The 60,948-nt window shown below is 34.6% G+C and overlaps 6 protein-coding genes, 2 long non-coding RNA genes and 1 pseudogene across 8 annotated transcripts; 8 read left to right on the forward strand and 1 right to left on the reverse strand.

Moving 5' to 3' along the window:
* The first annotated feature begins 9,807 nt into the window (after nucleotides 1-9,807).
* LOC146934961 (F-box/LRR-repeat protein At3g26922-like) lies at nucleotides 9,808-11,022 on the forward strand (annotated as a pseudogene).
* Nucleotides 11,023-19,854: 8,832 nt separating this feature from the next.
* On the forward strand, nucleotides 19,855-21,918 carry LOC146934962 (FBD-associated F-box protein At5g44490-like). Its single transcript, XM_085757563.1, has 4 exons — nucleotides 19,855-20,051; nucleotides 20,151-20,790; nucleotides 20,890-21,036; nucleotides 21,862-21,918. The coding sequence occupies exons 1-4, from the start codon at nucleotides 19,855-19,857 to the stop codon at nucleotides 21,916-21,918; spliced, it is 1,041 nt and encodes a 346-aa protein (XP_085613689.1).
* Nucleotides 21,919-25,562: 3,644 nt separating this feature from the next.
* On the forward strand, nucleotides 25,563-27,452 carry LOC146934963 (uncharacterized). The gene has a single exon (XM_085757564.1). The coding sequence runs from the start codon at nucleotides 25,563-25,565 to the stop codon at nucleotides 27,450-27,452; it is 1,890 nt and encodes a 629-aa protein (XP_085613690.1).
* A 2,804-nt stretch (nucleotides 27,453-30,256) lies between these two features.
* Nucleotides 30,257-30,792, forward strand: LOC146934964 (uncharacterized). Its single transcript, XM_085757565.1, has 2 exons — nucleotides 30,257-30,353; nucleotides 30,485-30,792. Exons 1-2 carry the CDS (start codon nucleotides 30,257-30,259, stop codon nucleotides 30,790-30,792), a joined length of 405 nt encoding a protein of 134 aa, XP_085613691.1.
* A 5,827-nt stretch (nucleotides 30,793-36,619) lies between these two features.
* LOC146934965 (F-box/LRR-repeat protein 25-like) lies at nucleotides 36,620-38,592 on the forward strand. Its single transcript, XM_085757577.1, has 3 exons — nucleotides 36,620-37,561; nucleotides 37,663-37,837; nucleotides 38,423-38,592. Exons 1-2 carry the CDS (start codon nucleotides 36,620-36,622, stop codon nucleotides 37,834-37,836), a joined length of 1,116 nt encoding a protein of 371 aa, XP_085613703.1. The 3' UTR covers nucleotide 37,837; nucleotides 38,423-38,592.
* A 5,646-nt stretch (nucleotides 38,593-44,238) lies between these two features.
* Nucleotides 44,239-45,523, forward strand: LOC146934966 (F-box/LRR-repeat protein At3g26922-like). The gene is made up of 2 exons (XM_085757566.1): nucleotides 44,239-45,195; nucleotides 45,296-45,523. The coding sequence occupies exons 1-2, from the start codon at nucleotides 44,239-44,241 to the stop codon at nucleotides 45,521-45,523; spliced, it is 1,185 nt and encodes a 394-aa protein (XP_085613692.1).
* A 262-nt stretch (nucleotides 45,524-45,785) lies between these two features.
* Nucleotides 45,786-47,110, reverse strand: LOC146934967 (uncharacterized). Its single transcript, XM_085757567.1, has 3 exons — nucleotides 46,866-47,110; nucleotides 46,617-46,805; nucleotides 45,786-45,792 (listed from the first exon to the last, which is right to left on the reverse strand). The coding sequence occupies exons 1-3, from the start codon at nucleotides 47,108-47,110 to the stop codon at nucleotides 45,786-45,788; spliced, it is 441 nt and encodes a 146-aa protein (XP_085613693.1).
* A 3,168-nt stretch (nucleotides 47,111-50,278) lies between these two features.
* LOC146934968 (uncharacterized) lies at nucleotides 50,279-51,516 on the forward strand. The gene is made up of 2 exons (XR_015033056.1): nucleotides 50,279-50,732; nucleotides 51,355-51,516. It is a non-coding gene; the product is annotated as an uncharacterized LOC146934968 (long non-coding RNA).
* Nucleotides 51,517-52,371: 855 nt separating this feature from the next.
* On the forward strand, nucleotides 52,372-53,168 carry LOC146934969 (uncharacterized). The gene is made up of 2 exons (XR_015033057.1): nucleotides 52,372-52,643; nucleotides 52,908-53,168. It is a non-coding gene; the product is annotated as an uncharacterized LOC146934969 (long non-coding RNA).
* The last annotated feature ends 7,780 nt before the right edge of the window (nucleotides 53,169-60,948 follow it).

Here is a 60,948-nt window from a genome sequence, read left to right on the forward strand (position 1 = left end):
GACAGTTACACAATTATACATTCATTAAATTCGAAGTTTAGTTTATCTAATAAACCATATAACCTCAAATTATCATAAAGTCAAAACTATGTACTCTTACCTCCATATCTAATATGGTGTCTTTATGATTACTTAATTGGAACTTTGTTGTGCGTGAAGAATAACTGTAATTTAATTAATAAGAGTCATTGAGTTATAATCAAACTATCAAGTCATGTCAAACATGAAACAATATAAATAATCATTATACTCTTTAATCAAGCATTTACCATCACGACTTACTCGTATAGTCTTTATACTTTTCAAACTTATTCCTTTTACTTCATTGTTAAAATCTTTGAACAATTTCAAAGTTTTCTTGAATCATGTCAAATACACTTTGCTTATCTACTAAATGATTTAGTAATGTTAGATGAAGTAATAGAAACAATATCTAGCAAATATGTTTAGTTCTCCATATACATCTCATATGTATATCAATTCAAATAAATTATGTGTCCTTTCACCTTTGTTGGTGACCGGTGTACTAATCTATTTTGAAATGTGGGGCTCACATCCTTTAAATGATATAAATCAAATTGAGTCCAATAGTCCATATCCATGGATTTTGGAAATGTGAATCACACTTGTTTGTACTAAACGTTGATGCCAATAATATACAAAAGGTTCAAATCTCATTTGATCCTCTTTTCACATAAGTTATATACCAGCTTATCAAGATCATGGAACTCAATTCCATTACTTGATTAGCACACTTGTATAGAAAACATTATTTGGATAATAGGATAACATTTGTCTTTTTATTCAACTACACAATCATTCTCTTGTCAATGCAAGATATATGATTTGATGCTTCTATTTTATATGGAATTTAATAACAATTATTTGGTTCCATATCAAGTTAAATTTAAGTCCAAGCATTAGCTCCTATGTCAATGAAACAATTTGTTTCATTCTAGACGTAAGTGGACTTCACTTACAGTTAATCTCCCGCTTCTTTAAAACTCTCTATATTTCAACAAATATGAGATTAATCATCAAGTATCATATACTTATGATGCAGAAGTAGAAATTTAACTTGCTATAACTATATGGGTAGATAAGAAGTCTTACTTCTATTTTGACTCTTTCAAAACAATAACGGTTTTTCTCATTCTTAAGAATAATTTTTAATATTGTACCAATTCAGAAACTCCTTTCTGAAGATTTTGTTCTTCATAAGAACATTTAACAGTATAATAAAATTATATATGCCGAAGAAATTATAAATACAGAAAATAAAATAAAAATGTATCATGATATAAAAACATAATTAATTAGGCCTTTAATTAAATATGCTCCCACTATTTTACTCAAAGCAAATGACCTTCAACATTTGAATCGGAAAATCTCATTGGAAGATTTTCTAGTGGGTTGAAATCCATATTTCACCTTGCTTTAAGTCAACGGGGGCTGTACTCAAAACTCAGTTATTTAGGTAGGAACTCCTTCCAATTGTATCTCATACAACTTTCAAATCATTTGAGTGAATAACTCCTTACTCTAATCTATCAAATAGATGTTCCCAAACATTGCTTCTAAATTTATTCTAATTTTATTAAAATTAATTTAGTTAAGTCAAACCCAAAAGAATAACACTTGGGTAAATTGGATTACCGCACCGCAACTTACTAGTATAAAATATGCACTTCACGGAGGCAAAACCCACATATTCGATATTAGTCTTGAAGGGTGTTAAACTTTTGGAAAGCATTAAACTTAATATTTCATTTGAAGTAGATATATATTTTAATCTTATTAAAATAATCTAGCTAAGTTAGATCCAAAAAAATAACAATCGGTAAATAGAATTACCACAACTTACTAGTATAGAAAATGCACTTCGCGGAGGCGAAACCTACACATTTCGATATTAGTCTTGAAGTGTGTTATATATTTTGAAAACAATTTACTTCATATTCTATTTGAAGGATTTTTATTTAGTTTAATCTCATTGACATGTGTATCTCATACACGCGTCTTTAAAGATGCATGACATTCATGCTCATAGAACGCAAGTATATAAAACATTTTAAAACATACATGCTACATACATCTCAAACATGTTAAGCATACATCACATACATGCGCTAAATAAACATACATTTCATGCATCATACATAAAATAATAAATTAGGTAGTATGGTTATGACCTCCTAACGCGTAAGAATTAAATAAACTATTTTATTACAATTCTTTGACCCACGAGCAAGCTTCAAAAGTTTCTCCATCAGAATCACCTTTTGCGTTGTCTTTTCTTCAACTTGAGCAATTACAATATTTAACCTTTAATAAAATAAATAAAATAAACCACGACACGCAGGTCGTATTTGAATAAAATAAATCACGACACACAGGTCGTATTTAAATAAAATAAATCATGACACGCAGGTCATATTTAAATAAATGAACAAACGCTAATATAAACTAAGGTCATAACCATATACCATATATTAAATAATAATAACTATTTATTATTATTTTAAACAATTTAAGAATCAATCAAGATTTGTAAATAATATTTTGACCGAGATATATGTCATATAAAATTGATTCATATATATGTATATATTCATTTTGAAACTATTTTCAAAATCAATCGGGTCATAAATAAAATTAAAATATGCAAATTTTAGGACCAAATCCAAAAGATAATATATGATATTGAAACATTTTCAAAATCATGATCCTTTTAAATTAGAAACAAATTATGTTAATATCATGCAAATCTTTTAAATAAATTCAAAATATCATATATGACCTTGAAACTATTTCAAATCATGATCTTTTAAATTTACTGTCAAATTTAGGATCGTTTATTACCTTTTCAAACTACTTTTGAAAGACAATCCAAAAGGTAGATTTTTTATTTACTCAATTATAGTAATATTGACACTCAATAATTATTATAATTAAATCTGCTTTATTTGGGAGACCAATTTGTTTCCAAAACAAATTATGGTGCTAAAATTAAGCAAATAATTTATTACCAAATTCAAAAAATCATATCTGATATTGAAACCCTTTCAAAATCATGATCTTTTAATTTTACTACCTTTCTCCAATTGAATAAATTAATTAAAAATAAATAATTTCAAGAATTGCTTGTTTATTATGAACAACCGGATCTTTGATGCTTCACCAGGTTCGGATATCGAAGTTCAATCTCACGAATTGTTCAAAGTCACAACAATCTTCTTGAAAACAATTGATCAACCATAATAATACAACTCTTGTATAGTTATGTATCCTAATACGACAATCAAACATCAATAGTTATTGTTTGTTCAGTATGGACAACCGGATCTTTGATGCTTCACCAGAATCGGATATTCGGATATCGAAGCTCAATCTCACGAATTGACTACAAATTCACAATCAATTTCATAAAACCTATTGAACGATTGACATCATCAATATATCAAATATAATGATGTTGTATTAGAATCATAAATCACATATATGATATTGATCAATTAATTTTAATTCATTCCTATTATTTAAACAATGAAATATTAACACTTAATATTATCACCATTATTATCAAATTTGCATTCTAAAACTTTTCTTTTGTTTCTAGTAAACATAGTGACCTTCACGTGAAATTTCATGTTTCTAGTAAACATAGTGACCTTCACGTGAAATTTCATGGTCTTAACAAAGGTACATATGAAAGATTAAAATAGGACAAAAATCTGAATCATATTCAAAAGGTAAAAGCCACACATATCAGACGTATATCAAATATACACAAATATAATTGATCCTGAGGACAAATTAAAGCGCACGGCACATAGGATCCAAATTAAAACGAAATCATAAACAAATCAAAATTGCTTGTGTGCATACCGATTGAATCACATCCAAAAGGAAAAAGCATATGAGGCAAACAACGACAAATTTGAAATTAATGATTTAATCAAAACCAAGAGCTCTGATACCACTGAAGGGATTTTAAGAGGGGTTTTTCAAAAAATTTAATCCTCTTTGCGGAAGAAATCCCATTGAAACGGATCTTGATTAAATCATTAATCACAAATCAAACACATACTTAAACAATTTAAGGATTCATGTGTTTACCTCTTGAAGAGCAGAACCTTTGTAGTAGAATTGTTTCTGATCACGAGCAAAGCAAAGCAGTGCTGCCTCTAGTTAGTCCACACCAATAGTGCTGCTCCAAAAACTCGGTGCTACCCAAGGAATCAGAAGTGCAGAGAAGAAAGGGTTGCTCCAAAACCTGTAACCAAAAAATTCAGCACTAGAGTTCTATTTATAGAACTTCTAGTGTGCTCTGCAAGTCAGAAGTCACTATTGAGCTTCAGTAAGCCCAACAACGAGTTTAGTAATTTTGCTAACTAATTAGTGTTATTTACTAAACGCACCCCTTATATAAGTCATACTTATATATTTCTCTTTTGACTGTTCTTTGTGTGTGACCTTATAGGTTCTAGTCACGTTGGCAATAATATTAAATCTAATATTTAATATTATAAACAATGAGCGGTATCTAGCAACACATCATTGCTACCCAAGTGACAAGAATGTCAAGTGATCTGACGAAACCTTTCCATGATAATACTTATGTGTACAATTACTCCTTTGTCTCGATATCTTTATTGATCCCAAGGCATAGATATTGTCACCCTTGTATAGATCAATGTTTATATTTCTTGATTCCGAAATATACTGAATAACGAATAAGTCCAATATCTTATATTGACTTAGTTCGGCATGGCCATGCAGTTTTACAGTCATATTTCATCAAGAGGCCTAAAGATATATCTCCTGTTTATGAGGAGGGACAAATCTCATCTAGGACACTCATGTCCCTCAGCATGCTTCATCAAGTACCCATCAACCAACGTTATGGTTATCCTTTTACAGACAACGTTAGAATGACAACAAAGCACTTGAGTCCACATCTATGGATCATAGTGGTTTCAGGTCTAAGAGTGATATACACTATTATCATTGTGAGAATATCTTATGACAATTGCATAACTTACTATGTAGTATTCTCACGGCGGGTCAATCCAATATAAATATTACTCCTAATATTTATATCTATGTGAAAACTTGATAACTCTTTATCCATGATCTGTGAGATATGATCATCAGACTACCCACATAATAGTCTCTATGCTTTAATGATATCCCACTTCTCAATAAAGCTTGACTACGGATACTTTTAGAATAGTTTCCTTATGTTTAACGGGGTCTCACAATTAAGTTATACTTAATGTTCCATTAAACAGACTAGCTATTCTAGGGACTTTATTATTTTGAAACAAAACAAAATCAATAAAGAATCGCCTTATAATTTATATTTTCACAATATATATATTTATATCAATATCATGATACAAAGCCAAACACAATCAACATAGATTGGCTATTAGGGCTTACTCCAACACATGTGATTAGGCTGTTGAATAACACAACCCTGTACCTAGGCTTCTTCAGAGGATTATGGCTTGCACCATTTGAGGTAGAACCGAGTTAGGGAACACTAGCACAGACGAGCTCTTCATGTTATGGGCAATACTATATAACCACCCTGTGAATATTTGTTTCTACTTGCTTGATTATCTTTCCTATGTAGGTAATAGGTCTGACGGTAAGGGAAAGATAGTAGTAGGTGGTATCATTACATACATAGCTAGGCAATTTGGAGTGGGTGAGGATGAGGGGATAAAACCAATTGAGGGAAACAATAGGCTTAACATAGAGACCCTCATCTCTATGAACTTCATAAAACATCGTCCACCCATGCAATATTCACTCAAACTCAATGTGCCTATTTTTTTACTACTTCCTAACCCATCTCGGACTAACACCGAGGTGGAAGCAAATTTGTTATATGTTGATGATGACCAGGTACATGAAGAGCAGAATCTAGATGAGGGAGAAGGTGCTCACTTGCACCATGATGCGGAAGAAGGTGCTAACTTGCACCATGATGGAGGGCACCATGACCAAGAAGCCGGTGAGCTAAATGACAATGAAAGATGGGCATGGATGTAAACTGAGGTTGAGAGGATAAGCACCGAGCAACAAAGGCAAGGTGTTGAATTATCGGGGCTAAGAAATGATGTCCAAAGGGGCAACCGCATAACTGAAGAAAATAATGAAATGCTCCGGAGGATGATGCAAAACTTTCATCTCCAAGGTCCTCCTTATGGACCCCAATGATTAATTGTGAGCTTTCCACTTCCTCTCTTCCCTTATCTCTCCTCCTCCTCCTCCTGCTCCTCCTCCTCATCCTCCTCCTCCTCCTCCTCTTCCTCCTCCTCCTCCTCCTCCTCCTCCTCCTCCTCCTCCTCCTCCTCCTCCTCCTTCTTCTTCTTCTTCTTCTTCTTCTTCTTCTTCTTCTTCTTCTTCTTCTTCTTCTTCTTCGAATCATTGAGGACAATGCTTCTCCTAAGTGTGGGGGGAGCCTAATAAAGTGTCTTGAGTCGTAGTGTTTCTAAACTCCCTTGAACTTTATTCTTTTCTTTTGTTTTTATTGCGAAAGGCATGATTAAGTAGCTTGTTTTTACTGAAAATTATGGCATAAAATTTTTTGTTGTCTCTTCTTAAAAGGTTGTTTCTTGTACATGAAAGTGATCTCTTGTGTTTTTAGTGTTCTTGCTATTACCACATCATGTTTTATTGTGAAAAAATCTCCAATGAGAAAAACACTCAGTTGCAATCTTTGAGTAAGTGTATGAGTAGGTATTTTAAGGAGCACGTTCTAACTTTAATGGTAACTTGGACCCTTAAAAGTCTTCAGAGTAAAAGTAGTATAAGTTTGTGTGGGAAATAGTGTGCTATATTGTTATAATGTGTTAAACCAAAATGGGGCGGGAGAATGGCACCAACATGTGGAGGAAAAGACACACCCTCACTGACTTCCTAAATGTGGTGGTGACTCTCTAATTGAACTTAAGTTCTAAATCCCTCAAAAGAGGAAATAATTCATCAAAGCATGGAGGAAAGGACACCCCCTCACTGACTTCCTACTTGGAGATGATTAAAATTGCAGCACTACTTAGGGTGATCATGGAATCTAGGAGGAAAGGATACCCCCTCGCAGACTTCCTATGAGAAAATGGTTGCCCTTAAGCAATCTGCAAGCCCCCAAGTGCTTAAATTGTTAATTTAATTCTAACTAATTCCCATCTCTCTTATACGAAATGAAGAAAGGACTTTTCTCGGTTACTTTAGTGTTAAGGTTAGAACCTATTCCTCATAATATATGTCTTATACAGGAGCAAGAAAAGGGTTGGACTGCACACACACACTCACTTGAGACTTGATGTCTGGATGAATAGGTTCACAAGGAATACTTGAAGTTGTGACTAGTGTACATTGAAATAAAACCTTAAGAGAGACATGAGTTTTCAGTTGTATTGCCATATGTTAATTTTTTTGTTGCTACTGTGTCTATGCCTTTTGCTTGAGGACAAGCAAAGATTCAAGTGTGGGGGAGTTTGATGAGTCAATAATTAGTTAATTTTATATAATATTTAGTTTCGTTTTATTTAGATTTAAGTTTATTTTATTTAAGTATTATTTCCTTTTTGAGCTATTTTACTTCAATTGCATATTATTATATTTCAGGAACGAATATTTGATAGATTGAGCCTTGGAGCAAAAGAAAGAGGATTAGGAGCTGATTCGGGTGAAAAATACGAAGATTTAAGACAAAAATATAATTACCCAAAGTCAGAAGCTTGGCACGGGCAGTGCCAACAATTGGCACGGTCGTGCCACCCTCCAATGCCACTTTTGCTGCTTTTGCTTCATGTGCAAGCTACCTGTTTTGACCAAAAAGCCCATGGTTTCTTGTGGAACATTCTACTAAATAGTTGTTTAGGTTTTAAGTCGACAATAAGACTATAAATAGAGTAGCCATCTATCATTAACAATCATCTTTTGTTCTTGGAATAAAAGTTCATCTTTATTTTATTGTTATTTACTTTTCTTCTTCTTCTTCTCTTCTATGTCTACAATGAACGTTAGTGAGTAGACTTCTTTGTCTTGGGATTGTTGGATAAGTCTAATGATGTAATCCGAATCAAACCAAGTCTTAAACCTTAATTTTATGTAACCCTAATTTCTAATCTAAATTCACCGTTTTAACATGGATTAACCATTATCAAACTGTGGAAGTGAACGCGGAGGGTTTGATAATTGTTAATTCATCATCTCAAATATCAATTCATAAAGCGAACGCGGAGCTTTGATATTGGAACAAGTGAATTTAGACAAGGATTGCGAAACATGAGAATAGTCTAGCAAACCTTGAGACATATAAAGTTTCGAGCTTCAAGGATTCCAAAGGCAATCACCCATGAGAATAGGTGTGGTTGTTGGAGGAACACACTCACTGACTTCGAGAGAAGCTTTGATACACTAAAGAGAAACTTGTCTTTAGAAATTAGGACTGACGTAAAGTTATAAGTTTAAGGGGTTGTTTGTGAAAGATTCGTCATTATGATGAACCAATAATCCCAAGGCTCTTTTATTTTTATTACTTTCTTTTAATTAAAAATCAAAACTTTAATCTCAAAGCTTTCAATCTAATCATTGTCAAAAGTTAATTGAATTCATAACTCCCTGTCGGAACGATATCTTTTTATTACTACATCGGTAAACCGTGCACTTGCGGATTTATCCCATCAAGGCTTCCACAAAAGTCCAAATATTATGATAATTTATTGTTAGTTTTTGGATGTCATTTGTTGAATTTTTTACCTTAAATTTTAGTGTTTGGATGTCATTCGCTTTCATGCAATTTTTTATGGGAAATGCTAACAAGTGCCCTTGTAGTATTTGTTCAGAAACTAAAAATAGTAACCTTATCTGGGAAATTGTATATTTGACTTATTGAAATACCAAAAAGTAACTTTTTCTACATAGAATTTAGCAATTGTTTCATTTTATAAATCGTTAACTAGTGCCCTAAGGACACTTGTTAGCATAACCCTTTTTTTATTCAACTTCTATTATTTCAAATTTATTAACTTTTGGTCTGTGGTGAGATTTGACAATAGAAAAATATAATGTGTTCTGCTGAGTTGACAAAATACATGATTATTAGATATTTTAAATTGTGACCCTTTTAAAATTTAGTCTTGTAACTTACAAAACTTGTATACTCGTAAAATCCTTGGTATAGATAGGATAGACAATTAATTTAATAAGGATTATATTGTGGTGGATAATATAATGATAAATATTAGACAATTATTTTTTGGTGGTGGCCGTAGTTTGAACCCCAAACCTTGCATATTTTATGCGTTGTCCTTACCAACTGATTTTTTTTGGTAGTGCCCTGGGTTTGAACCCCGGACCTTGCATATTTTATGCATTGTCCCAACCAACAGAGGTAAGGTCACGAGGAACCAACTGAGTTAATCACGAGGACAAATATTAGACAATTAAATTAATAAGGACGGTATTGTTATAATGATAAATTTTAGTTAATTAAATTAATAAGCCCAAGCCAATTAATCATAATTTACACAACCCTAATAAATCAAATGCATGCTTCAAAATCAAAATGCCATTGCAATTGCGAGAGGCAGCGTGTTCACATCAAATTAGGTTTACAGCGTGCTTACAAGGTATATATCCCCCTCTTCTTTCTATATGTTTGTTATTAGGTTACATTTCTTGATTCTTAAAAAACAAAAACTTTACACACAATTTGGCAGACTAATATTTCTATGTTTTATATAATAGTTAGTTTTTTCTCTAATCAACTTAATTTCTCAGACAACAATGGTGAGACGTGAGAGGCAACTTAAGAACGACAACAAAAATGAAGAGGATTTTATCAGTGATTTATCCAATTGTGTTCTCCTTCACATACTCTCCTTTTTAAACGCCAAAGAGGCCGTTCAAACTTGTATTTTATCCAAAAGATGGATCAATCTCTGGAAGACTCTTCCCACCCTTACAATAAGTTCTTTAGACTTTAGGACCTCCACAAGTTTCAATCAATTTCTGCCTCAGATTTTCTCCCTTCGTGATCACTCAACAGCTATCCGTGCTCTCTGTTTGCACTACAATTATTTTATAGGGATTAGCCTATACCAAAAGATTATAGAATATGCTTTTTCGCACAATGTCCAACAGCTTTGAATCAATTATGCTATTATTCGACACCTTCCACCATGCTTCTTTTCATCTCATACTTTAACGTGCCTTCATCTTTCTAGTTTTTCGCTTGAAATTGACCCAACACAAATATTTCCAAATTCTCTCAATTTCCCAGCATTAACCACTATGTCTCTAAAGCACCTTGCCTTTCGTCGCAGCACAAGTGATGGTTGTGTCGACCCCTTTTCCACATTTAACACGTTGAGTACTTTGATCATTGACCAATGTGTACTTCTGGATGCACAAAACCTTCGCATTTCAAGTCCCAAGCTTGTCAATTTAACTATATGTATGCATGATTCTGATCCTTGGACCGATTTCAGAACCTCTTTTGGAATCGAGTTATATGCTCCAACTATTCATACCTTTGATTATAGTGGTGGTAAATATATTCCAAAACTTTTTGGGAGCAAGAGAGTTCTCTCTTCTATCAAACATGTAAATATTCATTTATCGGATTGCAAGGGATTGGGAGAGAAACCATCAGTCCTATTCAACTGGCTGGTTGAACTTGCTAATATCGAATCATTGACTGTCAACTCAGATGCTCTTACGGTACGGACTTTATATTTTAACATTACTGCTGCTTTTTAGATTGTATTTATTAATTTTATAAAAAATATGACTTGCAACTAATCCTAAAACTACTTGTTTGCTTAGAGTCACTTCTACTTTCGTGATTTTTGGAAGGTTAAGTTCCCTTACATGTTGCGTAACTTAAAGTCACTGAAATTAAAAGTGTTCCAACCACCGGAGTGGATACCTGCCAAATTGGTGGACTTTTTGCTTCAAAACTCACCGTCAGCAAAGGTTGAGTTCATGAAGTCATTATAAAGTGAATGTTGCATCCAACTTCTTAAAGATAGTTTTTATGGTTTAGTGTTATCATTTTTGCATCCTTCTATGTTTCTATTTCCCACAATATCTCTAGTTATAATAACTTACTTTAAATGGATAAATTACAAAACCCTTATTAGAGAAACAAATGTGTGTGTGCAGTGTATGCCTGTTGATGTGTGCATCTTGAATCAACAAGCTTTAATCTTTTTTATTATCTATGACCCTTTTGTTTATACAACTCCACAAGATAGAGAGGTAAACTAAACACATCATGTTATAAATCACCTTTTTTCTTTCAATTAGTTCTGGTGTAATTCATACCAACTATACATATTTGTTTGTGTAAATTGAATTTGGCTTCATAGGATATAATACGATTCGTCTCGAAAATAAATGATAGAAATATGAAGGACTAATACCTATATGTGGAAGAAAGCTTTATTTTGCAGAAGTAAATATCTAAAGCTTTATTTTGCTGGTTAGTTGTAACTTTTGATGAATTCTTGTCTAGTTAAACAGTTATACTAAATATTTCAGGGAGCACTTCTGGTTTGTGTGGCTGTTTCATATTCCACTTATTCCGGAAGTATGCAGAAATTGCTTTTTGATCATAAATAGAGCAAACATACCGTGAAATCTGATACTTTTCTTCCCTGTGGCAATTCAACTTCATGTTGGGCTTCCTTTGACAGGGATTGAGTTATTCCAAAAAGTTCATTAACTTCTGCAATTTACTGATAGTTTATGATCATTTTTAGTTGATGATGGTTTTGTATTGAACATTTTGATCTCTATCGAAGGTGTCAGGTGCTCGACATCAATGCGACACCAAAATATAATTTCAGTTAGTTAATTTATTTTCTCAAATTATTATTAGTTTTTGATCATTTTTAGTTGATGATGGGTTTGTATTGAACATTTTGATCTCTATCGAAGGTGTCAGGTGCTCGACATCAATGCGACACCAAAATATAATTTCATTTAGTTAATTTATTTTCTCAAATTATTATTAGTTTTTGATCATTTTTAGTTGATGATGGGTTTGTATTGAGCATTTTGATCTCTATCGAAGGTGTCAGGTGCTCGACATCAACGCGACACCAAAACATAATTTCATTTAGTTAATTTATTTTCTCAAATTATTATTAGTTTTGATGTGTGAATATTGTGTCCTGTGTCTGTTATGGTATTTCATAACTTTTCGTGAACCACTTGTTCTTTAGTATTGTTTACGAAAACCAAATAAAAGGAATGTTGTTTGTCTTATTATTATTAACCAACATGTTACTAATCAGATAACATATTTTGTGTTGTCTTCTTTTTTTTTTTGGGTAAAAATATGAACTCGTGTTCAAGGTGAAAGAAATTTACGAACCAACAAGTGTTTGTAAATTTTTCAAGTGTTCTATTCTAGCACTTTAAACAACGGTTCAAATGCACTCCAAAATCATTGAGTTCTTATAAGGTGGGAAGGTCCAATGTTTTCAGATTTTATGTAAAAATAGTTAAAATGTGGTTAAAGATTAAGTATTGACCCGACTGATTTTAAATCCCGCAGGGTCACTGGTTTTTACTAGGTTTAGCTGGTTCGCACTAATTTGATAGCATAGACGATTTATTATGCAAATCGAACCAGTGACTTCTATAGTATATTATATATTATTATTATTATTATTATTATTTTTTTTTTGTCAAAAAAAAACATATATATAAAGTAAGGTTTTTTATGCCACGTGTCACTTCCACATTCATTCTCAATATTTTTATTATTTTTTCTATTTTTAAAAACCAATATTTAATTTGGCATAAATATCTCAACAAACTTTTGATCTTATCTATTAAATATTTTACTTAACTTTTTTATTGAATTCCTAATATTTTATGTAACAAAAATATCTCAACAAATTACATGCGATATCCTTCCGCTATAAATCATTAATCAATCAATCGATCAATCAATAGTGTGCATATATATATATATATATATATATATATATATATATATATATATATATATATATATATATATAAAGTAAGGTTTTTTATGCCACGTGTCACTTCCACGTTTATTCTCAATATTTTTATTATTTTTCTATTTTTTTAAAACCAATATTTAATTTGGCATAAATATCTTAACAAATTTTTGATCTTATCTATTATATATTTTACTTAACTTATTATTGAATTTCAAATATTTTATGTAACAGAAATATCTTAACAAACTGATACCAAACCCTTCAATTATATCCATTAAATATTTAATTTTTTTTTTAGGAAAGAAGCTTCAGTTAGTTACTATGTAATCTTTTAGTACATATTATTCAATTAGTTTTTCTTTGAGGAAAAAGAGGCTTCGGTTAGTTATTATATTATCTTTTTTTTTCTTCTTGAAGGTGTTATTATATTATTTTTAACAACATATTCTAATGCAAATCAATCAATTGTATAATTTTATTACTTTAATAACAGGTACGGATTTATGCGAGTCCTGAAAACTTAAAAAAAGATGATTTTATTCTATGTGTTAATATTTTTACTAAATTCAGTTAATTTTATCTGTCTGCGCATCTATAAATTTATGAGTATTTATAATATGGTATATTTTGTTTTATTTGTGTGTACCTATTAAGATATTCGTCCCGTAGCGATCCGTTATAAATTTTTTTTGCGGATACCTTACATAATTTTTTTTTTTTTTTGTTCTTCTTGAATATGTGTAACCCGGGCAACGCCGGGTAAATACACTAGTGTGTGTGTGTATATATATATATATATATATATATATATATATATATATATATATATATATATAAGTTTTTTTATGCCAAGTGTCACTTCCACATTCATTATCAATATTTTTATTATTTTTTAAAATCAATATTTTTTTTGGCAAAAATATCTCAACAAACTTTTGATCTTATCCACTCAATATTTTTTTTAAAATTTTTGTTGAATTTCTAATATTTTATGTGGCAGAAATATCTCAACAAACTACGTATCTATTTATTCGTTATACTTTTTTTTTTTTGAGTAACCATGATATAGGTTCACAAATTCCACTAATGTTAGAGATGACTAATCTCCGTCAGGAATCGGTGGGGCACAAAAGATTGGTCATTCCCTTTCAATGGATTTTTTTTCTCATGCGCATGAGCCACGAAACAAACCTAAGATCACATATTTAAAGGACCCAAAACTCTTACCACTTGGACTAATTCATTATTGATTTTGTTACACTTTTATTCTTGCATTGGACATTCATCTCACCATTTATGTTTATTTTTAAGATATTACTATAATTGTAAATTTAAATAAATTCAATTTAATATACTTACACAATCTATGATATTATTATTTGTGCACACAAACTAATTTAATATCACCGGGCAATGCCGGGGCTCTAAACTAGTTATATAAAAAGGGTACTTTTTTTTTACCATGACAAATGACTGCCGGTAAGCTATAAAAAAAAGTTTCACTTAATCTTGGACTGTTATTAAATTTTAGTGTAAATTAGTCTAGTCCCATTGCACTTTCAAGGGTCTGCTCAATCACAACTGAAAGAGACTTCTACAATATAACTTAATCAAATAAAATATTGTTTGAGTTTTACTATCAGAGGTGTAATCAATGCAATTCATTTCGGACTTTGAGACTAAGAATTTCTAAATTACGAAAGTTCCTAAGAAATTCTCTAAGTGTTTGTGCGCTATTGATTTTGACAGAGTAATGACAATTGTAAATATTCAGAGTGATATATATTTCTTCAAGTTTCAACTCCTTATATAGAAGAAGAAATGAGAGACAAAAAACAAAAAAAAAGAACTGAGAGATGTTGGCGAGTGTCAACGCATTAAATTGAGTCCTTGAGAAGCTTGATCCAAGATGTTGGAATGTTACTTGATTTGGATAACGTCGTTCATTAGTCATTCAAAATTCTTTTGCTTTAGTTGAAATTATCCATATCATTTCCTTTTTCCTTGAATTCCTTTGTTTGTTTTTACACTTGGTCATAAGAAAACAAATTGTACTATTAGAGTCTGATAGAGACCTTCCTTTAGAAGACTACAAAATCAGTCAGCGTCTTCTGATGTTGACGTGTCCTTAAGAGTCTGAGTACCTTCAGATGCTTTTGACCTTCAGAGTCTGATCTAAATCATCAGCTTCTTATAAATTGCAGATGCTCTTGTAGTTCTACATAATCTTGTTTCCTTAGAACCAAAAATCGATTTAGCAGTTTAAATTTATTTATACGGTCTTGCGCACTTGAACATACATTAACATATCTAATTGTTCTTTTATACTCTGTTATCATTAAAACTTCAGAGGCATTGTATAAAACCCATTTTGATACAGATGTTACTGCAGGCTGCAGCTAACCAAAGATTTGGGGAAGCAAACTAAAGAGTTGTTGAGGCTTATCAACGTACCAAACAGCCGGAGAACAAATTCCATACTGAAATGGAAGAATTTAGGCAATGGATGGCAGCATTAGAGAATCAATTAGATGATGGTTCTTGCAGTCTAGTTCAACCTCGTCATACTCTCAAACATCCAAATTATGATGTTGCTCTCGATGATATATCAGAGGATGACCTCATCTAATGATTATCAATGTTTTAGTTTTTGTTGGATGTAACAAAATTGTCATGTTTTTTTTGGATGTGCTGACCTAGTCTCTTGAATTACCGTCACCTTATATTTTGGCTTTAGGATTACGTTTACTAATTTTACATTTAGACATCACCAAGCTATTTTTGATGACCTCACCTAGTTCTCTTTGAACTTGTGACACATTATGTTTTGGGTTTTGGATTACATTTAGTTTCTACTAAATTTATGGTTAAGACTTCATTATATTTAGGCTAAATACCTTTTTTGGTCCTTTAAGTTTGACAAAAATATCAGGTTAGTCATTTAATTTTTTAAGTTTGAAATAGTTCCTTTTAAGTTTTTTTAAGTTTCAAATAGGTCATTTAAGTTGTTAGTTTAATGCACCTATTTGAAGTTTTTTAAGTTTTTAACTTTCAAATAGGTCCTTAAAAGGGTAACGGTGCATTAAATTAACAACTCTTTGGTATTTAACCTTATATTTATGGTTTTTTATCATTGGATGCCTCAATTTCAAGTCCTATTTTAATCTATACTATATATAAAGAAAACTACCCCTTTTAGCACATTTTTGGGTTGGACTTTTATTTCCAAAAATACCGTTAATTTTAAATTTTAAATTTTAAATACAAATAACACATGTAACAAATAGATAATAATAAATTTAAGGAGAAAACTTATACACAATTCCTTATGAGCTGTTCTTACTGTTAGCCAATTCTAAAATAACATGTGGATTACTAATCCACGTCACTAATCGTCCCTGTTAACCCTCTTTTACCTCCGTTAACCACAGATCAAACTCACAAAAAACTAGCACAAAACAAAAATTCATGTTACTTTTTTATTAGCCGATTTTATGTTGTACATCTGTATTGTTCCCCTCAATACAACCGACAAAGATTGCCAAGTATTTTCATATCCCTTCCACAAAAAACAGTATTTCCATATTATTTTATTACTTGCAAAAAAAACAGTATTTCCATATTATTTTATTAATATAAGCTACTCTTCCTTAACCTTTGATCAATTGTAACAAACGTTAGCAAAAAATAATGGTAAAGATTAGACTTTAAATCCTCTAAAAAAAGATTAGTAACAAACGTGAGCAAAAAATAATGTTAAAGATTGGACTTTAAATCTACTAAAAAAAGATTAGTAACAAACGTGAGCAAAATATAATGTTAAAGATTGAACTTTAAATCCTCTAAAAAAAATTAGTAACAAGCGTGAGCAAAAAATAATGTTAAAGATTAGACTTTAAATCCTCTAAAAAAAAGATTAGGACTCAAAGTATTTTAGAAAAAAAAATTGTTAGCGATATATTAAATATTAATTATCAATCAGTTTCGAGGAGAACATAATTTGTTGTCATTTGACGATGTTGAAGGGGATACTCATAACTTATATCAATAGGAATTCCTAAACTCAATTGCTCAAGAAAATATGCCACCACATATTTTAAAGGTAACAAAAGGTGCACCTTTGATGTTGTTGCGAAACATAGACCCTAGATATGGCATGTGTAATGGGACACGATTGTTATGTCGTGGTTTATTTAAGAGTGTGGAAATCCTAACAAGAAGCAATGCTGGAAAAAGAGCATTCTTTCCCAGAATTAAATTAAAAACAAATGTGAGTTCAGGACTTCCCTTTGTGCTTAGTAGAAAACAATTTACAGTTAGACTAAGTTTTGCTATTACCATAAATAAATTACAAGGGCAGATCATTCCCAATGTGAGAATCTATCTTCCACGGCATGTTTTCAGGCATGGTCAATTATATGTAGCTTTATCAAGAGGAGTTTCTCAAAATTCAACAAAAGTTCTCATTAAAGAAGGGAAAATAGAAGGAGAAGATGAAGACTTTAAGAAAAATGTAGCTTTTAAAGATATTCTTTTATCGTAATCATAACCACGTTTCTTTTACACAACATGTCATTTATACATTTATGTTATGATGTTACTAATTATTATTAGAATAAACAATAAATGAACATTATTATATCTTAATTTTATATGCAGACAAACTAAAATATGTTGAGTTCAAAAATAATTTTGTTATATGCCTTCACAATATTTTGTTTATAAATCAATAGATCAATAATTTCCATTAATAATAATTTCCATTAATATTTTAAAATTTAAAAATTTTAATCCAAATTATACAAACAAACATAATAAAATAATCACATGCATTAACGCAGTAGAAAGAGTGGACAGACGGGCACGATAGTGGCCGTCTTTCCGCTAGTTTCTATAATATTATACTTTTAAGTTTTAAATATTTTTTTTTAAGTCTGATAAGGGGTCGTTAACCAACAAAAGATAAGCACAAGCATTCAAGTTAATTAGCGTCAGTGAATCGAATCTGATTGCGTACACTCTTTTTCAATAAAATTGATCAATTTAGCATCTGTTTTAATTGGATGCTAAGATTAGAATCAACAATTTCGAACGCTAAACTTGACAAAATTTAGTTTTTAAAATTTTCATCTTAGAATTCACAGTTACTGACGCCAAGTTTAGCCCAACTTTTAGCGTCTGCATTACATACACTTTTAATATGTATTTAACTTCAATTTTAGCGTCCACTTTGTAGATGCTATTTTAGCGTCAGTTGGAAGCTTGAGTTTATTATCCAAGCTTTTATCGTCGTCAATTTTTTGGACTCTATACTAAAGCTAAAAGATTGTTAGCATCTACAATTTGCCTTTTAGCATCCATTTTTCTGCTGACTCTAAAACCCCATTTTCTTGTAGTGAATTAATTTTATAAGGACTGTATCGTTATGGATAATGTAATGACAATATTATAAACATGATTGTGTATGATTTGTGTTTAAGACAGATAATAAAAGATAAGGGTAAGAGAATCACACAAGATAGTTATCTTGGTTCACCTGGATAGTCCAGTTCTCACACTTCGTGAGAAATTTTCCAAGATAGAATTTAGCTACCAAAACGTTCTAAGCAACACCATTCTTTTTGATCGCACTATATCAGTTCTTAAACTTTGTATTATCAAACTAAACAGAATTTACAATTCTCTTTCTTTTGCACTAGAAAGGTTGTTACAAATTATATAATATGAACGGGGTAAAATGGGAAATATAAAGGGTACACGAGAAGCAAGTAAAGTGCAAAAAGAAATTACCTAAAAAAATATAGATTTACTTTTCCCACCCTATGCCTTTCCTCGCGCACCCTATTTTTTTTTCCAAAAATGCCCTTGACGTTTCCGGATTTCATAATCCGGAATGGTGTTTTCCTTTGTTAAAGGGTGAAAAAATGAGTTACGGATTTTTCCGGATTTTGTAATCCGAAAACTTCAAAAATAGGGCGCGCTACATGATTTTTTTCGGATTACATAATCCAGACACCCCCTAAACACCATTTTTCAAGGGAAAAACAGTTCAGATTATATAATCTGAACTGTATCAGCACAAATCCAAAACATGTTTTTAACATGAATAGTCATTTTAGGGACAATATTAATCTTCCTAACTCTTATCCTTCTGTTTTGGGTCATTGTTACCTGTTCTTAGTCAAAAATGGGTTTTCGGGCTACTTGATCGGATTGCTCCGAAACTTTCCCAGAAAATCAAAAAAAGTCAAGGACTCATTTTTCATTTTTTTTAATTTTTCATATTCTCAGAAAAATCCAAAAAAAATTGCACTAGTTTGATTTGATTTTTAGAATTTTTTGGTGGTATTTTTATATTTTTATGATTTTATTTGACAGGTTTTTATCATTTTTTTACTTAGTTTTTTTGTTGTTTTTAAAAGCAAAACTCAAAACTGCTGAAATGTGAGAGAGTCTGATTGCTGATTATACATAAGAATTGTCCGGTTTATAAAATCCGAAATAGTAAACATGAATCCGGATTTTAAAATCCGGACTGCTCAAGGGCATTTTTGAAAATTTTACAGGGTGCGGGAGAAGACCATAGGGTGGGAAAAGTAATACTCAAAAAAATATCTCTATTATTTAATTTTATATGTATAAGGCCCAAACCCACTAACAGTAATTAGTACAGAACCCTAATAATATATTACCTGGTATGCCATTGCAATTTGCAAACGCGAGAGGCAGGTGCTCACAACACATTAGGCTTACATCGAGCTTGCAAGGTAACCCTCTCTTCTTTCTCTATTATTTTTTTTTATATTTTCTTGGACAATTCATGTTTTGTTTCTTTCTGAGACAGACAACAATGGTGGAGACACGAAGCCAACGTAAGAGGCGACGTAATGAACAAGACCGGATCAGCGACTTGTCCGATTGTGTTCTCCTTCACATACTCTCCTTTTTAAATGCCAAACAGGCAGTTCGAACTTGTATTTTATCCAAAAGATGGATCAATCTCTGGAAGACTCTTTCCACTCTTACACTAAGTTCTTCAAACTTTAGGACCTGCACAAGTTTCGATCAATTTCTGTCTCAGATTTTCTCTCTTCGTGATCACTCAACTGCTATCCGTGCTCTCTGTTTGCACTACAATCATTTTATGGGGATTAACCTATACCAAAAGATTATAGAATATGCTTTTTCACACAATGTCCAACAGCTTCGAATCAGTTATGCTATTATTGAAGACCTTCCACCATGCTTCTTTTCATCTCATACTTTAACTTCCCTTCATCTTTCCAGTTATTGTTTGTTTCACTCTGGCTCGATGCAAATATTTCCAAATTCTCTCAATTTCCCAGCATTAACCACTTTGTCTCTAAAGTACATTGCCTTTCGTCGCAGCACAAGCGATGGTTGTGTCGACCCCTTTTCCGCATTTAACATGTTGGATACTTTGATCATTGACTGCTGTGTACTTCTGGATGCACAAAACCTTCGCATTTCAAGTAACAAGCTTGTTAATTTAACTATATGTATGTATGATGGTGTTCCTAGGAACAATTTCAGAATTTCGTTCGGAATTGAGTTATATGCTCCAACTGTTCATACCTTTGATTATAGTTGTGGTCAGTATATTTCAAAACTTTTTGGCAGCAAGAGCGTTCTCTCTTCTATCAAACATGTAAATATTCATTCGTCGCGTTATATGGGATCGGGGGATAAATCATCAATTATATTCAACTTACTGGTTGAACTTGCTAATATCGAATCATTGACCATCAATTTCTTTGCCCTTATGGTACTTTATGTCTGAAAATTAATGCTGCTTTTTAGATTATATTTATAAAGTATACAAAATATGACTTGAAACTGATCCTAATACTTCTTGTTTGCTTAGGAGCTTTTATTGTTTCCTGATATATTGAAGGTTAAGCTCCCTTCCTTGTTGTGTAACTTGAAGTCACTGAAAATAAAAGTGTTCCAACCTTCAAATACACCTGCCAAATTGGTGGACATTTTACTTCAAAACTCACCCTCGACAAAGGTTGACTTCATCAAGCCGTTATAAGGTGAAAGGTGCATCCAACAACTTTTTAAAGATAGTTTTTTTGGTTTAGTAATTTCATTTTTGCATTTTTTTGGTTTAGTAATTTCATTTTTGCATCCTTCTATGTTTCTATTTCCCGCAATGTCTTTAGTTATAATAACTTACTTTTAATGGATAAATTACAAAACCCTTATTTATAGAAACAAATATGTGTGTGCAGTGTATGCATGTTGATGTGTGCATCTTAAATCACAGAATCAAAAAGCTTTAATCTTTTTTATTCTCTATGCCCTTTTATTTATACAATTCTAATTATTCATTCTTACCATTCCACAACTATACATGTTTGTTTGAGTAAATTGAATTTGGATTCATAGGATATAATAAGATATATTGGTCTAGAAAATAAATGATAGAAATATGAAGAACTAATACCTATATGTTGAGGAAACAGAGAAACTAGTATCTGCATAATGGTAATGAAATTGATTTTCCAAGAATATGTGTGCATGCATTCTCTTGTATGCATCTTGAGTTACATGTATGAGTAGTCACAACTTTGAGATAAACTCTACCTCCTAACTTGTGAAAACATTTTGTTTTTAATTAAACTTTTGCTATAGAAATAGCTTATAAAGTTATAAATAAGAACATATATGATAACGGCTTATGCTATAGGTTAAGTTGTATATCCAAACAGAGCCACATATGAGTGGGAAGATATGATTGCAGAAGTAAATATGTACAGCATTATTTTTCTTAGTTGGAACTGTTGATGAATTCTTGTTTAGCTAAACAGTTACACTAAATATTTCATTTCAGGTAGCACTTCTGGTGAATTTTGCTAGATCCATGGCTAAGGTTTATGTGGTTCTGTAAAAACTATCTTTCCCTATGCAGAAATTGCTTTTGCACATTTAGCTTTTTTAAAATCATTAATTTTGATGAAAAATAGAGCACAAATACTGCAAAATCTGATACTTTTCTTCCCTGCGATACTTCAACTTCATCCTGGCCTTCCTTTGACATAGATTGTGTTAGTCAATTAAGTTATTGCAAAAAGTTGATTAACTTTTGCACTTTACTGATAGTTTATGATCATTTTTAATAGTGCGGAAACAATTTTAATATTATGTATAAAATTAATATCAGACGATGGTTTTGTATGGAGCATTTTGATCTCTATTAAAGGTGTAAGGTGCTCGACATTAACTCGACGCCAACACATAATTTCATTTAGGTGGTTTATTTTCTCAAATTATTTGTGAAAACCAAATAAAAGGAATGATGTTTGTCTTATTAACCAACATGTGTTCCTAATCAGCATATGGTGTAAAACCAAATTGAGACGAGGTGTTTGGTTTACTCTATACTATCAGACAACATATTTTGTGTCGTATTTTTTATTTTGTCAAAATATGAAGTTGTGTTGAGGTGGAAGAAATTTACAAACCAACAAGTGTTTGTAAAGTTTTCAAGTGTTCTATTCTATCACTTTAAACGACGTTCCAAATGCACTACAAATCATTGAGTTCCTCTAAGAACAACTTTTTCCAAATACAAGACCAACTTAAGTACAATGTGCACAACAACGTAAGTACAATGACTTGGAAGGACTCAATATAGAATCCTCTAAGAACATAAAACAAACAGGTAAAAAGACTCGATAAAACACCTAAATAAATAATATGATGAAGAGTCTTCAATGCTACTACTCAAAAGTCTGCGTGATGCGCATGCACACCAATGGAGCGATGACACGTCAACTCAAGTACAATGCACGACGCACTTAAAGGGATGCGCGATAACGTGCATGAACAAATCAACTGTTTATTTATTCCAAATATCAACTAGAAAGCAAGAGTTCCAAATTTTGACGAATTGAAGACATAAAGTGTGATCCCAAGAACCAGAAATAGCAATTCTAATCCCATGGCAACAAGATTGAGGGCCCGTTTGTTACGGATTAAAATAAAAATGATTTTCACATAAAATAATTTAGAGATTATATTTTAGAGATTTTGTGAAAAATCAGAATCTATTTTACGTTTGTTTACCGTAACAAAAATCACTTTTTTTAAACAAATAATCTAGTTTGTTTGGATACAACTATGTAAAAGGGATTTTTTGTTACAAAATTAGTTCAATCTTTTAAATCGTATTTTCTCTATCCTCTAAAAAAAAATCTATTTTTTAAAAAAGCTGCTCTTAACAACTTCTCATTTGAAGCTGTTTTTAGATTTTTTTTTAGATTCTGATTTGTTTAAAAATCTGTAACAAACGGATGCAAAACTCTTAAAAGTGATTATTTGTTTAAAAAAAGTGATTTTTTTCTTAAAAAAGCTATAACAAACGGGCTCTGAATCATGAACCTCTATGGTATTGTTTGAAGTATGTAATCTATGAGTCCTCTTTAATTATATTCAATACAAGACTTGTGTTTATTCATTGTATATTTTGTTTAATTCTTTTCATTGCTTGATCATGTTGGAAATGATTTTAAGGAACAATTCACTATCAACACTAAATTTTGTAACTGGAGAACTTGGTGTAGTGTTCTATTAATTTCTCAACACATAAGAAATTAACCCGTGTGAGTTATAGTTTAATGTTCAATAAATTTTTTGATATTACTAGTTGTTGTCTAAGACATTATAGGGTGATGTATTAGATAAATGGTGCGTTTGTTTCAACTTTAATAAAAATAGATTTTGAGTTGGATGAATCTAGAGATTTTTTTTAGAGATTTTTAAAATAATCTAAAGCTATTTTTGTTTGTTTCTTATTATAAAAATCATTTTTTAAAGATATGAAGCTCTTACATTTGAGTTCTTTATGTTTAAAAAAAATAGATTTTGGAAAAGCCACTTGAAATAGCTTTTCATTTTGAGGCTAAAAATGTTATTTTTAACAAAATAAATTTAAAAAAAAATCTAAAACAAACACTACTAGAATAAAAAAATGATTTTTTTTTAGATCAAAAAATAGATTTTTTTTTTCAAAAAAAAATCCAAAACAAACTGGCCCAAAAGAGACCTTAAGCTAAAAGTTGATTTTGATCTATTTTTTAAACTGCAGTGAACATAGGAACTCGATTGTAATTGTTCAGGACCTCAAATTACCAAATAGGAACATAGAGGGGATTCAAACAAATCCTAATCACCATCAACATTCTAAGTCCAATCTTTTTAATTGAAAAATCTATATTGGGCCACTAAAATTGACACCAGAAAGAATCAAATCCGAGACTCGAGGAGGAGCATACCTCCCAGATCCTAAGTCAATACCAGCAGCCAACCCAAGTGGGTATCTAAATCCAATCTTAATTTACTTTAATTTTCAAAACAACTCTGAATGAATCCCCTCAATCTTATATTTTTAACAAGTATTGATTTATCGCTAAGTAGAAATTAGACAGTCCCATTGGAGACGAACTAATAAGTTTATTACTTTGAAGATGTTTTGGTACACTTGCCAAACGTTCGTCGCTTATGTTGTTGACTCAATGATGGACGGTGCACAAAGCATTGGACTTATCTAATCAACTATTTAAGGTTTTTTGTTCCACATGATGTTATGTCGTCTTTGTATGCCACATTTTGTTATGTGGGATTTAGTGTTTGATAAGCAAAGTCTAATGCTCATATTGTCCTTGTTTTGCTTTAAGTACTTGTTATTTGAAACATACATAGATGTACTTGATCTTTTACTCCAAGCCAGAGTGTATTTGTTATGATGAGTAGAGAATAGAGAATGCATAAATTGTATTTGTGCATGATATGAAAGTGCATGAATATTCAAACGCAAAAAATATGAATACACCTTATTGTAGTTTCTCTGAGGGATGTAGAGTATGTATATCGATGTTTAAATCGGGATTATGTGTTCCCATTGATATCAAGTGTGTTTGTTTATATTAGTAGATTCTTGTGAATAAAACGACAGAAATATACTCTTACATGCCTGGACCGTCATAATATTCCTAAAGGCTAAAGATCCCTTCGCAAAGACCTGGGCGCCCTCCGTAAGGGCCTAGGCGCACTCCAGAAGGAAAATCCCTTCATAAAGACCTGGGCGCCCTCCGTAAGGACCTGGGCGCCCCCCAGAAGGGCCACAGGCCCAGGCGCGTCTTCCATGAGGGCGCCGCCTCACTTAGTCTCTAGAACCCTCCAAAATCATCGAAAGTACGCTAATACCCCGGTTGCTTGGAAACCAAGCAACCAAAGCCCAAACCCATAAACAGGCTATAAATAACACTCTTGAGAGCAGTCTCAAGGCATCTAATCATCAGTCCAAACCCTAGAATCCTAGTATTCCTTACCGTACTTTTCTGCAAGTACAGTTGGCGCCGTCTGTGGGAAAAGGTAAAACTAGCCTTGACCACGTTTCTAAATCGCAAATCGTGATTTGGAAAACCTAAAACCAGACCTCTGAATCGTAAGACCACCTTACGGCTTGGAAACCCCTTTCCTTTGCAAACCTAAATCGCACCTCACGTACGATTTAGAGAAAAGCCTTTCATCATGGCGACAGCCGAAGAGTTAGAATCCATGCGAACTCAACTCGCTCAATTACAAGATCGCAACGACGCCCTACAGGCTTCGATGGAGAACATGCAACAGAAACAACTGGAGGAAAAAGAGGAATCCCACCACGACGAGATGGACGATCCAGAGCCGCAGCCTCTGTCCGCCGAGATCTGGGGAGCGCCGGTTCCAGAGAACTTCAAACCACCCCATCTCTCCGTCTTCGATGGGAAGAGCGACCCTATGGAGCACATGACGGCTTTCAACACTCGTATGTCCGTAGTCGGAGCCCCTGACTCCCTCAAGTGCAAATTACTGGCGGGTACTTTTTCCGAGGCCGCCTTACGATGGTACATGAACCTCCCTCGTTTCTCTGTCACCAGTTACCCGGACATGACGAGGAAACTCATCCAACAATTCTCTGCCAGTCGCCATCGCAAAGTACCCGCAACCAGCCTTTTCAATGTTCGCCAAGGACACAATGAGTCCCTGCGAGACTATCTGGCGAGATTCAACGATACGACCATAAAAGTCATCAATCCCAACCAAGAGGCATTTGTGGGCGCCTTCCAGAACGGTTTGAAGGCAGGACAGTTCAATGAATCACTCGCTCAAAAGCCCGCTGATTCCATGGAGGAAATAATCGCAAGGGCAGATTGTTACATAAAGGGAGAAGAGAGCAACGCTGAGAAGAGGGCGAGAGACGCCAAGGAACGAACGTCCAACTCGGAGCGGCGGCCTTACCAACCATCATCTAGTAGGGATCGCACTCCTTACCGAAGACCTAATTACAGGCCCTACCCGCGTCCGGAGGAATTCACCCCTCTCAACACAAAACCGGAGCGCATTTTGAAGGAAGTCTATGAAGCCAAATTGATCCTGGACCCGCCTCCGCCACGATACGAGGTCATGGGAAAAGACAAAAACAAATGGTGCAAGTACCACCGAATACGGGGACATGACACTGACTCATGCATACACCTACGACAAGAAATAGAGAAGCTGATACAGAATGGAAAATTAAGAGGATACGCTCAGGACAGGAAGGGCGAGAGCGAACACAAGATGGAAAGAAAAAAAGATGAAGGGAGCGAAGGAAAGAGACACACGCTCAACACCATTTCGGGCGGTTTCTCCGGTGGCGGAGAGTCCAATTCATCACGAAAGAAATACGTCAGGCAGGTGATGTTGTGCCAAGAATACGAAACCCCAAACTCTGGGCGTGAACCTGACATCTCTTTCACTGCCAGAGATTTCCAAGACGTCATACCGTACGACGACGACCCCATGGTCATTACTTTGCAAATATTCAAGTGGGATGTGAAGAGAGTATTAATTGACCCAGGAAGTTCGGCAGACATCCTATATTACGATACATTCGATCGAATGGGATTGGACCCGGAACTGCTACAACCTTTCAAGGGAACCCTGGCAGGTTTTACAGGCGAACAGGTACACGTAAGAGGTTACATCACACTCAAAACAACGTTCGGGAGCGGCTCTCATTCAAAAACCATCCGAGTAAGGTACCTCGTCGTGAACTCGCCGAGCTCTTACAACATTATCATTGGTCGTCCAGCCTTCAACTTTTTGGGGGGTTTCCTATCTACAAAGTTCCTGGTCATGAAGTATCCCCTGGATAACGGAAAGATCGGGACCATTCGAGGCGACCAGAAAACCGCCAGAGAATGCTACCACAATAGCCTGAGACTACAGAAGACAAGGAAGAAGTCTAGTAATGAAGAAACTCGCGAGGTCAACATGATAGACCTCGATCCTAGAGAAGACTTCCAACAAGAGCGCCTCGAGCCCATCGAAGACTTGAAGGAAGTATCCATTGGTCCAGAAGCACATCAGACAACTAAGATCGGCACGTCTCTAAACTAGAAGGAAGAGATCGCCCTCGTCGATTTACTACGGAGAAACCTGGATCTCTTTGCCTGGCACCCATCTGAAATGCCAGGAATGGACCCCGACATCGCCTGTCACCATTTGTCAGTCAAGCCTGGAGTGAAACCGGTAGTGCAACGGAAAAGGAAGATGGGCGAGGAAAGAAGGAAAGCCGTGGACGACGAAGTGCAGAAATTAGTAGACGCCCGCTTCATCAGCGAAATAAAGTACCCAACATGGCTGGCCAATACCGTCCTGGTAAAGAAGGCTAACGGGAAGTGGAGGATGTGTGTGGATTATACGGATCTGAACTCCGCATGCCCAAAAGACCCTTACCCACTCCCAAACATTGACCATCTGATTGACAGTGCCTCAGGCTACAACACCTTGAGCTTCATGGACGCCTACTCTGGTTACAACCAAATACGAATGGACCCTTTAGACGCCCCCAAAACAGCCTTCATGACTAACACCAAGAACTACCACTATGAAGTCATGTCTTTCGGCCTAAAAAACGCTGGAGCCACTTTCCAAAGGTCTATGGACACCGCTTTCACACAACAGATCGGACGTAACCTGGAAGTGTACATCGACGATCTGGTAGCAAAAACAAAGGAAGGAGGAAGCCACACAGAAGATTTGGAAGAAATCTTAGGGCAAGTAAGGAAGTACCGGATACGATTAAACCCATCAAAGTGTTCTTTCGGGGTGCAGGCTGGGAAATTCCTAGGTTTTCTCTTAACTAGGCGAGGTATCGAAGCAAATCCAGATAAGTGTCAGGCGATCATCAACATGAGAAGCCCGTCCAACATAAAGGAAGTCCAACAGTTGACAGGAAGGCTGGCTGCCCTGTCACGCTTCTTGTCTTGCGCCGGCGACAAAGCTTTCTCCTTCTTCGCTTCAATTAGAAGGAAGGAAAAATTTGAGTGGACACCAGAGTGTGAGGATGCCTTTCAACAAGTAAAAAAGTTTTTATCTAGCCCGCCAATCCTTCAGCGACCAAACCCAGACTCCATCCTTTTTCTATACTTGGCGATCTCCACAAATGCTATGAGTACGGTATTGGTCGAAAATTCAGAAGAAGGAGAAAAGCCGATCTACTTCGTCAGCAGAGTGTTCAAAGGCGCCGAGCTGCGCTACCAGAAGTTAGAGTGCCTGGCTCTGGCCGTAGTCGTCACAGCAAGGAAACTGCGTCCGTATTTCCAAAGTCACAGGATAGTGGTAAAAACAGACTATCCCATCAGACAAGTGCTTGGGAAACCGGACCTGGCAGGAAGGATGGTCGCCTGGTCCGTAGAACTATCAGAGTACGACATCCAGTTCGTACCAAGAGGAAGCATAAAGTCCCAAGTCCTAGCAGATTTCGTGGTAGAACTCACCTCCCCGCCCCCAGAGGAGGTCCCATTTGTATGGCTTTTATCTGTTGACGGTTCCTCCAACTTGAAAGGAAGTGGCGCGGGCGTTATCCTGGAAGGTCCCGACGATATTATCATAGAACAATCCCTCAGGTTTGAATTCAAAGCAAGCAACAATCAGGCAGAATACGAAGCTCTAATCGCCGGCATGACATTGGCGCAGGAAATGGGGGCTGAAAACTTACGAGCAAAAAGTGATTCTCAGCTCATAACAAGCCAAATTACGGGCGAGTACCAGACGAAAGACCCTCAACTCACCAAATATCTGGGGAAGGTGCGAGCCCTAGCCAAAAGATTCGTTTTCTTTGAAGCTATCTACGTGCCCCGAGAACAGAACTCCAGAGCAGATATACTGGCAAAGCTCGCCAGCACCAGACGTCCGGGCAACAACAGAACCGTCATCCAAGAGGTAATCTCAGCGCCCAATACCAACGTTGAAACAGTTCACCACATCGTCGAAGAAGGTGTTGGCTGGATGGAGCCACTACTCAGGTATCTAACCGGCTCTTTTACACCCAAGAACAAAGACGAAGAGCAGATAGTCAGAAAGAGGGCTTCAAAGTTCACTATCATCTCAGGAAAACTCTACAAGCGTGGTCGAACAAGCCCCCTGTTGCGTTGTCTAGCGGAGAGCGAGACCCACCTGGTGCTTCTTGAGGTTCATGAAGGCGTGTGCGGCAGCCACATAGGAGGGCGAGCTCTAGCTGCAAAGCTCCTCCGCGCAGGATATTACTGGCCCACTATGCTCCAAGACAGCTCAGACTTCGTCAAAAAATGTGATAAATGCCAAAGATTCTCTGATAAAAAGCACGCCCCAGCAGTAGAACTTACTTCAGTATACTCCCCTTGGCCTTTCCATAAATGGGCGGTTGACATCGTAGGACCCTTTCCTCTCGCCCCATGACAACTGAAATTCCTCATAGTGGGAGTCGATTACTTTACTAAATGGATTGAAGCAGAAGCCGTCGCCAAAATAACAGCTGAGAGAGTCAAAAAGTTTTACTGGAAGAAAATCATCTGCCGTTTCGGTCTACCCAAATTCATAGTATCTGACAATGGGACCCAATTCGCGAGCTCATCCGTGGTAGAATTCTGTAAACACCTAGGAATACAGACCAAGTTCGTCTCAGTAATACACCCGCAAGCTAATGGGCAGGCCGAGTCAGCCAACAAGGTCATCCTCAATGGCATCAAAAAGGAGTTGGAGGCCGCCAAGAGTCTCTGGGCGGAACAACTCCACGAGGTAAGGACATGGTCAATTTAATTTTTATTTTCAATTCAATTTCTTCACACTTCCAATACAATGTGCCACACGTATAAACTTCGCCCCGGTCAAAATAAGCACAGGTACTATGGTCTTACCACACTACACCACACTCTTCGACAATGGAAACGCCTTTTACGATGGTTTACGGCACAGACGCCATGCTCCCAGTAGAAATTGATACCCCCACTTGGCGGAGAGATACCTTTTCTGAAGAAGGTATCAAGTCTTATATTTATGCTTCTAACTTTTTGTTTCGCAGGCAAACATATTTCCTTTTTACAGTTTTACTTCTTGCAACCCCACCATATAAATTCATGGGTTATTTCTTTAAAAAGCTAATGAGACAGGTCTCGCTGTGAGCATGGATGTGATCGACGAGGTGAGAGAGCAAGCTCACATAAGAGAATTTGCCGCCAAACAACGAGCAGCCCGCCGCTACAACTCAAAGGTGGCGCACAGAGAGATGAAAGAAGGCGACCTCGTGTTAAAGCAAGTAGTAGCCCCTACAAGGATAGGAAAATTGTTCCCCAATTGGGAAGGCCCATATCGAGTTCGAGAGAAATGTTCCCATGGAGCTTACAAGTTGGAAGAACTGAGCGGAGAAGCTATCCCCCGCACTTGGAATATAGCTAATCTACGCCACTATTACAGTTGATTTTTCACTTTTCCTTCCTTTTTTCGTAGTTTGTCATCTTTTTGAATAAGGCTGGCCTAAAGACCACCATTATGACTTATGATTCCTTTGAATAAATTGAATAAACAGAAGGTTAGGGTAGCACTCTTTTCCCCTGCAAGGGCAGGGGTTTTTAACGAGGCACCCTCTCCTTTTTTCCAAATGTTACTAGCTCCTACTGTTGCACGAAATGTTATTGTCAAAAATTTATACGCAGGCTCGCCAGTTCCGTCAACCCTGGAAGGGCTCTGACGTAGATTATTAACTTCAACCCTGTAAGGGCTCTGATGCTCGCCCAAATCGCCAACCCTGTAAGGGCTCTGGCGGGGTTCGACTGAAAGTTCCGTCAACCCTGGAAGGGCTCTGACGTAGATTATTAACTTCAACCCTGTAAGGGCTCTGATGCTCGCCCAAAACGCCAACCCTGTAAGGGCTCTGGCGGGGTTCGACTGAAAGTTCCGTCAACCCTGGAAGGGCTCTGACGTAGATTATTACTTCAACCCTGTAAGGGCTCTGATGCTCGCCCAAAACGCCAACCCTGTAAGGGCTCTGGCGGGGTTCGACTGAAAGTTCCGTCAACCCTGGAAGGGCTCTGACGTAGATAATTAACTTCAACCCTGTAAGGGCTCTGATGCTCGCCCAAAAACGCCAACCCTGTAAGGGCTCTGGTGGGGTTCGACTGAAAGTTCCGTCAACCCTGGAAGGGCTCTGACGTAGATAATTACATCAATACTGGAAAGACTTCGATAGTCGCCCAAAATAAGGGCTCGCATAATTATGATCAATGTAACGATTAACCTTAGAAAAGTTCTAAGTAAATTTGACAATCACGAAACCTCGAAAAAACTAGGACGCATTCGCGCAACGTAAAGACAATAAAGTAAAAACAAACGGCAGGCTCATACAAGTGCGATAATGTGATCAAAATGCATCATAAATATAAAACCAAAGAGATTCGTACAAAATCCAAAAGAAAAGCCAACATTAAATTGTTCACAAGGGCGCTGTGGTAAGTCGCCATAATTTAAAGTTACGAAAAGCAAAAAACACAAAAACGATCAGGACTGGCAGGAATCACTCATCGTCAACAAACTCGCCATCAATGATCACCTTAAAAGGATCAAGCTCTTCCAGTTTGGCCTCAGGATTGAAGAAAAGCGCCTGCTCCTTAGCACGCCTAAAGCCATCATTAAAATAAATCGCAAGAGCTCGCCTCCCTTCATCCACGGCCGCCTCCGACTTCTCTAAAGCGGATTTAGTCTCATCCCTCGCCGCCTCTGCGGCCTCTTTGGCTTTCTTCATCTCTTCCAGAGCGTCTTCGGCGGCCTTCTTGTCCCTCAACGCCTCCTTCAGGCGGCCATCTAGCCCAGTGGACTTGTGTTTCCACTTCTCAACATCCTCAGCAGCGTCTTTATATTTCTTCTCCACTAGATCCTGCTTCACCTCCAGACAATGGGTGAGCAACATAGTCCTCAAAGCAGCAGTACCAATATCAGCAACCAAGTCACTACACTTGGCCTTCACCCCAGCTTCAACATCAACCTTTGCAAAAGGCACTTGTTCTTTCATGTACCTGCAGGGCACCGGACATTAACGGCGTAATGAGTCAACTCTCAGAAAAATGAAGAAAATCGACTAGAAGACGACCAAAAGGAAAAAGCATACCGACGAATGTCGAACTCAGAATTCCAGAAGGACTCCATAACTTCATCGTTCAGCGACGTCCCACCAACTTCCTTCCCAGACGGAGGGCGACCTCCAACACCCTTAGCACCTCGGGACGTCCTCGCCTTCTTCGATGAAGGAGATTCAACAGCAACAACATTCTGAGCCACACCAGCGCTCTCCAGATCATCCACCTCTATAACCCCGGCCTCGCCCTTTCCGGAAGACTCTTTGCGTTTTAGCTTCCTCAAGGAGACACCCGCCGGGCTGCTGGACACATAGCCATCCGGGTTCTTGTTCTTCTCGTCCTCGGCGAGATACTTCCTCATCTCTGCTCCAGTTAGGGGCAACATCTCCTCTGAAAAGAAAATCAAATACAACCAGTGAGTAAAAACATATGATCAATCTTCGAACGGAGCCCAACATAAGGAATTAAGAGAACACTCACGTAAATAAGCATTCAGACGAACCATGTCGCCCTCCCTGTTTAACAGCTCATGAATATTAAGTAAAGGGGCCTCCTCCCAAAAATCCACGAGAGCACGCTCATAGGGCGACATGGCCTCACGAGCGTATCCTTTCACAGCCAAAGGAGTGCTAGTCCACCTAAGCGGAAACTTAGGTACTCCATTCACCAACACAGAAGAGGTAGAACATTCTGGTGCACCCTGTACCCTAACAAACGTATCTCGCCACTCTTTCTTAAAGTTACATGCATAAGTAGGAAAAAGCCTTTTTCCAGAATGGGCCGAAATAGAGATCCACGTACCCTTGTTAACATCTTTTGTCCCATAAAAGTGGAAGAACACGCCCACCGAAGGCTCGAAACCCAGGGACTTGCACAGAACCTCGAAGGCGCGCACAAAAGCCCAACTGTTAGGGCGTATTTGAGTGGGCGCCACGTTGAGGAGCCTCAAGACATCCATCTCAAAGGGCGTGAAAGGAATTTTCACGCCAAACTCCTCCAAAAACGCGGTATAGACGAAGTAGGACTCGTCACCCTCTCCCATCATCTCTTGGTCACACGCGCGCTCGTCAGGATCGCAGGACAACAAAACCACGTCCTCCTCCCTTTCAGTCGCAGAAATGTTAAACTTACTCCTGAAGCTGTCAAGAGCAGAAACATCCACGAACAAAGACTCTTCCAACCTTACCTCCTCGGCAAATGAGGCCATTTCTGTTGACCTAAAAGCGTTTTCGTCTCCAACCAACTCTAAAGAAGCCTGAAACGGACGAATCTCCTGGCACTCGTCCTCCTTATGATTCGGCCCTGAAGTGGCAGACAAAAACACACAATCACTATCGCTACCCGAATTGGCGCTAGATTCACTCGATAAATCACTAAACAACTCCTCCCCGAATAAACCATCATAGTAAGTATCCCAGTTTATTATCCCATCGGGACCTGTGGCATGTTTCAAGCATTCCTTCCTCAAACGGTTTTTCTCAACTGGATCAATGGGTCGAATCAACCTCCCTTTCTCATCGCACTCCCTAATCAACACCATACCTAAAATCCGAACTCTCACGAAGCGCAACAAATAAAGTAAAGTTTGAGAAGGGTTAAGGAATTGAAGAATACCTGTGAAGGAAGAATAGAAAGATCTGTTGAAGCCGCTTAAGTCCGAAGAGAGTTAGAAGCAGGAAGCTTTATCACCCTAAACGAAGCAAAGAAATGAAAACAAGTGAAAAGCCAAACACGTCCTTTAAAAGGTAAGGTCGCCTCGGGAAGCGTGTCTGGAACGATTGAGTGGAACAACGCCCTGGGATCCTGACACGTGGCGATCATCGGGGACGAGGGGAATACGAAACGTTCAGAAGGCGAGCTAACGTTGATCGCCCCACAGAGAGCCTCGCCGAAACTCCAAGCAAGCCCCTACGCGTAAATCAGTGAGCGCCCACAACGGGCGTCCGCCAAAAGCTAACATCGGTCATGACATCATCACTTCGCCTTGTTCCAAGACTCGTGCTTGGGGGGCTGTGGACCGTCATAATATTCCTAAAGGCTAAAGATCCCTTCGCAAAGACCTGGGCGCCCTCCGTAAGGGCCTAGGCGCACTCCAGAAGGAAAATCCCTTCATAAAGACCTGGGCGCCCTCCGTAAGGACCTGGGCGCCCCCCAGAAGGGCCACAGGCCCAGGCGCGTCTTCCATGATGGCGCCGCCTCACTTAGTCTCTAGAACCCTCCAAAATCATCGAAAGTACGCTAATACCCCGGTTGCTTGGAAACCAAGCAACCAAAGCCCAAACCCATAAACAGGCTATAAATAACACTCTTGAGAGCAGTCTCAAGGCATCTAATCATCAGTCCAAACCCTAGAATCCTAGTATTCCTTACCGTACTTTTCTGCAAGTACAATGCCTATGTTTTTTTACAAGTTTACTAAATTTTATTAATTCGTGAGTATAATTAAATGTTTTTGGGAATAGAAAAAATTTCCCAACGAAAAAAGTGGAAATAAAGTTTTCATAAAGATGAGAATAAATACATCTGGAAATAGTATAATATTTGTTAACCAGAGCAGTGTTCTTCGTAAGGTCATGTCAAAATGATGTTGATATCAATTCCACATGTCTCATTGCATATAATTCATAGATAAGCTTGCATGGGGTTTGTTGAGGATTACAACGTAGTGTGGTAGGTCCATATAACTCCTATTAGATCCTTTTCTCATTTTTCTTGATCCAACCTTTTTTAGAGTCCATTAAGAATACCTGGTTTTCTAATTCATCATGCCTATTCATAAGTCGGTGTTCAATCGATGAGTTTTATCTTGATTCCGAGTCGTTACAAAAATTTTGGAACATTTGGCTTAAAAATTGGGTTATGTTGTGTGTGATAATTGCATGGGAAGTCCATGTCGACACATGACATTTTTCAAGGATGTCAAGTCTGTAAGTGTTGAAGGCCATGTTATAACCACCTGATATGTTTGGTTGGTGAACCTTTGGATAATAGTATCTGAATCTCACGAATTTCGAAGCTATGGTCCTAGATCCTCTAGTTATTAGTGATGATGGTGTAATGTGTCTCATTAGAGATATAATTAGTCATTAAATTTATTGCTAACATATTAATATAGATAGTCATTAACATATTTATTTTCCTAAAAAAAAAATTAACATTTATTGTTTTGTTGATGAAAACTGAATTTAGTCGAGGTCGGCTGAGATTCCTCAACTTTAACATTTAGTCCTGCAACTTACAAAACTTGTATACTGGAGAAATTCTTGTGATAGGGTAGACAATTAATTTAATAATGACTAGATTGTTCTGGATAGGATAATGATATATATTTGGCAATTAAATTAACAAGGACCAGATTGTTCTAGATAGTATAATGATAAATATTAGACAATTAAATTAATAAGAACTAGATAATTCGGGATAGTATAATGATAAATATTAGGCATTTAAATTAATAAGGACCAGTTTGTTCTGTATAGTATAACGATAAATATTACCCAAACATTTTACAAAGGACCAGACTATACTGAATCGATGTTATGCAATTAATTTAATAAGGATCATATTGTTTTGGATAATGTAATGATAATTTTATGAATGCGATTGTGTCTGATTTGTGTTTAAGACGGATAATAAAACATAAAGGTAAGAGAATCACACAAGAGAATTATTCTTGTTCACCCAATGTGGGATTTTCCACCATAGTACAACTACCAGAATGTTCTGAGCAACACTATAATTCTTGATCACACTAGATCGGTTTCTTACACTATGTATTATCAACCTCAACAGACTTTACAATTTTTTTGCTTTCGCACTAGAAAGGCTCCTACAGATTATATAATATGAACCGGTAAAGCAGGAAATATAGAGGGTGCACGAGAAGCAAAGAAAGTGTGAAAATAATCTGCCTAAAAATAAATATAAGGCCCAAGCCCACAAATCAGTTACAGAACCCTAATAAACTCAATTGCATGCTTCAAAATACCATCGCAAACGCATTGTCCTCCGACCAATATCATCCTCCCACTCGTGAGAGGCAGGTGCTTGCAAGGTATCCCCTCTACTTTCTATATGTTTGTTAATTGTTATTGTGTTATATTTCTTCATTCTTAAACTAAAAACTTATCAACCAATTTTGAATACTAATATTTTTTCGTTATTTTGAAGGCAACAATGGAAAGACACAAGAGACAACGTAAGGAAGACAGCGAAGACAAAGACGACCATATCAGTTATTTGTCCGATTGTGTTCTCCATCACATACTCTCCTTTTTAAACGCCAAAGAGGCCGTTCAAACTTTTATTTTATCTAAAAGATGGATCAATCTCTGGAAGACTCTTCCAACCCTTGCGTTAAGTTCGTCAAACTTTAGGACCAAAAGAAGTTTTAAACAATTCCTGTCTCAAATTTTCTCTCTTCGTGATGACTCAACAGCTATCCATGCTTTCTGTTTGAAGAACAATCATTTTTATATGGGGATTAACCTACACCAAAAGATTATAGAATATGCTTTTTCACACAATGTCCAAGAGTTTAAAATCAATAATGCTATTATTCGACACCTTCCACCATGCTTCTTTTCATCTCATACTTTAACCTCCCTTCATCTTTCCAGTTATTCTTTGTTTCGCTTTGGCTCGATACAAATATTTCCAAATTCTCTCAATTTCCCAGCATTAACCACTCTGTCTCTAAGGCACCTTGCCTTTCGTTGCAGCACAAGTGATGAAGATGGTTGCGTCGACCCCTTTTCCGCATTTAACATGTTGAATACTTTGATCATTGACTGCTGTGTACTTCTGGATGCACAAAACCTTCGCATTTCAAGTACCAAGCTTCTCAATTTAACTATATGTATGTATGATAGTGATCCTAGGAACAATTTCAGATCCTCTTTCGGAATCGAGTTATATGCTCCAACTGTCCATACCTTTGATTATAGTGGTGGTGAATATATTCCAAAACTTTTTGGGAGCAAGAGCGTTCTCTCTTCTATCAAACATGTAAATATTCATTTATTGAGTTTTCGAAGGAACAAACAATCAATTCTATTCAGCTGGCTTGTTGAACTTGCTAATATCGAATCATTGACCGCCAATTCCTCTGCAGTTACGGTACTTTATATTTTAACATTGCTGCTGCTTTTTAGATTATATTTATAAATTTTATAAAAAATATGACTTGAAACTGATCCTAATACTTCTTGTTTGTTTAGGATCTTTTATTGTTTCCTGATTTATTGAAGGTTAAGCTCCCTTCCTTGTTGTGTAACTTGAAGTCACTAAAATTAAAAATTTTCTTCCAACCATGGATACATGCCAAATTGGTGGACTTTTTGCTTCAAAACTCACCCTCAGCAAAGGTTAACTTCAGCAAGTCAGTATTATAAGGTTGACTTTTTATTCTCTATGTCCCTTTTCTTTATACAATTCTAATTATTCATTCTTACCATTCCACAACTATACATGTTTGCTTGTGTAACTTGAATTTTGCTTCATTGGATATAATAAGATTGGTCTAGAAAATAAATGATAGAAATATGAAGAACTAATACTTATATGTTGAGGAAACAGATAAACTAGAATGTGCATAATGGTGATGAAATTGATTTTCCAAGAATATGTGTGCATGCATTCTCATGTATGCATCTTGAGTCATATGTATGAGCAGTCACAACTTTGATATAGAAATAGCTTGTAAATAAGAACTGTTACGATAAGGGCTTATGCGATAAGTGTATAATTAAGTTGTTTATAATCCGATCAGAGCCACATATAATTTGAAAAGATATGATTGCAGAAACAAATTGTAATTGTATATATTAGATAAGAGAAGATATGATAATTGATCAAGAGTACGTATAATTGATCATGATATGATTGCAGAAGTAAATACCTATATCTTTATTTGGTTGTTAGTTGCAAATTTTATGAATTTTTGTCAAGTTAAACAGTTATACTAAATAAATATTTCAGGGTGTTCTGGTGAATCCGGTCATTTACGAGGGTCAGGCAGGCAAAGATCGATGTTCCACAGACAGAGCCATTTGGTCCTGATGATCTGATATTGTAATTTAAGAACGTTATCATGACACCTCATATTGTAGCCATTTATATATAAAGTTAAGATCTGACAATGATTTTGTAATGAGTATTTTCCTTGTCCGACATAACATGACATGGATACATAATTTCATTTGATTAATTTATTTTCTCAAATTATTATTAGTTTTGATATGTCAATGTCGCGTTTGTGCCGGTGATTCATGAATCCCTTGTTCTTTAGTATTGTTTGTGAAAACCAAATTGAGATGAAGTGTTTGGTTTACTGTGTTCTAAACTTTACTATCAGACAACATAGATTCTGTAACCGGAGAACTTGGTGTAGTGTTCAATGGTTAATTTCTCTACCAGTGTGAGTAATAGTTTAATTAATGTTCAATCAAACATTTTTTATTATACTAGCTTTTTTCTAAGAAATTTTAGGGTGATGTATTAGATAAAAGATACCATAAGCTAAGAAATTGATTTTGATCTATTTTTCAAACTGTGGTGAACATAGGAACTTGATTGTAATTGTTCAGGACCTCAAATTACCAAATAGAGGGGATTCATACATAGAATTTTCCTTCATACAAATCCTAATCACCATCATCATTCTAAATCCAATATTTTTTTTTTTTTTTGAAGAAGCTAAATTGGACCACTTAAATTGATACCCGAGAGAACCAAACCTGAGACTTAAGAGGAGCACCCAAGTGGGTATCTAAATCCAATCTTTATTTACTTTACTTTTCAAAACAACTCTGATTGAATCCCCCCAATCTTATATATTTAACAAGTATTGATTTAATGCTAAGTAGAAATTAGACAATCCTATTGGAGACGAACTAATAAGTTTACTACTTAAAAGATGTTTTGGTACACTTGCCGAACGATGGTCACTTATGTTGTTGACTCAATGATGGACGGTGCACAAAGCAATGGACTTATCTAAACTACTTAAAGGTTTTCTGTTCCACATGATGTTATGCCCTCTTTATATGCCACATTTTGTTATGTGGGATTTAGTGTTTGATAAGCAGAGTCTATTGCTCAGATTGTCCTTGTTTTGCTCCAAGTACTTGTTATTAGAAACATACATAGATGTACTTGATCTTTTACTCCAAGCCAGAATGTATTTGTTATGATGAGTAGAGAATGCATAAATTGTATTTGTGCATGATATGAAAGTGCATGAATATTCAAACGCAAAAAAAAAAATGGATACACCTTATTGTAGTTTCTCTGAGGAATGTAGAGTATGTATATCGATGTTAAAATCGGGATTATGGGTTCCCATTGATATCGAGTGTGTTTTTTGCAAGTTATGTTTGTAGATTTCTGTGAAAAAAACAATAAAAATATACTCTTACATGTCTATGTTTGTTACAAATTTACTAAATTTTATTAATTCTTGAGTATATTTAAATGTTTTTGGGAATAGAAAAAATTTCCCAACGAAAAAGGGTGAGGATAAAGTTCCCAATAAGATGAGAACAAATTCATCTAAAACTATATATTATAATCTCTATTTTTAAGGTTTTTGGAAATAGTATAATGTTAATCAAACATTTTTTTTTTAAATACTTTAGAATAAAATTAACATCTTTATACTTCAAAGAATGTTATTCATAGAATAAATTTAATAAACTTGAAACAATAATGATATGTTGGTCAACGACTTTATTAAAATGGAAAGAAAAAAGTTCAACTAAAATAAAACTTGTAAGTGAACCTTTTTTAGAGTCGATTAAGAATACCTGGCTTGCTGGTTCATTATGCCTATTCGTAAGTGGGTGTTCAATCGATGAGAGTTTTATCTTGATTCCGAGTCGTTACAAAAATCCTGGGACATTTGGCTTAATAATCTTGTTACATATGACATTTTTCAAGGATGTTAAGTCTGAAAGTGTTGAAGGCCACCATGTTATGACTAAATGATAGTTTGGTTGGTGAATCTTTGACATTTGTCGCATTTTTGCATTGTTTCCTAGCAATCTACTCGTGTGTTTGGATAATAGAATCTGAATCTCAAGAATTTCGAAGCTATGGTCCTAGATCCAGCCCCTCTAGTTATTAGTGATGATGGTGTAATGTGTCTCATTAGAGATGAGATATAGATAGTCATGTCCGGTAAGTGTAGCTCAGTTGGTAGCTACTAGGGACAATGTTTGCAGGGGCCGGGGTTCGAACCCCGGATTCCCCACTTCTCCACACTTTAAAAGTGTGTGATCTAGCCACTAGGCTATTGAAACAAAAAAAAAAAGAGATATAGATAGTCATTACCTTTTTTTCTGCTAACATATTAAATAGATAGTACTTAACATATTTATTTCCCTAAAAAAAATTAACATATTTATCGTTTTGTTGATGGAAGCTAAATTTTATTCGAGGTCGGTTGAGATTTCTCAACTTTAAAATTTAGTCCTGCAACTTATAAAACTTGTATACTTTAGAAATCCTTGGGAGAAGGTAGACAATTAATTTAGGCTTAATTGCAGTTTTAGCCCCCTAACTTTCCCAAAGTTGCGATTTTGGCCCCCTAAGAAAAAAACTACAAAACCGCCCCCTAAGTTTTGCAACTGTGGCAGTTTTGGCCCCCAAGGCCAATTTTGACTCGGTCTACGCTGACGTGGCACCCTAAGTGCGGTGCCACGTGTCTTTTTTTTTTTGTTGCCTTGGGGGGCCAAAACTGCTACAGTTGCAAATCTTAGGGGCCGGTTTTGTAGTTTTTCTTCTTAGGCGGCCAAAATCGCAACTTTGGGAAAGTTAGGGGGCTAAAACTGCAATTAAGCGATTAATTTATTAATGAGGTTTTGGAGGTGGCAGTACGCGAGAGAGGCAGTGTTTTTTGAATGTCATCTGGTTTGCTACTGTGTGGGAAATATGGAAGGAAAGAAACAACAGAGTTTTCAACAGCAAAAGTTGCTCGATCTTGTGTCTAGTGGACAAAATTAAGTTATTGTCCTATTCGTGGTTGAAGGAAAAATTTGTTCAATTTTCGCTCAATTATATATGGCTGGTGGCTTAGTCCCTTAGATATGTTGGGCTATGGCTAGCTGTTGTTTCTTTCATTTTTTATTTTGTTTTTCTATTTTGCTGCTTTCCTATTCTAGCTTTGTAAATATTGTTTCAGACTTGTTGTCTTTTCCTTGGCACTCCTTGTGCTAGGAAAGACACTTTTGATGTTGTAATATATGTTCCATTTTATCCTCTTTAAAAAAAATTAATTTAATAATGACTAGATTGTTCTGGATAGTATAATGATAAATCTAGGCAATTAAATTAATAATAAGGATCAGATCATTCTAGATAGTATAACGATAAATATTAGACAATTAAATAAATAGGAACTTGATGCAAGGGGTGAGGGAATTGGCAAAAGAAAAGAACTGAAATCGATCAGTTTTTATGGGTTTGGTTTTATTTTTCTGGTTTTTTTGGTTTGTTTTTCTGGGATTTTTGAAGATTGTATGAAGATGAGAGGAGAAGGGAAGAAGATGAATGCAGGATAAGGATTTGATGAAAATGATTATGTTGAAGATGAAGATTTGATTACGTTGAAGATGATTATGTTTCGGGTTTGATTTGATTTGATGAACACTTTGTTGAATTTTAATGATTTGGATTTTTTTGTTGTTGGGCATAATTGATGAAGGTTTGATGAAGAAGATGAAGAATACGAAGGAAAAAGATGAAGAAAGGGAGGAAAAATTAGTTGTAGTTGGCTCATTGTAAAATACAATGCACCTTCATGATCCAACAATATTGTTTTAAAAAAATAGAACGAATGGGTTAAAACTAAACAAATTAATAAAGTCTAGAATCCTGCTCTTTACCCAAACAGTTCTGCTCATTCTCAAAGTAAAATACAAATATACCCCTACGCAACTTAACTTGCGCTAGTGTATTTTGTATGCATGTTAAGTCACGCTCCTTGTGTCTGTGGGGTTGACTCCTTGGTAGAATTCATTCAGTTGATCCTTGAGACCTATTAACGTTACATCAAGGCACCGAACTTTCAACCTCTGAGTTTCTCCGCCGTTGAATTTTGCATGAACGTCGATCCACCCGGCCATTGCTTCAAATCTACACAATTACAAATTAAACACAATCAATGAAAAACTCATTCAAACATTTCATCAAACACTTGGAGTGCAAATTATACATAAACCCTAAAAATGATAACTACAACATAAACATGCAAAGATCAAAATAATTAAGCAATATTACTCATTTGCATGTAACATTGTATCATATATTGCAAAAAACAAAATAACCAAAAATTAAACAAACCCTAAATCTAAAAAAATCTAATCTAAGTGTAAAAAATCTAACATAATCATGCAAACATCTAAACATCATAAGAATTAAACACTATAAGTCATTTGCATGTAGCATTCTATAATTTCTTGCAAAAAAATTTAAAATTTTAACAAAACAATAAACCTAAAAAATTTTAGATTAAGTGAAATTTTTTATCATAACAACATAGTTTAAGTGAAAGCTTACTTGTTCTTGTTGTTGTAGTGTTGTTTGATTTGAAGTTGAAGGAATTTTGAAGTTGGGAAATTTGAGAGAAAATTGAGAAGTGTGTGTGTTGTTTGATGAAAATGAGGCAGAATGAGGTTCTGCCTGGGTTAATAACATCACGTAGCGCAACTTAAGTCACGTAGCGTGACTTAAGTTGCGTAAACATTGCAACTAGCGTAAGTTAACTTACGTAACGCATGTTAACATGCGTAGGGGTATATTTGTATTTTACTTTGGGAGTGAGTAAAACTGTTTGGGTAAAGAGCATGATTCTAAAGTCTATGGTGGACCATCTACGATGTTGGTCCACCATAGACATTTGAGGTTGAAGTCAACAACCCGATATTTATTTGAATAACGGGGACAAACCTATGGTATACCATACTGTATTGAACACATTTTGATTAATGACATGCTTTAAACTTTTTTCCCTAAAAAAAAGATCGTTTTGGACGGTATAATGATAAATATTAAGCAATTTAAGTTAACAAGGCCCAAGCCGTTATGGATAATATAATGATAAATATTAGCCAAATAATTTTCTAATAATCGAATTGTTCTGGATAGATGTTATGCAATTAATTTAATAAGAACCATATCGTTGTGGGTAGTGTAATGACAATATTACAAAAGTGATTGTGTTTGATTTGTGTTTAAGACATAATAAAAGATAAATGTAAGAGAATCACACAAGAGATTTATCGTGGTTCACCCAGTCTGGGCTAGTCCAGTCCCGACACTTCGTGTGAGATGTTGTACTAAAGTATTCAGCTACCGGAACGTCCTAGACAACACTATTATTCTTCTTGATCCCACTAGATCTCTTTTCTTACACTCTGTATTATCCACTTTAGTAGACTTTACAATTTTATTTTTTTTGGCACTCGATTGGCTTGGTACATATTATATCACGAGAACGAGGTAACATGGGAAATATAGAGGGTACACGAGAAACAAGTAAAGTGGAAAAAGAAATTCTCTAAAAATAAATCTTAAATATTTAATTTTATATATATGTAAGACCCAAGCCCAATAATCAGTAATTAGTTACAAAACCCTAATAAAGTCAAACGCATTGTTCTCCCACCAATCATCACCATCGCATTAGGTTTACAGCGTGCTTACAAGGTATCATCCTCTTCTTTCTAATACGTCTGTGTTTTTTAATTAGTAGTTTTTTTTTCTCTAATCAACTTCATTTATTTCTTTTAGACACAATGGAGAGACATAAGAGGCAACCTAAGGATGACAACGAAAACGAAGAGGACTTTATCAGTGATTTATCCGATTGCGTTCTCCTTCACATACTCTCCTTTTTAAACGCCAAACAGGCTGTTCAAACTTGTATTTTATCCAAAAGATGGATCAATATTTGGAAGACTCTTCCCACCATTACAATAAGTTTTTCAGACTTTAGGATCAATCTCTGCACACGTTTCCATGGATTTCTGTCTCAGATTTTCTCTCTCCGCGATCACTCAACAGCTATTCATGCTCTCTGTTTGACTACAACCTTTACATGTATGGATCAATCTTGTGACTACAATCATTTTATGGGGATTAGCCTATACCAAAAGATTATAGAATATGCTTTTTCACACAATGTCCAACAGCTTCGACTCAACTATGCTATTATTATTCGACACCTTCCACCATGCTTCTTTTCATCTCATACTTTGACGTCCCTTCATCTTTCAACTAATTTTTTGTTTCAAATATTTCCAAATTCTCTCAATTTCCCAGCATTAACCACTCTGTCACTAAAGCACCTTGCCTTTCGTTGCAGCACAGGTGATGTTTGTGTCGACCCCTTTTCCACATTTAACATGTTGGATAATTTGATCATTGACTGCTGTGCACTTCTGGATGCACAAAACCTTCGCATTTCAAGTACCAAACTTGTCAATTTAACTATACATATGTATGATGATACTTGGATGAATTTCAGAACCTCTTTCGGAATAGAGTTATATGCTCCAACTGTTCATACCTTTGATTATAGTGGTGGTGAATATATTCCAAAACTTTTTGGGAGCAAGAGCGTTCTCTCTTCTATCAAACATGTATATATTCATTTTTTGTGTTTACGAACGATGAAACCATCAACTCTATTCAGCTTTCTGGCTGAACTTGCTAATATCGAATCATTGACTATCAGTTTCCATCGCCTTACGGTACTTTATATTTTAACATTACTGCTCTTTTTAGATTGTATTTATAAATTTTATCAAAAATATGACTTGCAACTGATCCTAATACTTCTTGTTTGTTTAGGATCTTTTCTTATTTCGTGATTGTTTTGAGGTTAAGCTCCCTTCCTTGTTGTGTAACTTGAAGTCACTAAAAATAAAAGTGTACGAACCTTCAAAGATACCTGCCAAATTGGTGGACTTTTTCCTGCAAAATTCACCCTCAGCAAAGTTGAGGTGCATCCAACAACTCTTTAAAGATAGTCTTATAATAACTTACTTTCAATGGATAAATTACAAAACCCTTATTTAGAGAAACAAATGTGTGTGTGCAGTGTATGAATTTTGATGGGAACATCTTGGATCACACCAACTCTAAGTTTAAGATTTAACTTCTAGCTCACAGAATTAACAAGCTTTAATATTTCTTATTCTCTATGCCCTTTTCTTTATAAAATTCTAATTATTCATTCTTACCATTCCACAGCTATACATGTTTGCTTGTGTAAATTGAATTTTGCTTCATAGGATATAATAAGATTGTTCTAGAAAATATATGTTAGAAATATGAAGAACTAATACCTATTTGTTGAGGAAACAGAGAAACTAGAATGTGCATAATGGTAATGAAGTTGATTTTCCAAGAATATGTGTGCATGCATTCTCACGTATGCATCTTGAGTTACATGTATGAGTAGTCACAAGTTTGAGATAAACTCTACCTCCTAACTTGTGAAAACAGTTTGTTTTTAATTAAACTTTTGTTATAGAAATTGCTTGTAAATAAGAACTTTTATGATAAGGGCTTATGCTATAAGTGTATAATTAAGTTATTTATCCGATTAGAGCCACATATAATTTGAGAAGATATGATTGCATAAACAAATTGTAATTGTATATATTAGATAAGAGAAGATATGATAATTGATCAAGAGTACGTATAATTGATCAAGATATGATTGCAGAAGTAAATACCTATATCTTTATTTTGTTTTTAGTTGCAAATTTTATTAATTTTTGTCTAGTTAAACAGTTATACTAAATAAATATTTCAGGGTGTTATGGTGAATCCGGTCATTTACGAGGGTCAGGCAGTCAAAGATCGATGTTCCATAGACAGAGCCATTTGGTCCCGATGATCTGATATTGAAATTTAAGAACGTTATCATGACACCTCATATTGTAGCCATTTATATATAAAGTTAAGATCTGACAATGATTTTGTATTGAGTATTTTCCTTGTCCGACATCAACATGACATGGACACATAATTTCATTCGGTTAATTTATTTTGTCAAATTATTATTAGTTTTGATATGTCAATGTTGTGTCTGGATTTTGTGCCGGTAATACAAGTAACATTCGTAACTTTGGTCAAACAGTTATTCCACCTGTTTCTGACATACCATGGAACCGGTAACCAGCCTTTGAAAGCTTGAGTCACCATGAGCGAGTCACATTCCAGCCAGATATTGTCCCAACCCTTCTCCAAGGCTTTTTCAATGGCAAACAGAAATGCACAGATCTCCGCCATATAAGCAGAAGCATATCCAATATTATAAGTAAATCCTCCCAAAAGTCCCGTAAAACAACACCTATCGAAGCACTTGACGTATTACCAATAGAAGATCCATCAACATTAATCTTAACCGTACTGTTTGGCAGGAGGAGACCAAATAACCTCAGTAGAGGTTACAACTTTCACAACTCTCAAAGAAAGATGAAACAGATGCGAGACTTTAAAGTCTGTCATTGAGTTATTACCAGTGCCAGAGGCCTGCAAGTAGCTGGTGTGTACTTCTGCAAGGGAATTTTCTATTGATTCTTTCTTTCGATCCAGATTGCCCAAAGAAATAATGACCTCCGGAGTTAGCTTGCTCAATCTGCCAACACATCCCATAATTAGATACTTTGGATATTTACGAATATCAACAAATATCAAATTCATCAACCAAAAAAAAAAAAAAAAACATTTCTATTAAAAAATTACTATTATCTTCATAGTTACGTAGATTCTCTCTCCTTTCCTTTTATGTAACACCATGGTTACTATAATAAAGAACTATCATAAAAAGTTTACTATAGTCTAAACTATGTAATACTTTCTTTTATGAAAGTTTCCCTTTAACAATTAATTTAAATAAGGATTATATTGTGGTGGATAATATAATGATAAATATTTGACAATTAAATTAATAAGGACGGTATCGTTTATAATCATAAATTTTAGTTAATTATATTAATACTAGACCATCGACTTGTGCTTCGCACGGGTCTTACCGACTAAAAAGACACCAATTCGTCTATTTTTAATATTTGTCAAGAAAAACATATTATTCCAAAATAAAAGATAGTTCACATATAAGTCGTACCATTTTTTAAGTTTAAAAATCTTTACGAACGACTAAAAGTGAGTATTTTTGAATGGGGGATCATTTCCGCATTTGAGTAAAAATAGAGAGACAAAAACGCTCCTAACTAAGATGTTTGAACATGTCATATCCTCTTTGATTGGAGCAAGTTGAGACCAATTCCTTCAAAAGAGAGTCCTGTTATACCACAAGTGAACAATGATTACACTTTATCTTATATGTCGTAATAGAAGCAAGTTATATCAATGCAAGTTTTGCAACCGTTTTGCTGGCTGGGTTTTTTCTGTCTGCATTTTTTCTGTTTTGACAGCATTTTTGCTGCTGTTTCTGTGTAGCAAAGTCGTGCTTTTGTTAGGATCGGCTGATTTTGTGTTTTTGTGGGTGTGTGGATTAGTTGTTGTCACTTTGTTTTTCGGCCAACCATCAGAGCACCCAACTTGATCTGTGCAGCTTAACAAATTCTGCACACAACTATCTTCCGTTTCCACTTGCTGGCAATTTTATTGTGATGGTACGATATAGGTCCAAAAAAAAAAAAGAATGCAGTTACGGCAGTTAGGGAAGAAGCAGAGGAGGAAGGAGTAATAGATTGAAAAACGTGGTTGGGAAATTCAATCAGCTTATACAACATGTATATCAAAAGGTCTGTTACTCAAGTCATCATCAAAAATTGGTATTTGATATTGAAAGTAGCGGCAACGCAAATCGGCCACAAACAATTGCAGAACTCTTAAAAACTTGGTGTTTATTCCTATTCAACTTGGTACCAATTCTATGGTGATTCTAATCATTTTTAATAAGAATGCAAAATATGTTGAATTTCAGTTCAAAACAATCAAATTATGATACAATAAATTCAAGAACAATGATCACAAAAATACCACAAATGAATGAATCCAAGTTATCAAATTCATATCATTATTTTCAACCTCTTTCTTGGATGAACGGTGTTCTTGATCAGCATCAACAGATTCCTCAATTTTAGCTTCTTTGACCTTCCTATCCTTCTCCTTCTCTTTCACCACGTTCTCCTTCCTCCCAGAGGAATCTGAAAAGGAACTTCAGTTCCACTATTAAACTCAACAACAAACAGCCACCTGCATTACCATGAAAAAGTACATCAACCAAAAATCATGATTCAGATATAACAAAACACAAAATCTCTACGTGATAGATATCAGCATAGCTTAGAGTAGGGAATTGCAGAGAAAATCAATTAAGAAAAATTGAAAATACAAAAGGAATGGGAAAGATAAGGCAAATAGAATAATGCAAAAAATGATCAAGGTCGAAAGATTAATAGATAGAGATTAAAATTTGATGAAAGGCATCACATTAAGAAAAATAACGTGATTTTCTGCGTATCTGATTTGTTGCATATCTAATTTGTTGGGTTTTGGAATTAGTATTAGTGGATTAGAGGAGGGAAAATAGGGAAAAATTGTTAGGCTTTTGGAGTGAACTTTGGTTCATTGTATGGGGTCTCAAAATAGGTCAGGGATGATACAGTAAAAGTTAGCTTAGGTTTTAGGTTAAAATTAGGGCTAAAATAATCACCCGGGTTAACTTTTATATATAAGAAGATTGTATGGGGTCTCAAAATAGGTCAGGGATAATACAGTAAAAGTTAGCTTAGGTTTTAGGTTAAAATTAGGGCTAAAATAATCACCCGGGTTAACTTTTATATATAAGAAGATGTATGAGGTCTCAAAATAGGTCAGGGGTAATACAGTAAAAGTTAACTTAGCTTTTAGGTTAAAATTAGGGCTAAAATAATCACCCGGGTTAACTTTTACTAGTCCTTGCACCCGTGCTGCCGCACGGGTCATACAAATTGCATATGTGTAAATCCTAAAAGCAAATTTTAATAGTAAGTATCAAACCTTGAAAGTACATCTTAGTGATCACACCTCTCTCTGTTGTTATGGATAAAATATGAAAATAAAACTGTATTAGTCTAAGAAAATAATGTGTTCTCTATGTATAATCTTATATGCTATATGTGTGGGATATATGAACTTCTTTTTGAGAAAACATATCAACCAATTTACGGACCTTCCTTTAAAAAAAAAACCAATTTATGGACCGAAAATGTATACCCAAACACAAAAAATAAGGAAAGGAAAGTAAAAGGAGAACCACATCACCTTAACAAAGCAGAAAAGCATAAATGATCATGGTAGTAGAGTTGGGCAATCATGCATATATAAGATAAGTTGGGGCAAGATTTTATTGAAAAAATTAAAACGTTCATTTTTAGAGTTTCCAATCTAATGAATGGAACTTCTTTTGGATATCATAATCATTTTAATCTTCTTATCATGTTAGGACTGACTTTTCCTAAACTTTCTGACAATTTGATTAGTGTATACGTTTTTTTATTTATTTTATGTGGACATATGGATTTAATTATTTAATAATTGTAGCACACATATTTTTCTTTGAGGTATCTTTATTATAAACATTTGCCTTAATTTTTTTTGAAAAGTACACATGGCATCTTCAAATTTCTCTTCTCATTTAATGCTTTTTCATCAACCAATCAAAATAGATCATGACTCATTTATTTTTTATTAGCCAATCAAAATGGATCATGACTCATTTATTTTTCATTAGCCAATCAAAATTGATCATGACATGATATTTTTCCTATATATAGACAAATTGTTTTTCATTATTTTCATCTACATCTTCCTCCCATAAGAAAACCACTCTCAACCACATTATCTTTTCTTTTATTTGTTTATTCCCTATTTTTTATTGTTTTATTGTTTGGTTAACATTTCTTATTGTTATGTTACTTTTTGTTGTGATTTTGTGTGTGAAGAATATTGTGATTTCTTATATTGTTGTTTTCTTATTCAAAATTGGTGTTTATATGTTCTTTGTCTTTGACCGAATTCATATTTTTGACTTGGAAGTCTATCAAGAGAAAAGAAGAAATGCATCACATATCAATTAGAATATATATGAAGTATTTATTTTTATGTAGTATTTTTTTTTTGGAAATGATATTTATCAATTTTATTGATTATTGATATTTTATTGTTATAGAGCTATGATCAAGGTCATGTATAACATAAAGTTTTTGCCTTTTTCCAAACATCTTGCCTTGAACTTGAGGAATCCATGTTTCGTCTATCAATATACGTATGCTTGAACATAGTACCTAAAAAACTAAGCAGGTAGAAAATCTATAACCTTCATTTTTTTTAGATAACTGAGGAGATGGGAGGTCAAATTGAAAACACACAAACTCATGGAGATGTGAGCAAATGAGAGAAAGATGACCAAAACTTAGACTTGATGGCAGTATGGTCATCACGTGACCACTTTAACTTAATCAATATCATCATTGGATTAAAATCAATCAATGGCTAAACTTTGGCATCAAATTAACTTTGACATTTTAATGTCATTTAATTCTAACTCATTTTTATACATTGATTGATGGTATTTCTGTGATAAAAAAAATTATGTCACTATTCCCTGCTTCAAAAAAAAAATATGCCACTATTCCCTCAGAAAATATCATGCCACTATGCGCATGTTTAGAGGGACTTTTATCGATTGTTTTTTATTTTTCAATATACACCGTGTTTTAGTTTTTTCATTATTGTTTGGACCATTGTTTTCTAAATTTGTATTTCCAAGAAATCATATACAGTAATTCCATAAAAAAGAAGTATATCATATAATTTAATTATTACTAATATTAATTGTAATAATCTATCTCTAAAAAAAAAAACTGATGTGATTTTTTGTTTGCAAGGCTTGGAAATGAAACAAGAAAAAAAGAGAAGAAAATGACTAAAATCTCAAGAAGGTTCATGTTGCATCAGCGTGAACCAAATGGTGAATATCAAAAGAAGTGCAAAACATAAATCAATAACTAATGTAATTTAGCAAGATTTAAAATTTTCATTTTTAATTACTTTTTTTTTTGTTTTTTTTTTTGTTTTTTTTGTCTTACTTCTTTTTTGTTTTTCTTACTCATATTACTTTAGTAATTTTTATGAACATTCAAAATCAAATCGAGAAAGAGAAGATTTTCACGTGCCAAAGCAATTGTCCTTTTTTACGGTGCAAATTTTATAATTTTTTGTCAATCATTTCTATACATACTAACAATTCAATTAATAATCTTAAACAAAATAAATATATATATATATATATATATATTTATATATTCTATGTTGAATCTCTATAATAAACAAAAGCCATGCACAACAAAAATAAATCAAAATAGGCGAATAATTACTGATTTAATTTGTACTTGAAAAAAACTGATTATGATTTTATTATACTGTTTCAACTCTATTTTATTACTCAATTATAACTAATCATTGTATTTTATTCATGATTTTTTTAATCTGTGAAATAATATCCGAAGTAAATAGAAAATCATTTTTACATATTAAACCAAACCTGACAAAAAAAATTATCAATTTTTCAACTAAAATTTAATATCCTACAAAAAATTTTAAAAAATAATTTTCCAAAAATTTGTTTTAATTTTTGAAAAATAAATCAAGGTAGGCATATTTTCCAATCAAACTTATTAGGTCATAATTTGTTAAAAAATTGAACATGGAAAAGTTTTGGTTAAGCAATGTCCATTTAATCATACATTATCACTGCCAGAATTTTGTTTTGAATGAAAATGATATGCATTGATTTTAGTTGATTACGTAATATGCATGGTCAAAGATATATAATCTTTATTATAAATATTTGGCTTGATGATTTTTGATAGTACACGTGTCATGCAAAAATTTTAAGGAGCATTTAATGTTATTTTTATTTAAGGCATTATGTATATGAGTCATCTCACTTATATGTTTCTCATATTAACTCTTTCCTACAATGTAGTATTTTAACTCACACTTGACACATTAACATTTCTCCATTAAGTGTCATGATCTCTGTGTCTGTAATCCATCACCAAGAACCACTCCGGCCCCCCACAATATTGAACTGGGATGTGATACCACCGTTGGAATTTCTGAGAGAGCCTACACTGGTGTAAATCGAGAATTTGGAGAAAGAGCAACCACAAAAGTGAGAATTGCAAATCACAATGCTTATACTTTGCTTCTTTTTTCAATCGTTGTTTGCCAATATTTTATTGAAATGAGAAATATCTTGATTTTCAAATGATATTCCAAGGTCCTTCAGAAAAACAAAATGATATTCCATGGTTTAAGCAATGCTTTTTAAAAACTTTTATCCTTAATAATAATCATTAATAGTAGGTTATGTATTGTTGTTTTTTCTGTGCCTATCATGTTTCTAACTATAGAACTATCATGTTTTATTTTTCAGGGTGAAAAGATTCAAGTTTCTGTTAGGCTCGCTTACTCTTATACATAATGAGTTAGGGTAAAAAGATTCATGTCACTGTAACGGGAGATCACAAATTTGTATTTTAGTTGTATCTATTTCATATTCCAGTCAATTCAATTATTTGTTTCATATGTTATAGTCTGTATCTATTTTTTGTTCTTTTCAATATGTTTGTTAGGTATATTATGAATCTTCTCTCATATAGATACAATTAAGAATCAATAGAATGCAAAATATACATGGCGTGTCTTCTTTACATTCTCACCAAACTTTACATGTGGCATCAATTTGTGCAACAATATTTATTAAATAATTTTAATCCATTGACAATTGTTACATTAACTCAGTCATTTGTTTTAATTAATTTCTTTAAAATGTTCCTTAAATAATAATCATTTTAAAATATGTTAATCCCTTGACACTTTTAAGATATATCAAAACAATGTAATAATTGTACAAAAAAAAATCAATTTAATAAAATTGTGTTATTCCCTTGACATTTGAAAATATTAGTCCCTCTATACATAAGAAAAGTTACACACGACACTACAAAGTTGAGACATAAACATATAAAATAAACATATTCATGTCTTACAATTATAAAAACCCAAATTTAATCTAAACTATAAATAGTTGAGACTTTTCCAAAACCAAAATATTAAACTTTTAATCATGTGTAGCTTAACCTTAACCTCCTAATCCAGGTGTCGAATTTTCAATGACCCACATTAAGTTAAAAAATTAATAAAAATTAAAAATTAACTTTTCTTTTGAGGAAATAAATTGAAAATTATAATAATTACACATGAATTTGATTTTTTTTTTCTACAAGGAAACAAATGGATATGCAATAATGTCAAGCATTAAAGTTTGCAATACTAAATGAAATTTTTTATTGGCCTTTAATATTGAAATATTTGAATTAAAATGTTTGCAAAGCCTTAAATGAGGATTGTAACCAAAAAAATGAGGATTACAAGAAAGCAAATCAGAATATATTTCTTTCTTCTTCTCTGCCAAAACAAATCACACAGCTTATATTGCTTTCTTTCACTATTGTTCGTCATATTTTCTCTTTTCTTTTTTCACTTTTTTGAAGTTTTAATTTCTATGGATTTTAATTTTTCGCTATATAAAACACTTTTGACTTTCACTTTATTTTGGTTTTTTTTCCTTTCACCATTCTAAATGCATGTAAAATAAGTGTAGAATGGCAAGTTTAAAAAATTGGTCAAACCATATGTGTTCATATATATTTGGATCTTCCCTGAAAAAAATAATTATATATATATATATATATATATATATATATATATATATTTGGACTTTGGTGTTCTTAAACATGCTTTTGGATCCACACCTACAAGTGTTCACGGGATGAGTCGGTTTTCAGTGGGTTGGATCAACAAATAATTACACATAACTTTTTTTTAAAAAAGAAAACTTAAAAATATACATAATTAAATGACATTCTATATTATAAATTTTTTAAGACTTAGAATAAATTCTACTGTTTAAAATTAGATCGCTTGAATTTAATTTAAACACTTTGAATCTCTATGATATAGACCGAGTATATAATAGTGTTAACACTAGGTCAGTGCCTAGAAGCATGGATACATCGCCGCTTGGATGCAGTAAAAAATAAGCAAGGGTCTCCAAATCTTTGTGAACGAGTGTGGGTAAAGAAGTTAGTTCATGAGAGTAGGACGCATTTTAGAACATGAAATAAAGGCACCCTTACTTGCAAATATATGGAAATTGTTGACGTTGCAAATATATGAATTTTATGTGCCAACAAGAAACTAAGTGGGTAGGTGAAAAGGCAAAAAAATTGGATAGTTTAAGATTTAAGCATTGATACACTGGAAAAATTGGATATGGAATAAAAAAGGGATATTGTGGATGTAAAGAGGATAGGAGATTGGACTGTAGGCCACACGTTTGTAGTTGAATAAGACATCATTAATCTTATTAGTGTTTACGCACTTTAGGTAGGGTTGGAATAATATTCTAAAGTAAAATTTTGGATGGATTTGAAAGGCTTGATTCAAGATATGCCACAAGGAGAACAAAAATTATAGGAGGGATCTAAATGGGCATGTAAGGAGTGTTTGATAAGTTTTGAAGGCGTGAATGATGGTATAGCCTTTGGGAGATAAATACATAGGGTAAATCCATCCTATATTTTTTTTTGTCTATTAATCTTACTTTAGGAAAAGAAGGAATCTTATTACATACAAGAGTGAGATGTCATGTTCTCGGATAGATTTATTTTTAGTATAAATTCTAACAGAAAGATTTGTTTGAACTTACCTGGAGAGAGTTTGACTATCCAACATATAATATTGGTTATGGATGTAAGTATTAAGAGAAGAGCGAAGAGGATATGCCACAGTTGGTATACAAGGATCAAGTGGTGGTATTTAAAGGATGAAAAACAAAGTGTTTTCCTACATAAGATTTTAAAGGAAGGTTGTGTGAAGCTACATAGAAGCGAAAATGCTACGTGGAACTAGATGGCACTAAGAGAATTAATAGGTTTTGGACCTAGCTAAGAGTTAAGAATCTTGGTGGAACCAAAGTGTGCAAATTAAAGTGAGAATAAAAAGGGAAGTGTGATATAGGTGTAAAAGTACAAATATCTAGGAAAATTATAAGAGAGCTAAGAAAGTGGCCAAGAAGACATTGAACACAAAACGAATACAAGCTTTTGAGGGTTATACGAAAAGTTTATATATATTATTTCTAAGGGACAAGAAAGAAAGAAAATATATATGGATAAAGTGAAGTGTATTAAAAAGGAAGAGGGTAAATGAAAGTAGTATTTTCAAAACTTATTTAATGAAGGTTATGAGATATATATTACCATACTCGGACATGATAGACATTAGAGAGGAGGATAGAAAGTATAACTACTATCATTAGATTCAAGAACATGAGGTAAAAGAAGTGTTGAAACAGATGAGTAACGAGAAATTTCATCCTCAAACCCGAACCCGCCCCAAACGTAGAATTTTCCCCAAACCCGAACCTACTACAAGAAATTAATATCCACCATTTTTTATTAATCTACTCCATTTGAGGCAGGAAAATACCAACACCATATTTGCATCAACAGACCTCTCCATAAAGTAATTAGTCAATTTCAAACTAGGGTAACGATTACAGTGATTAAATGTTCAAAAATATCTCAAAAGTCGGGATAATATTTAGAGAATTGCATGCTACATATCAATATATTTCTACATTTGGCACGAGTTTGAAGTGTGTATCTATATCTCTATTACCCGCCCCCATACCCGTATTTTGAAATTGAGAAATTCCAAACCCAAACAAAGGGGAAAACCCGTCAAATCAAAATGAGCTCAATCAGGTATCCGCGTGTAGAAATTTTATTGCCATGCCTAAGTTCCACAAGTCAATCGTAATAGGAACATGGGCTACCATAGATCATATCAAAAACCATTTTCAAAGGGTGAATTTGACAATAGTAAATATAAGTTATTTTTAAAAAAAATGGCAATGTAATATATTCTTGGTGCAAATATTGTTATGTTGGAGGGATTGAAACAATTGTCTTTTTTTTAATGACAAGTGTTAGTAATTAGTTTTTACATTAATATTTACTCATTCTAGGGTAGAGCATCGGACGGGTTCGAACTGAAAAATTACTTACTAAATGAAATTGATTGTGTATTTACAAGACCCAATCCCGACCGTATTTGGACTTGATTTGGGCAGGTCTCGGGTAAAGCGGAATACGGGTCATACGGGCGGGTTAACTCGGTTATTAGCCATACCATTTCTTAGATCTGAGAAAATAGTTTATAAGAGAATGAAAAAGCAAAAATAACAAGCTAGAAAGAGGAGTTAATGTGAGCAAGATGTGAGTATTTGATCTTTCAAATTCATTTAGTACGAGAGAGATGTGTTGGTATCCAAATCAAGATTGAAGAGAGGAGAAGTACTCAAAGACATAAATGGGTATATTTGATGGTAGAGATTGTATCGCAACTCACAGTTGAGAGAGAGAGAGAGAGAGAGAGAGAGAGAGAGAGAGAGAACATCTTTCATTGAGAAATTCTCAATTTAGACTTGAGTAAAATGTTGGGATAGAAAGAGGAGCATTAGCCTTTTGGAATTACGGTGTTTTATTCAATGTAGTACATGTACAATATATGAAGTATAATATAATGGGTTGCATTTAAATGAGAGCAATGATATTTGAATAACCATTTGCTAAAAACTTTGATGACAACCTCCTTTTTCTCTTTATTCATTGGTCAAAAACAACGGAGAGAGAAAAAGGAAGAGAGAGTAAGAATATAAAGTGAGTATGAGAGAGGAAGTTGTCTAAAAGTTGTCAAAAAAGGTTGTACAAATATCATTTCTCTTTAAATTATTAAAAGAAAAATCACTAAGAAAGAGAGCGTGAGTTGATGTGTTGATGCCTCTGATGAGTTGATGCTTTGACCCCAATACCTGCAACTCTTTATTCCTTAACTCAAACCAATTGAACTACTCTATCCCATAAACAATTTATTAGTTAGGATAAAGATACTAATTTAAAATAAAAAGTAGTTGTAAAGTACACATATATACGTTATTGATAGGCGTTTGGCAAGTGCACCAAATACTATCGAAGTAGTAAAAATATCGATCCCACGAGGACTGTGTTAATCTCAATTCAGCAATAAGGTTAATATTTAGGATGTGTAAAAGTTATTTTGTTTGCCACTAGGCAGTAGATTTGATTTGCGTAAAAAGTAAATAAACATAAAATAAAGATTTGGTTAGAAAATAAGAGAGAAAGATGAGATCAGATCCGTCGAATCCTCTAAGTTCCCCTAATTGGTCTACTGCACCTATTTGTTATGAATCCTTTTCTAATTTACGATGATTAAAAAAATAGCCCTAATCAATCCCTTGAGTTAGGACCCTCTTCTTAAACTACAGCCCCTAATTCCTTAGGTGGTCTAATAATTCTTGAAGGTTTTACCGAACGTTAACCTATTATCACTAACAAACGATTATCTATTCCTAGACTAACCCTGTTTATTAGAACAATTCAATTAGGTCTAAGTTGAAAGCCATGGTCAGTGGTCATTCATTCTCACGAAATCAAGTTATATGTGATCAAGATATAAAAAGCATTAAGAACAATTGAATTGAATAAACTAGAATTGAATTCATAAACAAAATAGAGTTTCACAGCAACATGTGTCAATTAGGGTTACAAAGATTCATCTCGGATCTAATCTCTAAGAGATTTAGCTACTCATAATCGAGTTTACAAATAGCATAATCAATGAAATAATTAAAACATACATGAATTGGTAAAAGGATGAAGAAATCGCCCTTCTAGCCGTCTCTGATGTCTCAAAATCGCACTTTGCTCTCCAAAATCGTAACCCCTGTTCTTCAGATTGAGTGCAGTATTTATAGAAGTCATGGGCATGACCCGTCAAAATCGCGCCGCGCCATGTATATAGGCGTGCCGCGATTTCCCTCAAACAGGGAGGATGTAATTTTGCTTCAAAAATCGCAGCACGGCTTGAAATTGGCGTGGCGCGATTTCCTTCGAACAGACTTCAATATTTAAGCTTTTTGCACTCCAGAACAGTATAAATTGCATCAGAACTCTATCAAAATGTCACAATAAGTCCCTAATATTACGTAATGACAGGATGTCATCACAACCCCAAACTTAAACCATTCCTTGTCCTCAAGGAATTTGCTTGCAACAGTGACAAACGACAGTAAAATAACAGTTACCTGACAAAACGATAGTACCCAAAAGTTCATTCTCCTTCTAGCTAAAGATGAGCTAGTTTGACTTGTTCGCATCCACCAATTCACAACTCCTCGCATCAAATTGACACAGGGTTCTACCAGTCGACATGCAGGTCTACATATTACCATACGCTTGAAAATTTTCTAAACATCAATCAAAGTCAATATCATTACACACTTTTGAGGTCTTTAGGGTTATAACGGGGCTTAGGTGAAAGGTGGGATATATTTGGATAAGTAGGCTACACAAAATTTGAGTTAGGCATTCCTACAGAAATTAAAGCACAAAATTCAATCCTTCAATCATTCACCTTGTGGAATAACAATCAATGCAAAGGTACTAGAGAATATTTTTAACATTTAGGGACACTCGAGTTTGAAGTTACTCGGATTTTCAATGTTTTGTCCCTTTTTCATCATTCAATTTCTTTTTTTTTTGATACACCATTTTTATGTGTATATTTTGCATGACAATTTCATAATTCTTTCATTTTTGTTCTCTAATTCTCTAGTACCCCCACCCCAAACTTAGTTGGTTGCAAATTCCAATAGCAACCCCAAACTTAATCTTTAGCAACATTCTACAATGCCTTAACTCAGAAATTCATTAAGGGACAAGTCCTAAAAGTCTCTAGGCTTGTAATGTAGTTTGTCACCGAACAAAAAGTTCTAATCCTACCGGCTCACAATTGGTTAAGAAAGGATAAATTCAACAAATTAAAACAGGGTAGGCTTCAAAAAGGCTCACAGGACCAAGCACTTTTGCCTCAGTGTGTAATTGACAAAGACCAATCAATAATAGAGAAACAATGCAAGTTCTAGAAATGTAGTTGCATGGAAAACTAATCTAAATATAAGTAAATTGAAAAATAAATTTGGCAATGAACCTTATGGCTGAGATTTCTGGGAGTATGTGACTACCTAGCAACGCCGTACACTTCGCCTTTGAATCAAGTCACCCCTCCTTTAGAACTTTTGGAATACCGTTTCATCAAACAACTGTTACTAAACTGGAATAGGTCACATGAAACAAAACAAATTCATTAATAATAAACAAGTGCAGGAGCAATTACAATAGGGAAATAAGTTCAATGGACTTCGACATTAAAAAGAAAATAAAAAGAAAATACATCAAAAGAAAAATGACTGAAAAATAAAATACAAAGCAGAAAATGCTAATCCATCAGTAGATCAGCCCATGTCCTGATCATCATCCGAGTGTCCAGCCCCCGGTGTCCTCAATCCTTCAAAGATGCCATCCCCTTGATCTTGCTCGGTGGTATTGAAATCATCAGTGATTTCCCTCCTCATGCGCAGCCCATACTCTTCTTGATGTGTAAAATATTTCTCCATGCGCTCACGGGAGCCTCCAAACCTCTAATAAGACCCACTAATCGGACCCATATGCAATTGAGCCTCCGCAGCAAACGCAGCTGAGAACCTAGGACGGTTCACCCACAGCTGGTCCGAAGTCTCATTCATCCAATTAGCTTGCACATGCATGAATTCCTCAAGCTTTGGGTGAAGAGGAGCATAACCCCCTTGGCTACTACTCCCTCCTTGCTCCATTTGTTGTTGCCTTGCTGCCTCCCTCTCTCTCTCTCCTTCATATAGCCTTCATATTTCTTGACAAACCCATCCATGACCGAGTCGGTGATCGGCTTCATATTGCTTGTGTTGAGATCACTATCATAAGCCGGCACCAACTGTTGCTCACACAACCAATTAATTAAGCTTCCATGTCCCAATTGTGTGGTGTTCCCGGTTGCTAGATCATGAAGACTATTGGCCAAGAGGCGGCCAATATCTATAGGGTGCCCCTTGATGATGGCATAGGCAGCAAGCACCCTCTTGAGAGGAATTTCAGAAGTGCAAGATGCACTCTCAAGAGTCTGGACCACATATGATACCCACGCCTTGGGTACCGGCATCATCTCCGCATAAGTAAGCATCCGGGACTTTTTCCAAGTCGACCTAGGCCTACACATGGTGGTGATGATCTCATCAAAGGTATCCTCCGTAATAGCAAATCTCTCCCTCCTCAATTTTTTAACCCAACACTCCCCCGGTGCCTGAACATTCAGCCATGCGTTGAGAGCATCCGGGCTGAAATCAATGTACTTTCCTCGAACAAAAGATTGAAAGGGTGTATCGGACACCCTTGCATTTGCAAAGAATTCGACGATCACCGTTTTGTTGTTTGCTTCGTCGATCATCTCATTCA

This window comes from Medicago sativa, chromosome 3 (genome assembly GCF_051527215.1).
Source record: "Medicago sativa cultivar Bolivia chromosome 3, Bolivia_mono, whole genome shotgun sequence".
NCBI classification, from domain to species: Eukaryota; Viridiplantae; Streptophyta; class Magnoliopsida; order Fabales; family Fabaceae; genus Medicago; species Medicago sativa.

Coding starts and splice junctions, on each gene's coding strand:
- LOC146934962 (XM_085757563.1), top strand. CDS start 19,855: ATGGTGGAGACACGAAGCCAACGTAAGAGGCGACGTAATGAACAAGAC. Junction 20,791..20,889: donor TCAATTTCTTTGCCCTTATG/GTACTTTATGTC, acceptor TTGTTTGCTTAG/GAGCTTTTATTGTTTCCTGA. Junction 21,037..21,861: donor AAAACTCACCCTCGACAAAG/GTTGACTTCATC, acceptor ATTTCATTTCAG/GTAGCACTTCTGGTGAATTT.
- LOC146934963 (XM_085757564.1), top strand. CDS start 25,563: ATGGCGACAGCCGAAGAGTTAGAATCCATGCGAACTCAACTCGCTCAA.
- LOC146934964 (XM_085757565.1), top strand. CDS start 30,257: ATGGAAACGCCTTTTACGATGGTTTACGGCACAGACGCCATGCTCCCA. Junction 30,354..30,484: donor AGATACCTTTTCTGAAGAAG/GTATCAAGTCTT, acceptor CTAATGAGACAG/GTCTCGCTGTGAGCATGGAT.
- LOC146934965 (XM_085757577.1), top strand. CDS start 36,620: ATGGAAAGACACAAGAGACAACGTAAGGAAGACAGCGAAGACAAAGAC. Junction 37,562..37,662: donor CCAATTCCTCTGCAGTTACG/GTACTTTATATT, acceptor TTGTTTGTTTAG/GATCTTTTATTGTTTCCTGA.
- LOC146934966 (XM_085757566.1), top strand. CDS start 44,239: ATGGAGAGACATAAGAGGCAACCTAAGGATGACAACGAAAACGAAGAG. Junction 45,196..45,295: donor TCAGTTTCCATCGCCTTACG/GTACTTTATATT, acceptor TTGTTTGTTTAG/GATCTTTTCTTATTTCGTGA.
- LOC146934967 (XM_085757567.1), bottom strand. CDS start 47,110: ATGGGATGTGTTGGCAGATTGAGCAAGCTAACTCCGGAGGTCATTATT. Junction 46,806..46,865: donor TGGTCTCCTCCTGCCAAACA/GTACGGTTAAGA, acceptor GTGCTTCGATAG/GTGTTGTTTTACGGGACTTT.